Consider the following 72,089-nt stretch of genomic DNA (forward strand, 5'->3'; position numbering starts at 1 on the left):
TTATATAATTGTAATATTACAGGTTGTGCGTTAAATCGATCAATTGGGAAATCCAACCTTTGGTTGTTGATTGAAATTGATTGATACTTGAACATTGGTCTTTGGTACCGTTCAAGTGATTTCTCTTGTATTCAATTAGACTCGCAGATTTCTATTTGCTTGAGTAAGTATTGAATCGAGAAAGAGAGATATAACTCTTTGATATACTTTTATTAAGATTGAGTCTGACTGTCTAGTTGATTCTCTTAAAAGTATATTAGAGTTAGTCCATACAGATTGCTAATCGAAATATTGGGTGTGGTTGTTAGACCCACGCTTTTTTAGATCCGACTAAGATTAGATTTTATCTTTGATAGATTTGATCATATAGTCGTATTGATCAACAACTATCATTTGGTGGTTATCTACGATTTGATAGTTGTGAATCTAAATTTGAACTTTCGGATTTGGATTGATTATACCTGACAAAGGAGTTTATTAGATTAAATGAATGATACTTTGTCGACTACTCAACTTATATTTTATAGTAAACATAATTGAAGTGATTACCAAACAGTTTATTCATTTACTGTTTGGACGATCTAAAGGAGTTTACTGGGTACATAAAGACTTTACTGGTAAAACAACTTGATATAGTGATTTATGTCCTGAGATTCACGTGTGTGACCAAGAGGTCGAAGACGCAGGGATACTGAGGAAACTAAGTAGCTAGGGGTAGTCTACTTGGTCTCAACTATATGAAGTTGGCATTAGATTTTATATAACGGGTTAATTCTGAGAGTATTCAAAACTGGACTAGGTCCCGGGGTTTTTCTGCATTTGCAGTTTCCTCGTTAACAAAATCTTGTATGTGTTATTTACTTTATTATAATTTTTATTATAATTAAATAAATAATACTATTATGCGTTAATTCGAATTACTTGACATTGATCCTAATAGTCAATCGGTTTTATTATCATAACTATGTTCAAGTAAATATCTTGTTGTCGTATAGTCTCGACCTCGTCCATAGACAATCATACAAGGTATATGACTTATAGGTTGATATTTAAAAGATTGTAGCATATTTGGGTACCCTCATCTTTTCAACTAAATATATGGTTATTGGTCTGACAATGTTTTCTGGTTCAGGGCAATGTGGGGGAGAAAAATCAAATCATGGGATAGCTCAAGCCTCAAGATGAGGAGCAAGCGCGGGCTCTGGAAGCATTTGAGGGCATAAAGTTGGCTAAAGCTTCAGCGGTGGAAAGTCTACATTTGGAGGGTGATTGTTCTAATGCAGCCAATGCAACATATGGAAGTTCTGGTAGTGTTAGAAGGATAGATAATAAAGTGACCCAAGAATGTAAGGACTTGTTACTTTGTTTTCAGTATTGGAAATAGTTTAACAAAGAGAGCGCGCTAGATCTTGTAGGTTGGATCAACTTTGGCCGTCAACTTACCCAATTTGGCTCAAATCTCTTATTAGAGAGGAACTTGATGTATGTACTCAAAGTTTTCTTTCTTATTAGAAAAAAGTTCAACACCCGCTAATTCGGTTTCGAAAGCTATTGCCTATGATTTTACCTATTTCCTATCCCCATTTTCCCTAAATGCCATCCCAACTATAAACTCAAAATTTTGTAAAACCTTTTTAAGATTGGGTAGACAAAACTGTCTCCATTATTTCCCATAGATAACCTAAACACCACCCCCTACCACCAAATTGATGAGGGTTAAATACAATGAAAACCTAATTGAAATAGTGAAGTATCTATATTGACCAGTGTTAAGCATACAGCAGAGAGTCTTCCTCAAGACTCTCAACTCGGTTAGTCAGTCAGTCAGCACTAGTCTATAGGCTATTCAGTCGTTCTTTTTGTTAGCTATAAACTCGTTCTCGGGGTATTTTGTTTTATCAACAACTCTGTAATAATATCTCTTAATATAAATAAGAGTCAAATCTCCACAAGTTATATGTGGAAAATATTCTACTAAATATCATGTTCTAAGTTGGTATCAGGAGGGTTCGATCCCCTCACTCTTCCGCTGTGAAAGGAATAATATACCCCTAACCTGCTCGTCAAAATACTTCAGAGAGATTTGAACTCTACATCATCTTTAGGTGTTTGTTTTTCACCCATATCACCAGTTCCATCACCTACTTTACTCACATCATCCATCCATTTTACCTACAACAAAAATCTCTATCACCAGATCTTAACAATTCACCACCGCCATCAACATCGTTTGCTGCTAAGAAAGCTTGTTCAAATGTCTCTGCTAGTGACAAGGCAACTGGACAGACTCTTTTGTTTGATGTATCAACACTTTAGATCTGGTACTAAAAACATTCTTAAAAACCATTTCTAAACAAATTTAGATACCTTTCAACCAATTTTAAACACCTTTCAATAATAATACCAAAACAAATTAATACCATTACCAATTATATCTGTTAACCAACACAGATCAATACTACCAATTGAAGAGGTATTTCGACTATCTCACACAACCATTTGAAGAGGTGTTTTGACTATCTCACACTATGAATTTGAAGAGAAACACCAATTTTTTCATACAACAGTTTGAGGGGCAGTTACAAGTTCGTTTCATAAGTTCAAAAGACCAGCTAGCTGATATATTTACGAAAGGGCTATCTTCACCACGGTTCCAGTACATTAGAAGCAAGTTGCACATTCGTCAACTCAAGTACAACTTAAGGTGAGGCGTTAAGCATACATCAGAGAGTCTTCCTCAGGAATCTCAGCTCAGTTAGTCAGTCAGTCAGCACTAGTCTATAGGCTATTCAGTCGTTCTTTTTGTTAGCTATAAACTCAGTCTCAGAATATTTTGTTTTATCAACAACTCTGTAACAATATCTCTTAATATAAATAAGAGTCCAATCTCCACAAGTTTTGTGTGGAAGATATTCTACCAAATATCATGTTCTAAGTATCAGATTTGGAGATTAAATACAATGGAAACTTAACTAAAATTGTGATGTATCTATATGTTTCCTTGGTGATTGATATATCAATTTTGGTTCGATTGCTCTTTGTTTGAACTGCATCAATACAAAAAAAGGGATTTTGCGTTTCTCCCTCAAAATAAATAGCTAATTTGCATTTCCCCTTTTTAAATCTGGTAAAACCCCCTTTCAGTTATAACTGACGTTACCGTCCGGTTAAGTAAGCACGTGCCATTCCCGCGTACATCATAATAATACATAATTTTAGAAACTCTATGTATATGTTGCAATACTGACCGTTGATTCGTGCTGCGTTAGAAGTAGACACGTGCAGAAAGATCCCTTTGTTTTTCATTTCTCTTCGTTCTTTTCGAAGAACAGGCTAAAATTCTCAACTACAGACCATGTTTCATTGCATAAAAACAAAATCAAAATGTTGTTTTGCCGAAACCAGAGAGAACTATCACATAATACGAAAAGAAACAAAACATAGCAAGAAGATGTAAAGATCCGCCCACTGTATTGAAACTCTAAACCACACCATCAACAATAATGAAATTCCTTGTTTGGGGTTTTCTTTGATCCTTTATTGTTCTATTTACTGGCTTCTTATTGAAGTTTGCTTGAAATCAGTAAACTAATTAATTCATGCGTACTGAGAATCCATCATCACCACAACATATGTGCCCACTTTGGAGAAAAATAGTTGTTTAATATTTTTGGTTTCTGTAAGATTTCAACAATATATGGATCCTGATAGGAAAGCATCACCACCAGCGGTAATGGCTTAAAATCTAGAATAAAGATTCAATGATTAACGTATATTCATTTCGTGATATGTGGATATCTAATGAATTTATTTCTCTTCTTTTGTGCAGTGCTGGAGTTTAAATAGAAGTGATGGGAAATAAGGAAGAAGATCGGGGGAAGATGGCAGATGATACTTTTGAAGGTCTCTAATGGCAATGCGCAGAGAAGAAGAGAGGAAGAAGATGACTGTATAATGGTCATTTTTTTTTTCAAAGGTCTAGAATGCGCCACGTGTTTAAAGTTCATCGGTATTAACTTCGAAAATTAATTTTAATTTATACACACGTGAGTTGCACGAGCATAGTTAAGTGAGTTGTAACGGCAGTGATAACAGAAAGAGGGTTTTACCAATTTTGAATTTAAAAGGGTAATGCAAATTACCTATTTCTTTTGAGGGGGAAACACAGAATCCCCCATACAAAAACTTAAAGAAAAACCAATAAGAAGAGAACTTTAATTAGCAATTACGTGGTTAACTATAGTTGTGGTTAGGGTACAAAACCATGATTAGGTCATGTCTATGTACAGTACACAGTACAGAGATTAGGGTGATGGTAGTATATAAGTGGCGCGATGGTGAAGAATGAATTCGATACTAAAATATCATCACAATTTATGATTGTTGTTGTGGTACTGTTGATGTTAACTTAACATATAGTTGAAACATGGGTATAAGAAGTCCAACCACAACTTCAATGCCGTATAAAATGCACTCGTCGGGTACATCATAAAATAGTTACTACTACTAAAATGCCGTATCCACCTAATAACGCGTCTTTGAATTCTTCATAAGAATCATAATCACATTCATCATCCATCAAACTTGTTAATTTTCTCTACAGGCTTCGCTACCATAACTAGCTACGTGAAATGAATAAATGATGTAAAATTTACAGCAAAAAAGTTGACTCGTTTAGGCAAAGGTTTGACAATGACAATGGATGACTAATCCACTCTTTTACAATTTAGAAGATGGACATTTCTATTAAGATGATCAAAACTCAAAGCCAAAATTACAACAGAATCAGGTATGATAACCTCCATTCCACGGCGTGTGCAACTTGGTCATTAAATAAGACTTCACTGCGAACTACAAGGATTCGCTCACACCATGAAAGTGATACGAGTAGCGAGTCAAAGACTTCAAAGTTTACGTAACTCTACCGATCTCTTCAAATTCACATATAAATAAGCATCTTATCTCTTGCATCATTTCATCGATCAAATATGGATTTTCACCTACATCATCAAGGTATCTTTAAGTTTTCGGTTTCGATTTTCATTCTTATTCTGAGCTCTACAAATTCTCGAAACAATTCATCATTCATTCACTATGTTGAATCATCTTCTCTTACAGTAGACAGAGAAGCTCTACTCTCATTCAAGTCTCCAATAATAGACCCATCAAATGCTTTATCTTCATGGAACACAAGCTTAAATAATGTCTGCGACTGGACCGGTGTCATTTGCGACCAAGTGATCGTCGATGATGGCGCTAATAATAGTACCAGCAACAAGAACCAGACAAGAGTCACCGGGCTTGATCTCGAGCGATTTGGTTTGTCAGGAACCTTAAGTCTCGGCAACCTCTCTTTTCTTCGCGTACTTCACTTGCCGAACAACAAATTCTCCGGTACTCTGATTCTTCCAAATTATGCTGGCGAACTTTGTCAGCTTCGTACTTTAAACATCAGCAGTAACGACATCCATGGCCAAATCCCGCTGAGCATAGTCAAGTGTTCAGAGCTCAGAATTCTCGACTTGATGGGGAATCAACTCTCTGGTAACATCCCACCGGAAATCGGTCAATATCTCCTTAGACTACAAGTTCTCAAGTTAAACCAGAATCAACTTTCCGGTACAATCCCACCGTCAATTGGAAACATTTCTTCCCTCACAGTTCTAGACTTAGGAACAAATACTATCGGCGGGCCGATACCGAGCGAGTTGGGTCGTCTTCAAAAGTTGAAAACACTGAGTCTTTCCATTAACAATCTTACCGGCACTGTGCCACCATCTTTATACAACATTACTTCTCTGGTTCATTTTGCTTTGCCTTCAAACAACTTATGGGGTGAAATTCCAAGTGATGTGGGAGATAAACTGCCAAATCTTATTGATTTCAATTTTTGCATTAATAAGTTCACCGGAAAAATTCCCGGGTCACTGCATTACTTGCCAAATATCCAGAATATTCGTATGGCACATAATTTACTAGAGGGAACTGTTCCACCGGGGCTTGAGAATTTGCGTAGCCTTCGAATGTATAATATCGGGTATAATCGTATAGTTGGCTCATTGGATTTCATCAGCTCTTTTAGTACTAGTCCGAATCTTGATTTTCTTGCTTTGGATGGCAATCTTTTCCAAGGTGCGATTCCAGAATCCATTGGGTTCGACCTGTCAGAAACTAAGCTCACAAAATTATACATGGGTGAAAATCGCATCAGTGGTAAGATTCCTGCCTCGGTGAATCTTCTTACCAATTTGGCTCTTTTAAATTTAAGCTATAATTCAATTTCTGGTGAAATTCCACCAGAAATTGGAAATCTTAAGAATTTGCAAGAGTTGGTTCTGGCTGAAAACAAAATTTCGGGCGGAATCCCGCCCTCGCTTGGCGACTTAAACAAACTCAATGTGCTTGACTTGCATGGGAATGAACTGGTTGGAGCAATACCAAATAGTCTGGGCAGCTTGCAGCGGCTTAATTCCTTGGATTTGTCCAGAAATGAACTCAATGGAAGCATACCTGGACAAGTACTTTCAGGGCTATCTGGTCTATCAAGTCTCTTAAACATGTCCCGAAATTCTTTAAGTGGTTCTCTGCCTCAAGAAATCCGAAACTTGAAAAATCTTGTGACGATCGATGTTTCCCATAACAAGCTATCTGGAAGTATCCCGAATTCAATCGAAGAATGCAGGAGTTTACAGAAACTATTCATGTCGAGTAATTCCTTCTCTGGTCATATTCCTTCAACATTGGCAAATGTTCTAGGAATGGAAATACTAGACCTCTCCTCGAACCAACTCTCTGGTCCTATTCCCAACAATCTCGAAAAACTCCAAGCCCTCCATTTGCTAAACCTCTCTTACAATGACCTTGAGGGACAACTTCCAAGTACTGGTGTTTTCAAGAACTTCACCAGCGTTTATGTACAAGGAAACTTTAAACTTTGTTCTAATTCATCTCATTTTTCACCTTCTCTACCGGTTTGTCGCCAACGAAGGAAAAAATCAGTGGCGACTCGAGTTGTAGTCCTGCTTATAATAGCATCAGCGTCCGTCTTTTCTCTGTTGTTGGTGGCTTCGTTTGTGTATTATATGTTGATCTACAGAAAAAATGTAGCCAGTGGAGGTGTTTCAAATAAGAAAAAGATACACGACGACGAGCTGTTTAGAGGAACACATCAAATGGTTTCTTACGAAGAACTTCGTGCTGCAACGGATAATTTTGACGAGGCAAATTTTACTGGAAGTGGGAGTTTTGGGTCTGTATACAAAGGAAAGCTTTGGGGAGAGATTACGGTTGCAGTTAAAGTTCTAAATCTCGACCAAGTAGGAGCTTCAAAGAGTTTCTTTGCTGAATGTGATGCTCTAAGAAGCGTTCGCCACAGAAATCTTGTTAAACTTATTACGTCTTGCTCTAGTATTGTTCTGAGAAAAACAAATTCCACCGAGTTTAGAGCTTTAGTTTACGAGTTTTTGAGTAACGGGAGCTTGGATGATTGGATCAGAGGGAGGAGGAGAAGAAGAACAGTTAGTAGTGATGATGACAGCGACTACAACGACGAGGAAAATGCATTCGTAAACAGTATGGACTATAGGGATGACGATCAGGAAAATGCGTTTGTTGTATTGAATGGTGTGGAGAGACTGAATGTGGCAATAGATGTTGCGAGTGCATTGGATTACCTGCACCATGATTGTGAAGTTCCTGTGGTGCATTGTGACCTTAAGCCGAGTAACATAATCTTAGACCATGACATGACTGCAAAAGTTGGAGACTTTGGGTTAGCAAGAACATTGTTGAGTACTGATGGCAATGAAACTACTGCAACCTATGGGCTCAAGGGCTCCATTGGGTATATACCTCCAGGTAAGGGATTTTCTTATGTATATGCTCAAGAAAAATCATGTTCGTCTATATAATTAATACTGAGCACACATTTTCTTAATGGGATTGCAGAATATGGACAAGGACGGAAGCCATCGACAAGAGGGGACGTCTACAGTTTCGGCATAATGTTGTTAGAGATGTTTACAGGACGAAGTCCAACACATGAAGGATTTAATGGAGGAATAAGCTTGGTGAAGTGGGTCGAATCGGGTTACCCTAATGACATTTTACAAGTACTGGACCCTCAGCTGCAAATGTTGCACCAAACATCAGAACCATCATTACCAATTATAATGAACGGCATTACTGGTAGTAGCTGTAGTTTTGAAGATAAGCAAATTGAACATGGATTTTTCATTTCAACTGTAGGAGTTGGGTTATCTTGTGCTGTCGATGCTCCTGAAATGCGTATTACGATAAGGGAGGCTCTCCAAAGGCTTAAGGAGATAAGAGACACCCTTGTAAAATCAAATGTATTTAGTTTATATTAAGGGGCAATCTGGTCCATTGAAAATTATCATTTCATTTCTTGGAAATAAATAATAAAAAGAAAAATATGTACATTTCTTTCCACTGCTTCTTCTTCAGAGGAGGTGAAGGGATAAAAATGGTGTTATTATCTAGCTTTTCTTGCACTTCATTTCTTCCGGTAAAATCCTCTCTTCCTCTCTCAATTCAATCTTCATTAGTTTCTCATTGTCAATTGGGTCATGGAATTGTAAGAAAAAACCTCAACGGCAGCAACATCAGTAGATTGCATCATCAGATTCATCAAGAACAACTTCATCTGGTAGCAGTGAGGAAGAAAACCAAATTAGGTATGAAGATTAAGTGTAGAGCATCTGAAAAGTTCAAAAACATTAATTCTGAAGAAACCCAAGATGATGATGATAATAATAATAATAATAATAATAATAATAATAATAATAATAATAATAATAATAATAATAATAATAATAATAATAATAATAATAATAATATAGTACTACAGCTATTGTTGTGGGCTGCTGAAGGTGTATACATTGTCTGGCTTTTTCTCCTCCCCTTTGCCCCGGTATGCATTACTTGTTGATTATCATTACTGTTTGGAAAGCAATTAAACGAATTCTATACGAAATAATCATTATACTTGTTACAGGGGGATCCAGTGTGGGCGATAAGTCAAGGCACCATTAATTCTCTAGTGGGGCTTTCTCTGAATTTCTTCTTTATCTTTCCACTGATAAACTCCAGTATGTCAATTTTTTTACTCTGCTAATTGCAAGTGAATTATTGCTTTGCAAGTGTTGCTTGATTGTAATGTTTTCCTGGGTTTATTGGCAGAGTAGTTGGAATTCATGTGCTCGAGTCCCCGGTGATTCACCCGGTAAGGCCATTCGACATGTTTCAAGTAATAGCATTAGCAGTCAGCAAATGTTTTCTTTATAACTCACATTTGTTTTCCTTTGGTTGATCAAAAGATTCACATGCTGAAATATTAACTTAACATCTTTAACCAATTTTCGCTATTTTCTTTCTCCGTGATACCAGATGGAGGAAGGATTGTTCAATTTTGTGATTGGGTGGACACTCATGTTTGCACCCTTGTTATTCACGGATCGCAAGAGAAACAGATTCAAGGGATCACTTGATGTCTTATGGGGTTTCCAGATGTTCCTCACAAACAGTATTCTCCATCTAACTGTCTAAATATGGTTTATTATGGCTGAAATATTAACTTAACATCTGGTAGTAGACTAGTAGTATTAAAACTTTTAAATGGTTTGTTTTCTTTGTAACCAATTTTCGCGTTTATGCATATTTGCTGGCAGCATTCTTAATACCCTACATGGCAATCCGACTTAACAAAGCTGACACTGAATCCTCTCCCAAAGAGCCTTCTAAACTGGAAGCTGTGATGGTAGATGGTGCATCTGTCGTAGGACTGATAAGCGGCGCTGTTTGTACATTATGTTTAGCATGGGCATGCTTTGGTCGAATGGATGGAAATTTTGGGACCCTGACAGACCGGTGGGAATATTTCTTAAGCTATCTTGGATCAGATCGATTAGGTTATGCCTTCATATGGGACATTTGCCTCTACACAGTTTTCCAGCCTTGGTTGATTGGTGATAACATAGATAATGTGAAAGACAGCAGTGTTAACACAGTAGAAAAATTAAGGTTTGTTCCTGTTGTTGGCTTGGTTGCCTACTTGTTGAGTTTGGATCCTGCTGAAGAGTTGTAATACATGTAGTACACTGAAATTCGGGAACCAAATCTTTTATTTCGTAACTGTGTTCTTTATAGCAATTTCTTCTGCAACCTATTGCTGGCAGAATTTCATTAATCTAACAGGTTCGTATATGCATTTTCTGTGAAATCAAACGTTTGAGATGTGCCAGAAATGAAAGGTGATTCGCAAAAGGCTGAAGTTGCATTGGTAGTGTTAAATGGGACGCAGTTACAGTCTACAAAGATGGCCTTGCATATAGCTGCAGCTGCAGGAAACTCCGAGTTTGTAGGGGAACTTGTGATTCTCATGGCACCTGAGCTGCTTGATATCAGGAACCTTACAGTCATGACCTCGGTAACCTCTCTTTTCTGCGGTCACTTGACTTACGGGTACTCTTATTATTCCAAATGATATCGACGAACGTCTCAACTACCTACTTTAAACATTAGTACCAACAGAACATACTTGCATTCAGAGTCGAATTCTGAATTCTCGACAGCGAGGGAAATCCATTACAGTACTTGGTATCATCCAACAGGGAATCGGTCAACATCCCTGTAAGTCAGAATCAACTACGAGTCTCGACTTCTCAAGTTAAATCAGAATCAACTTTTTGGTACCATCCCATTTTGCATTGGAAACACTTTTACACCAGCTATTCTAGACTTAGGAACTAACAGTCTAACACTGTCGGTGGCTGATACCTAGCTAGTTGGATTGTCTTTAAAAGTTTTAAGAAAATTGAAACTTTCCGTGAACAATCTCTCTGAATTTGTTCCTCTTATACAAAGTTACTTCTCATTTTGGTTTGCCTGCTAACAACTTAATGGGATGAAATTCCAAGTGATGGTGGAGACAAGTTTCCGAATCTTATCGAAATCAATTTTTGCATTTGCTAGGTTCACTGGAGGAAACCTTCCTGGATCCTGGATCATTGCACTACTTTGTTGGAGAGAACAGTTCTAGAGGGATTTGAGAGAATTTAGGCAGCCTTCACAAGTTTGTGTAATATATGGTATGGTTGCCTCTTTGGATTTCATTAGCTCTTTTACTTCTAGTCCTCGTCTTGGTTTTCTTGCTTTGGATAGCAACCTTTCGAAGGTGCAATTCCATTATTCAACAAGCAACCAAGCTCACAAAATTGTAGTTGGGACTTGGGAGGAAATCGGATCAGTGGTAACTGGTAAGATTCATGCCTCAGTTATCATACAACTTGGCTCCTTCAAATTTAAGCTATAGTTAACTTCATTCGACCAGAAACTAGCACTCAGAATTTTAAAATGTTAAATTTAGCTGGAAAAATAAGTCGTGCAGGAGCAGATACCAAATAGTTCGCTGACATGTAACACCTTTCGATGATTTTCAAGAAATAGACTCGACGGATGAAATAAGTAGTTCCTGACTAGTAGTCAGGAAAAACATATAGTAATGCAAAAAGAGCTTGAAGGTTTGATATATGATCCTTAGCTTTGGGTCTAGGATAAAACACAAGTAATGGATCATTCTCAAAGTATACTCACATTCACAACTAGTACTTAGTTTGAAGGAAAATAGGATGCTCTATAAGAAATATCATTATAAGTTGTTCTGTGACTTGTGTAGAATTTGAAGTACAAGGGGTGTACTTAATCTTACACGACTTAAAGAAAATTATCTATGGTGAACAGAATAATCCCTGAATCAAATTGCACAAAAAAAGTATAGCCTATTATTTACTTTTTATCTCTTTTTAAAACATATAAGAAGACAAATACCGTCTGTCTTCAGATTAGTAAATAACACCCCAAGGCATTATCTGCAAAAACAGGCTAGTAAACTGTCCATTCCAATAGCAACTGTTAGAGCTGCTGTTCCTTATAAACAGACCGGTGTCGCTCCGGTTTCATCAACCATCTGTCCATGCCTATATCTCCATATACCTTTTTTCTTACACCGCAAAAACAAATCAAAAAAATAACATAACAGCACGCGAACTGACCTAATCCAGTACATGATTCGGTTTCTTTCACTGGCAAAGATGCATATGTTGAAAAGATAATGCCAAAGCCCACAATATGCAACCATGTATGTGTAGTAGGTACTACAAGAATCTCCATCTAATTAACTGCTCTCTGGCTCCTCAGAAACCTTCTCGTCAATCTCGCCTGCAAGAGTCTCCACAACAGCTGATAAATTCTTGTTTATGAGGTTGCTGCTAGTTGGGGCAATGGTGACCTCACCACTGTTTGGAGTGTCTGGAATACTTGCATGTGAGGAATTGGCGACAGAAGCACCACTCTCTTCCAATTGTTTAGACTTATTCAGAGCATGACAATGTGGGCAGTAGTAAGTGATGTAAGAAAAATCTTCTTTCCTTGCAAGCCCTGCAAAAAACAAATCAGTAATTAGTTATGCACTAGCATCAATACAAATAACATCCCAACACAAGCTGTCCGAAACTGAAGGCTAACAACACAGATACTAATTATTATTACTCACGGACCAGGGACAGAAACATATTCATTATTTTTAAACCCAATAAACCTGTAATGCAGAATCATCAAACAAGCGAGGTTGTGGGGGATAGTGTCTCTTATTCTCTGAAGAAATTGGATCTATTTGATATGGTTTTCAGATGTCATGGGAAGGTGTTTCAGGTTATACTGGTTTGCAGATGGTATTAAAACTTATTTGCTGATCGCAATTCGTGAGCCACAAATTGTCATGTACCATCAAAGAAAACAAAGTATAAGAATTAAAAAACCTAGAATCCGAGAGTATGATTAGATCATGGAGTAGAGTTGAAACTGACTGACCATTGTGCATATGGCAATTGCCACAAATCAGGGCATATGACTGTGTTGGATCTTCGCCTACAAGCAATGCCGCAATACGTGCAATCCATCCCCCATCTTGTATGCTAGAATTTGGATGGTGATCAACAACCACCTGATTGTGTGTTGCAGGCTCAGAGCCAGTGGGACCCACATTGTCTGGCACTTCCTCAAGTGATTGATTCAAAGCAAGGGTTCCAGTACTGTTAGATCTGTTGTGCCGGTTCCTTAGCCCTTTAGATTGCGCAAGCTCGACATCTCTGCTTTTTCCTGATGCAGGATCAACCTTTGATTCATCCCCCAAAAACACACTCAACCCCGAATCCGCTCCCAACTTTGATGCCAAGACTGATGCAGCAGCTGCCTTTGCTGCTGGATCAGGGTCGTATCTCTGCAATGCCAGCGATAATAGTAAATTTTGTTTAGCCTAGTTATCTTATTCTATGTGGTTCCACATGACCGATATAAAAAGCTCTGATGACACTAGCATTCACTTAAACAAGAGGGAGCTACATAAATTAAATATGTACGGGAGAAGCACACAACCTAACCATTAACCCCCACTATCCTATAACTCAGTGGAATATCGATCTCATGTAAAAAATCCATGCGGACTTCCTTTATTCACATCATCATATGTTTGCTATGAAGTGGAGAGACATATACCATCATCACTTAGTATCTGAGAACTTGCCTATATCAGCATACTTATCCAAGTAAACATTCCAATCATTTATATTCACGATGCATCAACATATGCACTTATTGAACGGAGACAACTATTAAAAGTATATGCGACACAGTAAGCTTTATTTGGCCTCATGCATGATAACTGACAATGGAAGATTGGACAAGAAAAAGATTATTTCGGTTACCTGAATGAGCTGTTGGGTGATGTAATAGTTTGTCCTTTCTTTGAGTTCATCGATTTTTGCTTGCCTTTCCTCACGCAGTCTCTCGAGGGTTTTCTTGTCCTTGCGTTCGCCTAAAAATGCACAATTGAAACATAATTAAGATTCTGAAAATGGAATTCTGAACCAAAATATCCAGAAACACTAGAAACAAAAAACTAAGCAAGGAACAATTTAGTATAACCAGCAAAACAGCAACAATGCTCAAGTTATCATTCAAATATGACAGGTTGTATGCAGACAGAGAACAGGTTGCAAGAAGAAAAAGTTGATGATCCACAAAAGGTCCTAATTTGATGTCATGTCATCTCAAAGTCTCAGACTATTAATCTAGCGCACTTGATTTGTGAAAGGCAACACATTTTTGTTTATTGAAAATAACTTGTAAAAGATTCTTACGGTGGTATAACTTTTATTGCTGGTGCTGGGGCCTAACGATGGGACATCTTGCATGAATCGTCAAAGAGTACTCTACTTTATATGGGTCATACCGATGATTCAAGCATTAAAAAAAATACGAAGCAACAAGTTTACAACATATTAATTGCCAAAGTACAAATATGAAGCTAAATTATGAATTAATTGACGAACAGTCTAGAGTAAGTAGCACAACCTGACCACGTGAAGTAAATGGGAACATAAAAAATTATAGTTGCTCAACCATTTCAACATACAAAAAGAATAAAAGTAAATAGCAGAACAAGAATTATCAGCAATAAAACCGGAAGAATAAAACTGTCTGGTAGAGTTTAAGACACTTACACATCCTTGAGAAGCTTCCCAGAGTTGTGTAAATAACAGCGGTTAGGCCAGGCAAAAGAAACATTGGCAAAACTCGAATAGCTCTCGTCTTCCATTCTAAATCCAGTGTTCGTGTCGTCATGATTGCATAGGCTACTGCAACAGCCTGAAATTGGATTTTCAAGCTAGGTAAGATCAAGGTTTATAATAGCATCTTGCCTCACACATCAACATTTCTTGACGTGATTCAATGCACGTCTCGAGGCGTATGCCTCGAATGCCTTGCTGTAAGAAAAAAAAATTAAGCAGTCCTTTTGCTGCAGACAAGATTTTCTTCAAAGGGCTAGAGATTTTATGATTTATCAAAACCCAACACAGGACTCTTTACCAAAACTCAACACAGACTCTTTATAGAGGACAAAATTTGACATAATCCCAGAGAAAGCCACACTAGGCGGGGGGGTTTGTCTCTTGAAAAGAATCGCCTCACAATGCAATTTTTTTTGGAATATATTTAGGTAAAAACCGTAGCCTGTGCCTGAGGCTGTAAAATAAACATGTGACATGACGTTGATGGCCTGGCTCGCATGGAGGCACGCTATCAATTATTGAAACCATGGGCAAGATCAATACCAGCATACCACCCAAGATTGAATTCAACCGGACCTCACAACCATAGCTCTTTACATGTTAAAGATGATTTTGCAAGAAAATAAATACATAGAGATGTAAAATACAAATCCACACTTTAGCATCATAACAGTTGAGTATTTAAAATTGAGTGGTGGCGAAATAACATCTATTTATCATTTGCTAAAGCATAAACAGTTTCCATTACGTTGTTTTTGTATGTGAAGATTTTGCAGGTGCAAGGATGCAATAGAGAGATAACTTCTAGCCACAGAAAAGCGTTGTGCCATTATATTATCATGGATGAACATTCAAACACTTCTTGTAGGGTAAAGGTGGTCAACTAACAGGGTCACGACAAGAATACAGTAGCATGTATAAGTTACAACTGTTGGTTGATGAACATACCAAAAATTAGGTAAGAAAACTCACCTCAAGCAGAACAGAGAAAACAATAAGATTCCTAGCCATCCTTCGCCAACTTTGAGTTCTCCTCTTCATCCTCGCCATAACGGTAGCTTCTTCCTTGGATATATTTTGTAATCTCTTCTCAAAATCATCTTTGCGGGATCCAAAGAGTCTGTTCCATATCCGAGAAAAGATTCCTTTGCGCTGCTTCTTCGTAGCCTTAGTTTCTTTTGCTTTATCCACTGATGATAGGTTTTCAGCCACATCTTTGGATTGGTGCGAAACTTCAGCCATTTGTAACAGTAGTTTATCAACAAAGAATTTCAGTTGCTGGGAAAGACCTGTCCATATATACATACAGCAGATAGTAAATTAACAGCAACAAAGAGAAGGAACCACTCTTAAGAAAACAAAAAGGACATAGCAGCAGAAAAGTTAAGAGCAAATGTAAAAAGGTGTAAAAATGAAAAGATAATAAGAGACGTTTAGTCTCATGGAGATTTGAGAATTTATATGAAAGATCACCTTTACTAAAATGTTATCATCAAAATTTTACAGAACCAGAATGATCCTGAAGAGACAATAGATTTAGAGTGGGCAAAACGAAATAATATGCAAAGTAAAGCAACAAGAAGGAAGACTCAATTCACCAGCAAGAGGTTAAGACATGTAATGTTTAAAGCACCACCAAGCCACTAAAACTTCTGATTTCTTTTGAATTACCTATTACTGAAGTTCATTCTTGACGTAATATCAGTTCTGTTAGCATACATATTATTCCCAAATTTCTGTTCAACAACCAAGTTTTTCTGGATGAATTGATAGGGTTGTTCACACATTGACAAATAAAAAACTACCAAATTAGATGATTTTAGCGTTTCAATTCAAGAGTTGACTCAACAATCAATTCTGGTCTTAGCAGCAATGTTAAACCCTAAATATCTCCACACAAAAATTCAGATCCACCAATCAAAACGAAAAAACTTCACATAGTATCAACATGCCAATTTTTCAACAAATCAAATCAATCAGACCTCAGAAATTTTACCTTCAATCTACAACTTCTGCAGATGTTTATGATATGAAGTTGAAATCAAGAGTTCAACCAACTTTATACACACTTTAATTACTTGATCTTCGGGATTCCTCCACTGCTTCAATACAAAACTCACAATCCAATTCAGAGATTTTAATTTCAAAAACCTCTAGAGAGAGGAACTTGATCTTAAAAGTTCCCCGGAATCTGTGAAACCTAACCCTAAATTCAACCCCAAAAATGGAAGAAATCAAAAACAAAAAAGAAGAAAACCCCTAGAAAAGGTAACGGATCACACCACCAGCAAAAGCCTAACCCTTTACAGTGAATCAAAAATCGAAGTACCCGACAAATGAACGTATAACTCGTTACGCACGATGCCCTTTTGCTCCTAGAGAAGAAACTTGTATAGTCTTTTTCGTATATTTTGTTGAAATTAAGACCCTACTTTTACCTCGATATTAGATATTCATCCTTGTTTTCATAATATTTCTCGGCAGAAACCCCCGGAAAAACGCTGCGAACTTCTGGTTCCAGAATTTCAGATCTTTTGTCCCCCGGATCTCCACGCCGTTGGTGGAGGCTCTTAGCAAAAGAAAAAAAAACAAATGACTACTACGAGGCCAAATACAATGTGCCTTGTACACTGAACAAAGGATAGAGGCGCATAGCTAGGAGAGTTCTACAAAACGAGCATGAAAGTGTCGAATCTGCTAGAGTGCTTGCTCTTGCCACTCGCAAGGTAGCAAAATTACGTGGCACCCTTACAAAATCCCAAGTCATTGGATGGTAAAGATCCGAAGTCGGATTATGCCACACTATACAAAAACCAGTCTCCAAGGTTGTATTTAATTGGCCTCAATAGAAACAATGACGGTTAGGATAAGGAGTGACATTATGGGACAGACGTGTATTCATGTGTGACTCACGAGTCATGACGGTGCATGTTTTCTTTGTAATCAAAGTGATATGGTCGTGGAGACCGGGTATAGGTAGAAAGAAGGTTCTGTCACTTGGAAGCCATAATCAGTAGAACCTCGCTCAACTGCGGACAAGAAAAACAACAATGCCATCCAGACCTATTCAGTTTACTTAGCAACCGAATGAGGTGGCTTTAAAACAAATTTGTTCTCCATCTCCTTCGAAAAGAAAAGGTTATGTTAAAAGAAAAACCGAAGTATAATATTTACAGGCAAAGGATCCGATCTTCAAATCTAATAATTATGTTAAGTGTCTCCTAATTAAACAAAATTGTATTTACAACGTTCCTTCTAAATGTATTTTTTTCAAAGAACCAAAGAATTAAAGTTTGTTTGGTGATTAAAATCACCTCGTCAACGAACTTATGTCTTCCCCTATAAAGCGGGATTATTTCTTTCCTTCCAAACATGCCACAGAATCCCATAATTCACATTATCCCACAAAGCCTTGTATCTATCTTTTATAACATTAAATTTCCACGCTTTGAAATAATGTATCTGACCTTCACACGGCTCACCAATAACTTGATATTTTTGCAGTCAAAGAAAAGGTCTCGCTCTTTCCTTTATCATTCAAGTGTACGACATCTGCTGTTTTTAGACCCCTTCTTCCCTAAAAGAGTCCACCGCCTGCCGTCAGGCCTGTCCCTTGAGTCGGTGATTTCGAGGCTGGATCAAAGGCAGTACTACGAGCCCTTTGCCCCATCCAACCAGCTCGCGTGGTTCACCGTTTCCTCCGACTAGAATATATTCTCAATCGATATAGAGGTGCGCTTGAAAGTGGGGGTGTGTTGTCCTTATTGGGGACTTCCCCATAAGTCTCCATCTTCATGGTATAAGCATCCCCTTGTTACCCATATGTGAGGCATCGTCTTGTCCAAGAGACCTTAAAAGCCTTAATAAAATGCTCCCAAATTTCACATGAAAACTTACAATGTAAAAACATATGGTTCGTTATCGTCTCCTCCTCCTCCTGACATATAGCACAACAATCATTCTGGATATTAATATCTTTGTACTTAAACATCGAACGAGTATGCAAAGAATTATTAAAATTAGCTTATAACATGAAATGAACCTTGCCTGTAATCTTCTTCTGAAAAAGCGGGGGTCTAACAACCACGCCCAATATTTCGTTCGGCAATCTGAATAGGACAAACTCAAATATACTTTCAAGAGAATCAACTAGACAGTCAGACTCAATCTAGAGAAAAGTATATGAACGAGTTTTATATCTATATTTCTTAATTCAATCTGCAATCAGTAAATAGGAATTTGCAAGCCCGATTGAATAAGAAAAAAAATAACTTGAACGGTACCAAAGACCAATGTTCAAGTGTCAATCAATTTATATCAACAACCAAAGGTTGGATTATCTAATTGATTGATCTTAACGCACAACCTGTGATATTTCTATTATATAACAAAATATAATGCGGAAAGGAAATAATACAGACACCAGAATTTTGTTAACGAGGAAAACCGCAAATGCAGAAAAACCACGGGACCTAGACCAGCTTTGAACACCGCACTGTATTAAGTCGCTACATACACTAGCCTACTACCAATGTACTTCGGACTGGAATTTAGTTGAACCCTAATAAATATCACACTGATCAAGGTACAGTTGCGCTTTTTATGTCTCTGAACCCCAGCAGGATTCTACGCACTTGATTCCCTTAGCTGATCTCACCTACAACCAAGAGTTGGTACGACCCAAAGTCGAAGACTTGATAAACAAATCTGTCTCACACAGAAAAGTCTATTGGAATATATAAATCTGTCTCACACAGAAATACCTACGAAGAACAGTCTAGTATTATCAATCATCTCACAATAATCTTAATCGTATGGTAGCGAAACAAGATATTGTGGAATCACAAACGATGAGACAAAGATGTTTGTGACTACTTTTAATCTTACCTATCGGGGATAAATTTCAAGCAAATCTTAGCAAAGATAATACTCAATCACGATAGAATAAGTAAGATCAAAACACGCAAATGCAGAGAAAATAGTTGGGTCTGGCTTTACAATACCAATGAAGTCTTTAAGTCGTTAACTTACAGGGTTTCATGAAAAACCTAAGGTTAAAGGAGAATCAGCTCTAGCTTATGTAACTAGTATCACACGGGAGTTGTGGGGATTAGGTTTCCCAGTTGCTAGAATTCTCCCTTATATAGTTTTCAAATCAGGGTTTGCAATCTAAGTTACCTTGGTAACAAAGCATTCAATATTAACCGTTAGATGAAAACCTGATTAGACTCAAGTTAATATCTTTCAACTGTTAGATCGAACTTAGCTTGTTATACACTAATGAAATGTACTTTTAGGTTTAAGTAACCGTGCCTAAACGTGTATACCATGTTGCCTCAACAGTAGTTAACCGAGGTTAGCTATATCAACACTCTCATATCAACCTTATTCATCTTAACCATAACTAACTAGTACTAGTTTCAATGACTCAAATGAAACTAGTTAAAGAGTTGTTCAATTGTTATATTCTCATAGAAGTACACAAGAACACAATTGAAGCAAAATCGTTTTGATTCACTCGAATCAATTCATGAACATTATGGCCACGGTTTGCAACGAATGCATTCCTTAATATATAAATGTATTAGTTCATGAACAAATTGATTTTAGAACTTTAACCACTCAAGTATGAAAACGGGTACGCATACTTAAGTAGCCGGTCTGAGTTTGGGTTCGCCAGTATGCAAACGGGTACGCATACCTTAGTACAGTTCCAAAACCCATCAGAAATTCCCGGACCTATACCTTACGCAAGTATGCGTACTGGTATGTGTACTTGGTACCCGGAATTCCACAACTACAAGAACGCATACGGGTATGCATACTATATTTCCGGTCATGGATCACACACATGCAAGAATGCATATTATGTTCATAATCCAATAGTTCTAAACTCTATTTCAATCATTGAAACTTTCTTAGAGCATACTATGTTCATAATCCAATAGTTCTAAACTGTATTTCAATCATTGAAACTTTCTTAGAGCATTATATGTTCATAATCCAATAGTTCTAAACTCTATTTCAATCATTGAAACTTTCTTAGAGGATGACAATAGCCGTTTTCGCACACTATTAGCTTGTTTTAACAATTCTAACAATTTTATCTTAGTTACCAAACACACGAGGAATGTGCATGATTCACCATATTTACAATCCCATGAAATTATATATTCTTTGGAAATATGATTTTTACAACCAAACACACCATTATGCTCTTTGTAACCTAACTAAACTTGGTAGAGTTTAAGAAGATAAATTAACTATGTTTAAACCCTTTTTTAGCATTCCTAAAAAACTCCTTTGACCTCCCTAAAATATTGACTCCCTTTAATTTATTTTTGGCTCATTATTTATCACGATCATTTGTGAGAGCCTTAGGAAAATTCAAATTTTCACAGGTGGGAGATTTATGAAAATCCAAATTTTCATTAAAAAATCAGGTATAATCAATCCAAACAAGCAATTGTCACCCAAATCATAGGTAAAAACCAAAAAGTCACCCCACTTATTAAAAAGATTCATCACTCGAAACAGTAGTGAAAAAAGATTTATCACTCGGGTGAAAAAAGGGTTTATCACTTGAAACACAGGTGAAATATTATTTTATCACGGGTGAAAAAACGGTTTACCACTTTAAACATGTGTGAGAAAATAATTTATCACTCGAAACACAACTATAATTAGTTCATGCAAGCGGGTATTTCAGCATCATAAGGGAGTCCTATGGTCATTAGGATGACACAAAAGTTTCCAAAAAATTTAGTGGGTGTACAATGCGTTCAAGTGGGTATTTCAGAAGAAGATAATTGGTGATGGGAAAGATAATTGGTAATAACAATAATTGAATGAAACAAAACGATGTTGAAAATTGCTAAACTTGTATGGTATATACATTGTTTCCGTCAAATGGCACATTAAATTCTAAATTCTACCATAAACACACAAGAGCTAATCACATAACTTCATCATACACAAAAATGAATATGAAACAAACTGATGTTCAAACATTATTCAAAATCAAACATGACCACATGTTACAAACCTTCCCCTTACAAATATAAATTCATGATCCCCCAATTCATCTGTTACTTGGAACCCCATCTCCAAGGCTAATCTATTTTCGTACTTATTACAATACAAAGTTAATCTCATACTTTCACCTTATTGCCGCTATATATAACTATTAGAGTAATCATGATCTCACTCATAGAAGGCACTTTTTTATATGAGAAAAAAAGGAACTTCTCGGATACAGCCATGATATATAAATAATAAAAAAAAATAACTGAGAGATATTTAGGTGGGGTCTTGGGTTTTATGGAGAATAACTTTATTTTAGGGAAAAAAAATATTATACAGGAAATGATATACTTCCGGATTAATGGAATTGTTAGGATTTACTGCCACATCATGTAGATTTGTTAATTATGTAAACTGAATTTAATTGACGTTAAACGGTAATTTTTCAAAAGAATATATATTTAGTAAAACAGAAAGAAAATAAAGGTTAGTCTAGTCCTACTAAAAAAGTGAAAATACAAGTTTAAATCAAAACTAGTGTCTTTAACCGTTGATCTCACGTGTTGAGCTACACATATATATTATCTTAATGATAGGTTCATAGAAGAGAGAGGAATCCAACTTGAGTTCCTCACAAATTTCCACGAATTCTTTTTACTCGTGTACAAAGATTCGATCAGTATTTTCACCCAAATATAACTCGGGTAATTTTACGAGCTCATGTATATATGCCACACGTGGAATTTAATCATAACCATGTGTATCCTTATTAACCATTCACCAACTTCAGTAATTTTACTATCCCCTTTCCCTTTTATAATTCTCGCTATATGCTTTTCTTTCCATCGGTTCTTTCTCAAATCTCAACACACATAAGATACATGGATAACTCTTTCTCTGTCTCCTAATTAAAATTTAACCCAAAATAAAGGATTTTCCAGTAAGTTTTTATAACAAAATCAAACCGAACCCACAAAATAAAACGTTTGAAAGATTTATAAAAAGCAACCATCTTTCTGCCTCAAAGTTGATTATCTTTAATCATGGTGTTCTTTAAGGAATGGGTTTTTGGGATTGAGCTTCGGGTAAGAAATTAATGCGCAAGTTAATATATTAATTTATCATATATTATGTCTTTTTATTTTATTCATCATGTGGAATGGTAATGAGAAATGCGGTTGTAATCTAATAACGTAATATACGAGAGAATCGAAAGCATCAGTAGAAGAGATTGAAGTAGTCAGTGACTCAATTTAATGTCTTCCATAAAATTCAACTCTTCTTCGAAAAAGGAAAAAAAAGAAAATAATCATACTCAATGTGTTGAGTGTTGTAAGTGATCCGGTAGGCTCGACCGGTTGGGTGTAAACAATTGGATTGGACTAGTGAATCCCATACCAAACACTTAATCGTTTTCAGAGTGATGAGTTTACAATACTATGTTTTTCTCATCGAAAACATATATTGTTTGTGAACGTTTTTAGAATTAACTCAAATAAAAGGTTCAATCGATGAAATATGTACTTTATTTTGTCTTTGCCTTAGGTTGGAACAGTTATTTTTTGTCTGATTAACTCATTTAAATGGACTTTTCTTAATCTAGAGTTCTTTTTTTTTAATACTAGAAGTCGTGCATAAAGATTGGTCACATTGTAAACCAAAGGCACGTGAGTTGGGGTCCTTTCTAATTTCTAAACAGAAAATGTTGCTTGTAAACAACCTAAATTATTAATATACCCTCATTTTAATTATAAGACGTGTATTGATTAGGTAAGATACGGGGGTAAAATGGTAACACATAATTTGCAGCTTCAAAAAAATTGTAGTAAAGGGAGTTCCCTTTATACATATAGTAATATATTTTGAATGATAAAGATAGTGAAATTGATCGATTTTAATCCATCTACTGGAGATTTTGATGAACTTTGAACTGTGAATTGGTTGTTTTGAATGTACCTGAAGCAAATTGTTGATCAATTTCTTTCATAAACACAATTTATCTCTTAATTTGATGAAATTGTGAAGAAAAATAATTGATTTCATTTTTCTTTTACATTTGTTGTGACGGACAAGAACTACATTCATCGTCACATAGAAAGCCTCCTTTAACAGTCGGCCAATTACCTAGGGAACGTCGTAATTAATGGAATAAGATATCATGCTAATGATCAGTATTCTTTGAATTTTAAAGAGCTTAAACATCTAACCAGTGGGGCTAACTCGGATAATTATCTAAATCCGGAAGATAACCATGAGTTTCAACAAAAAGACTGCTCTTTACAAGTAAATGGCCTACCCAGCAAGTATGGTTTCCAAACTATTTGTAATTAGTTTTTTTCTTCACCTAAGATATTTATTGTTAATGTTGAGTTGCTTTAGATATTCAGATGTTCAATCATATTGACAACAACTGTGTTTTTATTGGGTGCATTCGTCACAGGGATGTTCTTTCTGGGATGGGGGACTTAGGTGGCTGTCATCTTTACATGGAAACATAATGCCTCGGAATTTCGTTGTCATCTTGAAAAAGCACGATAACCAAGCAAAGCTAATGTTAACGATACACAGGTCAGGAATTTTTTTTGCAGGTGATCTTTTTTTTTCATTAAGTCCAAAGATTGTATTAAAAAGAGAATCAAAAATACAAGATTAATTAAAATATGTCGCGACATCCAAACCAAAACTATTTGTTCCCAAACATTCACAGTTAAAGCTCCTAATTTCCTACCAAAATTATGCAGGTGAGCGTAAAGGTTTTGGTAATGTCGTAAAGATGTGTCTAGCAAAAGATGATAGTACTCATACTAAATAAGTGGATGATCTATTGCGCATCTTATATGGCAAAAACAAGTAAGACTTTAGTTTAACTTTATTTTCCTCTTCAATTTTAATCATCTTCATTGTGACAGAAATAGAAAAAAGCTCAAAAAAGGTAAGAGACGTAACTCTCAAGAGAATTGAACAATATGATTCACAAATTACGAAAATCAACCAACAATTTCAATAAAAACTTGCGGAATTCAAAGGTAATAGACTCACTTCTTGTTTCTTAAGCTCTTTATTTTGTACATAGAAGACCTAGGTTCAATAAATATGTTTCTAAAGAGCCGCCGGATCCTCTACAAAGGGGATGAAACCATCATATGCAGTAACCCTTCAGTTGGTTCTCATCTCACCCTTGGATGAGAATAACAACTCAATAAGGGGAATAATGGTCAAATTTATTATATCATATGTATGCCTTGTATTTAATTGTGAAAGGGTTGATCCATGCTCCCTAAAAACAATTCATGATATAACTTGTCTGATACTTCTTGTACCCTGAATTTATTTATTGAGCTAAGTAAAGGGCAGGTCATGTAAAATACTTGCACACCCCGTGATCATGTGTTTTTGACACATCATATGTGAAACATATCACTTCTAGGGTAAAGGATAAAATATGAATTACCGGTTCTTTTAATATATCCGATCTTTAGGGTTCGTAACCGGTTTCTCAAAAGTTTCCTTTTTCAGAACTTCAAACTAGGGTACGGTAACCATGTCTTCTCTAAGTTTTTCAAACAAGGAAGATGAAGTCTGGACTGTGCAATTTCCCACGAGTAAAATTCGGTTTGAATCATCAAAGAGTGACTAATGTCAAAACAAGTGTGAAACTATACCTTGTGACAATCAACTTGGTTCTCAATTTGATGAGTTGTCTCTCAAATTGAACTTTGTTCTAGAACAAGTTCGAGCACTAAGCTCTGAACTACAAGCCTCTACAAAAAGTCTTGAGGAGAAAATAAAACTTGTTGAATCCAAATTTGATCTTATTGAAGAGGAACTTGATGACTACGTAAACTATGAAAATAATTTGGGAATCCCATAGTAAAACTCTTTTAGATCATTTATTATCTAGGAAACTTCTTGTAAGAATTTATTCTTATTTTTGAAGGATAACCAGGGTTTGGTATAGCAAAAATTGTGATTACACAAGCTATTTCCAACAATTTTCATCTTGAATGTTTCTAGACTTATTTATGTAAATTTTAGAGTTGTTGGAAGATGAACTTGCAGTATGTAATCACTATTAGTTTATTTAGTACAAAAGTCTTATAAAATATATGTGCCTTTACGTTTTCCTGAATCGAGATGATATTTCATATATGCTCAGAAGTTGAATCTATTATGTTTTTAGAAAACAGAAAATTGAACAAACTCTTTGAGAATTTTCTCACAGTATTGATCTACTCGTGATCACACTTCTTTGTTTTTACTGCTTGACACACTCCGTAAGATTCTCTTACGTTGAGTCATATCGTTCAAAATTATTTGTTGTCCATAACTGGTACAAAGATTATTTTAAGTTGATTTTCGGATACAAATCCATGTGATTTGTTAATGTCCAACAAAATCCTTGTCTTTATAAAGTAAGGTCACACATGTTATTCTCTTGTGAATGACATCCAAGGGGGACTTGTGCTCAATTGTTATATCTTTGTGGGGTGTGTGGTTGTGGAATTTGAAAGAGGATGCTTTTATCTTTTTAATCTCTTAGATGAGCGCTAAATATTTATTACTATGTGATATCATCTAAAAAAATTGATATGATGAGTTGCTTTTTAACTATGTTATAATGTGGAATCTCAATACTTCCTTAAAACTTGACATATCTTTTGGTTGTATTCATTACAATCCCGCGGTTTTCTTACCTTTGTCAATTTTATTGACAAAAAGAGGGAGGGGATTATTTAGTAGTTTTATACTACATACATATGGTTTATCATTATGTAGGGAGGGGGGGATATATCACCGTAGTATTACTTCAGAGTTGAGATACAATTGAACATTAGAGAAGGAGTAATGTTATGTTTCTGTATAATGACGATTGAAAATATTTGATTTCAAAAGTTGTTATTATTATGGAATCGGTTCTTCAACAACAATGATGCTGAGTTGGACACATTCAGAATCATTGCAGCTTGAAATTACAAAGAGTTCAAGGAGTTGAAGAAGCCAAGGAAATCAAGACATGTTGGATTCAATAAGTTGTCGAAGCTTTATTTTTTATCCATATGTATTAATAGTTTTGTCACTGAAATTAACAAAGGGGAAGATTGTTAGAGCATTGCTTGGTCGAACTCACAAGTGTTGCTGTCTCAAGCTTGTTATCAAATTTAACTGCATAAACTATATCTTGATTTATAGTCTACAATTAATTAAGCCCCGGACTAGGATAAAAATGTAGTTAAGAAATAGTGGATCACAACAATCATCGTTGCGTTCTACCTTTTGAAGGCGAAGATCAACCGGAGCTTTTGAAAAACTTCATCAACAAAAGGTATGTGAAGACTGAACCACCTATATCTCAAGTTATGTTCACTTTTCTATCATTTGAGACGATGTCGCATAATTAATTAGACTATTATGCATAAACAATAATTTTGAGTCAAGTGTATCTTAGTTCTCGAAATATAATGACCAAGCTTCATGAAATTTTGTCCATACTTGATAAATTTCGGTTAAGGACAATTTATTTTTCGGAATCAAAATCATGATTCAAGTTTATCATTCAGAAATAGCCTGGAACAGTGATATGTGTCATTGGTGTTATTCAGGAATGTTTCAAATCGATTTAGAGAGAAATTTAGAACTACTATATATTCAGATACAAGACAGTGGTATCAGTCTTACAAACTGGGGAAACTGTTATATGTCTGAACCCGTATTCGTACACGTAACGGAGTAGCTATATATATCAACTTACAGATTTGTGATACACATATTCTTATATATATCATATGAAAATTTGTTTGACTCGTGAACCGAATAGGTATGCATACTTGTACGCAAACCATTATTGAATTGTGGTTACTGAACCGGGTTTGTTTCTAAACCAGTACATAAATTGAAACATTATGTGTTTCCAAACCGGTACAAAAACCGATTTAGTTATTTGAACTACGGAACCGGCGACGGTCTTAAGGTTTTTAACCGGTACACAAACTTAAAAATTTATGTTAACTCCGGAACTCGGTTTGGTTAACTGTTTACAAATAGGTACCTCATACTGTGACTGAACGAATTCACAAACGACAATGGTATTTGTACCTTGTACACCTAATAACCATGTCGATTATATCTTCAAGTGTGTTTAAATTATTTCTACGAGATAATTAGGATTTGAGTAATTCTATAAACACATTAGGCTTATTTGATCACATGTTTGTGACTCAAAGTTAATGTCTTATGTGTTCATGAAAAGGAATGTTAAACTTTTAAGTTGAAACCGGCTAGTTTCAGCTAACCATGTTTAACATAGTCTTTGTACACGGTTCGGTTAAGGTTTTACCTAACCAAAGTGTATATCTTGTTTATGTGAATCAGATTCAAAGATTCAACTAACGGTGAATATTTTTTGCTTGGTTCCAAAGCTATCTTAGCTTAAACCTAAAGCAACCTATGCTATGAATGTTTATAAAAGGATAACTTCAAGCAACTGGGATCTTTGAGTCCCAACACTACTTTTTAGTGTGTCCTAGTCAATATAGTTAATATCGGATATCGGTTCATCTCGGCCGGGACCGATACACTGGTACGATTTTATATCGGGGATATTATCGTTGAAATATCGGTTCTAGATTTAGAGACTATAATTTTATATTAAACATTTCTCCACACATTTTCGGATAAGATATAATAGATAACATCAATTTTATCAAAAAACAAAAGAGTAACTTTAGTAGACTTGCTTCGAGAGCTACATGCACCTCTACTACCACCTGGAAGACTTTCTTTGCCAAAATTACCCTTAAACTTTATAGAAAACGACCAATACCGTCTCATATCAGGAAATGTAGGAAAATTTCGTATCGACCGATACGGCCGATATTTGACCGAAACGGCCGATATTCGACCGATACGGCCGATATTATCGGGCGAATATCGTATCCCCGATATCCTTCTTATCATATCGTTCTGGTCCGATATATCCGAAATATCCCCGATATATCGGCCGATATGGCCGATATTGACTACATTGGTCCTAGTTGTATATATAGTCGTCTTCTTAACCCTTTTAGGCTTTGGAGACTACAAAGTATCCATAGGGATTCGTGAAGCCAGGTCAAGTTATATTTCCTTGATAACTCGTGTATCCTGATCTTAATCGATTCTTGATTTATCACTTGATCAAGATTGATAGAAATAATCAAAGTTTTATTCGTCTCACACTTTGTTGATTCCACATGTTTTATACTTGTGAGGTGAATAATAATCTAGGATGCACTTCAAATTGCATAAGTCCAGATTTTGAGGTTAGCTAGACTTTGTCTATTGCTATCGATTTTCACATATTTGATTGTAAAAGAAAATCATATATAGGTTTAATCTGTGGAAGGCAGATTTGGAACTATTCAATTGAGTTGAAGAAACTCTTAATTGGTGTGACGTCAGCTAAGGGAATCAATTGCACGGAGTCCTGTTGGGATTCAAGAGGCGTAAGGAGAGCGAATTTACCTTAATCGTTGGGATACCTTTTAGGTCTCAACTACATTCCAGTCCGAAGTTAACTGGTAGTAGGCTAGTGTCTGTAGCGTCTTAATATAGTTTGGTGTTCAATCTGGACTGGGTCCCGGGGGTTTTCTGCATTTGCGGTTTCGCCGTTAACAAAATTTCTGGTGTCTGTGTTATTTCTTTTTCCCCATTATATTGTTTATCCTTATAATTGAAATATCACAGGTTGTGCGCTGATAAATCACAGTAGAGACATCCGACCTAGTTTGTTGGATACAACTTGATTGATTTTTGACATTGATCTTTGGTACCGTCCAAGTTATCTCTTTGTGGTTAGGTTCACGGATTTGATTCTGTAAACGTTTTAATCGCAAGTGAGAGAGATTTAACTCTAAGATACTATTCCTTGATTGAGTTTCACTCTCGGAGTTGTATTGAGTTTGTCCATACAGATTGCCTAAGAAAAAAGTGGTGGTGTATTTTGGTACCTCCGCGTTTTCACTAGGAATAAAAAACCCTCATCAAGTCAATATTTCCCTCCTAACAAAACTAGCTAGCAGGTTAGTCACCGGAAAAGACCAACTACTAGCCAAACTTCTAGAAGCCGAATATTTCCCTAATATAAGCCTCTTCGATTCAACTAGAGCCTCACAATTATTTTGGATTTGAATCAATATTCAAAAGGGATTGATATAATAAAGGATATTTTTTTCTGGCAAGGAAAAAATGGAGCCTTTACAAAAATCAGGGAAGACAAATGGTTACCCAATTCAAACATAATTCCTAAACCCGATGATATGGAGGAACTATCACCACTGCTAGTCCAAGATTTAATGTCCCCAGAAGGCTCTTGGAATAACTGTAAAATAGATTCTCTGTTCATCACATAAAATAAAGAAATGATTCTAGCAATTACTTCTCAAATCCAGAATTCAAATGAAAACATCACCCATCAGGTCGGTTTACGGTAAAGAATGTATACAATTATTTGGTAAAACTAGTAGGAGAAGAGGACTCAGATTTCCCATGGAAAAAATTATGGAAATTACCCGTTATTTCCAGAATTAGACTTTTCATATGGAAATTAGTCCAGAAAGCTCTCCCTACTTCAGACAGATTAGTAACTCACACACCGGATATATCTTAGAAGCTCCAAATGTGTAATTATGAAGCTCAAAAAACCGAACATCACCTTTTCCATCAATGCGCCTTTGCAAGAGCAATTTGATTCGGCTCCTGCTTGGATTCAATTACTTCCCGGTTCAAGTTAGAATCTATAATCACTCGGGTTAAAGATTGGATTTCAACCAATCTGTGGTTTATTTGGAATTACATATGTTCAATAGTTTCTGAGAAAATTAACCCAGACCCGTTAAGCCTAATAACCCAAATTAAGAATTTCTTTCAATACATATCTTTTACTAATCAGATCCAAGATGCCAAAAAAAAAAATCCAAATCCTCAAAGTAATTTTTTGTGGTATGAAATAAAGTCGGATTGAATAATATTTATTGATGTTTCCTTTAGAGAAGAAGACTTTACAATGAGTTATGTCTTTATCCTATTCTCTATGGATCAGGAATCTTTCATGCATATTGCGGCTGGTTGGGATAAAACAACTTCGATGATTCGTGTAGAGGCAGAATTCTTTACTCAAGGTGGGTAAATGGCTATAAAATAATATTTTATCTGTTATGTTTATAATTACAAATTACAAGCTCTTAACGGATAAAATAAATAATGAAATTTTGGAAATTCAGTGGAAGACGGAAAACATAATTAAAGAGGCGAAAAATATTTTTCAAAATCTCCCACAAGCTCGAGTACAATATATCAACACAAACAAAATGTAGGGACTCAATGATTAAAGAATCGAGAATTGCGACTCATTTGGACCAAAAAAATCCAAAAATCTAGCAAGAAATTTAACTTTAACCTTCCCATAAAAAAATAAAATAAAAAAATAATAATAAAAAGAAAATGTTCCGTAAACGGTGCACCATGTCCCGTACAATATTGAGAGAGAGAAACGTTACAGTTTCACAAACAGTCCAAACTCCAAACTAAAGTACCCAACGCTGCAACTTGGGTATAATATTATCCAGATGTATAACAATTTATCGCTATCCTCTCCTTTCACATGTTCTATTCAACTGGGAGAGTCATAAGACTACTAAATAATACACACTGCATACTTCTTTGAGCAGGCAAATATTAAGAATAAGAAACTCATGGAAATTAGGTCATGAAAATTACTTCTTTTCCAACATCTCGTTCTTCTTATTATTTTTTCAATGTCTTCGCCAAGACCAAGAATCCCGATTCTTCTTCTTCTAAGGTCAGTTTGAAATGGTTTTCGTTGATTTATTTTATAAATGAATTTGTAATAATTGGTAGTGTATTGAAGATTGAATTTATATCTTTGACAAAACCAGGGTTGTTGAATTTGATGTGAGTGTCAGTATGAATTTGATTTTGAGTTTAAGAGTCTAACAAGTATTCTATTCTTTTTTGTAGGAACCTCCAAGGATTACATCAAATATCAAGCAGAATTTGCAGTTTTTGAAGTTGTGGAAGGTAAGAATAAATCACTAACCGACTTATATTGCGCATAAAATTGAACTAAAAATGACACACCTTAACTGATGAGGCAGCTGAAAACAAATGTGCAAGGCAGATCACTTTTTATGACCTCAAAGATATCATACTTCACGTGGTCAGAAATTGCAATATCTTGCAACATTCACTGTACATCGCATGGTCAGCTACTGTGGTTACAAAAACTGGCCTGCTAGCATTGATCATTGTTGTGGATATGTTTTGATATTTCATTTGCTCTGTGGTTTGACCAGCATTTTAAGTTCAGGTTTTGCTCAAATCATAACTGCGCTAACACCTTGTTATTCTAATTTTTATATGCTAAAATCTTTCAGGAGTACCAGTCAAACAAATCCCGAGCACCTAAGCCTGCTACTAAATATCGTAAGAAGAAAGTGGACAAGGACGACCTTTTTGATGATGAAGAACTATATCGAGATCCTACCATGAACCTTTACTAGTAATTCCTTCATTTTTCTTATCTTCTGTTCGATTGCTGAAAGACTCATTACTGTATTTTCATTTTCTTGTTGCTTCAAGAGGTTATATAATAACGGTTGGGTTGTTTCACCCTGTGTTGTAGCACTCACCAGGGTTGGGACTTGGAGACTGTTGTTCCTGTCTTACTTGTTGATGGTTACAATGTATGTGGTTATTGGCCAAAGCTGAAGAAGTATTTTATGAGTGGAAGGCTGAATATCGCTCGCCAAAAGCTTGTTGATGAGTTGGTTTCGTTCAGTATGTTGAGAGGTTCGTTCTCCATCTCATACACCTTATTCGATTACTTTTACCCAGAAGTCTTGTTGTTACTTGTCACCCAGACTACTATGGGGCTAAGCAACTCCATAGGCATATGAAGGCCTTTATCCCAGTTGAACAAAGATTTTCACCCTTTCCTTTTCTTCTCTTTTTCGTTTACTTTGATGTACAAAGTTAAATGAAAAAAGCAAGTTATTACTACAAGATTTGATTCAACTCCTTCCACACCTATGTTTACAGTGAAATATTTTTATTTCGTGGTGCTTGATTAATAGTTTATAGATTGTAGTGCAAAGGTTGAGTGACATATCACATGTTCTAATTCCTTGGAGGATTATTACTTACTCATCAGTGAGGTTCTTACTTGAGCAGCCAACAAGTGTATAATAGTGATCTAACAAGGAAATCCAAAATGACTGTACGATGCATTCCCGGTCCTCGACTAAAAATTAGTTGGCTGGTGCATTTCAGAAAAGCTTTATTTGTATGTTAAGGTTGAAACCAAAGAATACTTGTGCCATTTCAACGTGGTTTATGTAGTCTTCGTCTGAATCATATAGATGTTTAAATGATCCTCGAAAGATGCTAAAAAGGACATGTGTAACATGGATGCTTAAATCAAAACTTATGTGTACTTATCCTGTTAATTAATACCTTGAAAGCATGCCACCAACACAGTAAATTTCAGCTATGAATGGCGAACTGTTCGACAGTTTTTCGTTTGACTGTTAGGCTTGATTTACTTAATGCAGAGTTTTGTAGCCTATGTAACCACCACTCACCATATGTGAAAATGTACAGAAGTAAAGGTGGTGGTGGTTTTTGATGCCATGATGTCTGGACTCCCTTCTCACAAGGAAAATTTTGCAGGGTAAATATTTTAAACTTGATTCATCTTTAACTCCTAATTTCATAAATCTTTTATTGCTATATTGGGTCATTGGCTAGCTGAAGGGACATCATGCAGTAAGAATTTTTGAATAGTATATTCAATTGTAGTAGATGAATCTTATTGCATCTATTTTAATTTTAAAAATAGCTGTTTCAATATCAGCTACATCAATGTGCAATGCACTTAGAAAAATGTCGAGGCAGCTTAACTTGAGACCTAGATCTTTTAATTCCCATAAGCTTGCATCAATCGTGACACCAGGTTAAAAACTGATCAAAAAAGTCATTTCATGTAGCCACCTAGGCCAATGGTCGTACCTATTTGTGCTCATAGCTGAATCACAGGTCAAAACGTGCTTGCTTGTGAGGAAAATTTGTGTTCTGAAAATATTTTTTTCTCAGGTGACTAAGATTCCCTGAATATAATTTTTATGACCGTGAGAAACAGGGTCTTTCTACAGGCATATGCACTATTTTTGTGTACATATATACTTCCTAGCCAATCGAATATTAAGATGAACTTCGATTAGGGATCACAAAGATAAACTCAAACTAAGTTGCTTTATCAAGGCTTGGAAATATTTAAAACTTAGCTCTTGTTATTTTCTTATTTATCCAATCTAGATCATGTTGTTACGGTCATTACTGGTTTGACACTGTGCATTTCCAATTCTGTTGTTGCAGGGTTGATTTAGTATTCTCAAGTGAGTCATGTGCTGATGCCTGGATTGAGAAAGAGGTAAGGATTAAAGAATGAACTCTCGAGTAAATTCAAACATGCTAGGACCTCCTGTATTGTAAGAAGTATACTGGGTTGTAACTTATAAATCTGGCAATCAGTTATCACGGGTGTCATGGCTGTCCTACGGGGAATTGTCATCCTTTTTTTTTCCAGATCCAGATGAAATATAAAATATCCTACCTGGTCTATTTTTCCTTTAAGCATCTTAAATTCCTTTTATTTTCTAACTTCGGCTAGTGATTAAGTTTTGTTACATTAGCTGCTTCGATATTGTGTGATGTGTACAGGTTGCAGCCTTGAGGGAGGACGGATGCCCTAAGGTTTGGGTCGTGACATCTGATCATTGCCAGCAGCATGCAGCACATGGAGCAGTATGTGTTTTTCTTGTAGTCTCAATCACCAATGATAACCTTTGAATAAATAATTGTGGATATGAAATCGGTTATGCCCTTTTCTTAAAGAAGGAAATGTCTCATAATCATTCTTTTATCCATCATGGTTATGGAAATACTACCATAACTTGATAAGTGCATATATTAGAGGCTCAATATCATATTATGCTTTAAGGTATGGAGTTACGTAAATCTGGTCGTTATTTTATCATACTAGTGTTCTGAAATTAGTGCCACTATGAGTTTAATTCCATCATAAATTGCTTTGTCATTACAATGTTTGTTCAGACTACCAGTTGATGGATTTCTCCAGCATTGGTTTTTGTATTTATTTGCCATTTCCAAGTTATGCATCTAGACAGTCATATGAATGCATATAAACTCTGATACCATAATTCCCAGGGTGCCTTCATCTGGAGTTGCAAAGCGTTGATTTCAGAGGTGAGACAATTTTTTCATCCTACTTGATGAATTGAGTAAACAAAAATGCATGTTTGTTCTCATCTCATCTTTTCTAGTTAGCAAAGCTGCCTGTTTTTAATTTTACAAGTTTCTATTGGCTGTAGGGCACCAGATTGCTTACTGTAAGTATACTCATATAAATGCATATTCAGTCTCCTGAGTGGTTGTTTATAGTATATTGGCTGCTTCTCACAATTAAGAGTTTTTTTCTGTTCTCGAGCTTTAAACATAGTTCTAATCTAGGCTGTTTCTTGATTATACCCCTGCATTAGAAATTAACAACCGGTGGCATGGATGTAAAACCAAACTATAGTTTCCGTAACTTGTGACAACGGTGCCTGCTTCACAGCTGCCATGTGTATGAGTAGACAATCTTCCAGTTAATGATTGATATATCTCACAGCTTAAGAGAGCATTACTAGTTATGTATGAATTCTTCTATATGATTTCTCTAATTAGATAGTCGTCTAGCTATCATCTCATAGTGTGAAATTTCATTTTTGAGTAGATAAAGAGCTCGCAAAAGGAGTACGACAAGATGCTTGATGAGCAAAGGTATGCCTCTTTCCTGATAGAATATTTGATTTTTTTCATTCTGCAAGTAAAAAATGGTGCATAGTTGGGGCAGAATTAATTGCGCTGTTTTGCACATTTTCTGACGATGGATTGGTGGAGCATTAAGAGTTTTTATACTTATACTACTAAAAGAGAGATTGATGGAGTCAGTTTATTCATCTCTCTTGTATAACTGTAAACTGTTTATATTGCAATGGAGTTCAAACTCTGTCCTTTATTTCGATCTAGGTTTTGATTGTGTCATGTCTGGAAATATTTCTTAGCATGTATAGCATTGATCACTGCTGTTTTGGTATTAAGCAAACCATCTTGTTATCGATTAGTCCCTGGATAATATGCCCGCGACTTGCGTTCCAGAATGTGTGCCTAAGTTAACCCGACTCTGTCAGTATAAACTATAAACTAATAAACATCAGATTGTTCATACAGCCTTAAGAAAGACATGCACTGTTCTTGTACCTTTGGTTCTGATTTGGACAAAGTGGAAACTCGGTATGACTCTACTACTAGGTGTCAGACAACATATAAAGCTTTTTTCAATCAGTTTTGGTTCAGTAGTTAGTGGGCAGTTTTGAAAATATAGGTGAACAAAACCGTTAGGTTAAACTGCTTTTCATTTCCTAAATTATTACTTGACTGTACAGCGGCGTCTGGAATTATATGATGTTTCACAGTTAGGTTAGCCTATGAATCCCGATGAAAGTGGCACATTGTACAAGCAGATGAAGAGAACCGATCTTTTGCTGAAACATCACCTAATTATTAAATGTGATTGCTGTATCATCATAAAATATGTGTTCTAACATGTCAACTTGGTTGTAACTAAAATATTAACCAGCTGGTTGTACGAAGTCGGCCTATAAAATTGTCAATGGGTTTGAGAAACCAACAGTATTTAGAATAGCAGTTGAACCAATTGTTACATCTGATAGTGATTTTATACCACTTGTTGCAGGTCAAGTTCTATGCAAGGGAAATTGCTAAAGCATAATCTTGAGCCAGAAGTAGTTGATGCTCTTAGAGATCTTAAAAAGAAGCTGTCCGAAAAGGAATCAAAATAAGTTCATCAACTCTGTATTCTTCTGTAATATAGGTGTAATTTTTCAACAGCCAGGTTAATTTTTAATAGTTACACAAAGAAAATATGTCATCGCAAGTGATCTTCTGTCAATATAAATGTAATATTCCGAGAATTGTATCCACAGTTTTTTTTTTTTTTTTTTAAATAGAATTTTCCTGGCTCCTGTATATTGATTTCTTCTTCCCATTCCGTAATGAAAACTAGCTTTGTGGAATCCCAAGAAAGTGTTCTGGTGCCTGTATTATACTGAAGCTCCAATGCGCTATGCATTAGCATTAAGACGGTAGAAACCGAATTATTAATCAATTGAATCTAATGATTGTTGGTGACGGTGGGCTCTGGGAATTCAATATTCTTATCCAACTACCATTTAAAGGGTCAATTTCTCATTTGCATCATCATTTGATTGCCATCATTTCATCACTCAATTGACAGTAGTCTCTCATGGCTGCGACGAAGACGAAAGAATCCTTCTTTTGAGCTTCAAATCGTTTTTGGAAGACCTTTCAAATCGTTTAACTACATGCCAAACAGGCACCCACCATCGAAACTGATGTAGTCAGAATAGAATTCAATGTTCCAATGACTCCAGTGCATGTAGTCTCCATCGACCTGCCAAATACAGACCATGAACACTACTTCAATGGCTGGTTAGATTCCTCCAATCTGCCACTCTACTTCCTTTTTGAACATTACTCATCTTGAGTATCCTGACCTCCAAAACACAGACCATGAAATCTACTTCCACGCCGCCTATTTGCCATGTGGGCAAGCGATTTGAAGGGTCATCCAAGAAGGATTTGAAGCTCGAGAGAGTGGATCTTTCGTCTTCATGGCAGCCATGAGAGACTAGTGTGATTTGAGAGAATAACAACAGGAAGAGAAGATAGTAACTGAATAATGTTCTGTCAAATAAATTTAGCAAAACAAATCCAAGTAAAATATGAATTGTACAGTATTTATTTGATCAATATTCAATAAATGTTCTGTATGCATATGTAACTTGTATCAAAATCTTGGATGTATTCATTTCTTCTATTATCACACTACGTGCTAAAACTCCATCTCTCTACCGTGTTCATCAAGTGGCATCCCTTATAGTCGAGGCCTTCTGACAAGCAAGCAAGAAAATAAAGACTCCGAACTTGGTCCATGGCTCTTTGATTCTCGTTTTGTCAGATGACACTGTCCTCATTCTGCCAAGCCATACTGCAACCAAGAGCACAACTAAGCGGGAACTGTAGAATCCAACTAACACCAGAGTTGAGGCTCAGGAATGTGAGAGCAAGGTTCTAGAATCGGGAGCTTCACATCTTCATAGCGGTTTGGTAACACAAAAGCAAGATTATTTCCTTTTCACCAATAATCCTTGCAAGAGCATTCTCCATCCTTGAAACAATGGAACCTGTTATTATCTCTCACAACTATTTCCCTCTCCACCAACTTTGATAGTATCTTAATGTACCTGTGACAATCTCCACAAACCCTCAGATTCTTTACAACCCGTATCGCTCCATTCGTATTATCACCATTCACAACAAGTGCAAATCCAATTGCTAACTTCTCACTATGAGTTCCCACCATTTCTTCCTTCTCTTCCTCTTCGACATCCCTCAGCACACAGCTCTTATCAGCAACATATCCTATCTCTCATTTTCATCCCTAATTCTTTCAAAAGCTTATAAATCTCTTCTGAATACTTGTGACCTCTATCTCCTGCTATAAATATATGAACGTTTCCCTCATATTCGACCCAACTCACCCAGTTGTTTTTGTTACTCCTTTCTTTTCATCAAGTCTCTAATCTTTTCCACATCTTCCCACCTCCCCATTGATGCATATATGTTAGAGAGTAACACATAGTTGCCAGAATTTTCTGGTTCTAGCTCAAAAAGTTCATATGCAGCGAGTTCTCCAATCTCAACTCATTTGTGAAGTCTACACGCATTTAGAAGAGCTCCATAAACTCCTGCGTGAGGCTTCATTGGCATTTCATCTACTAGCTTCTTTGCTTCATCTAGTTCACCTATTCGACCTAATAAATCAACCATACAAGCATAATGATCAACTGCTGGATTTCTAATCGACTTGAAAAGCTCTCGACCTTCTCTTGATAACCCTGCATGACTACATGCAGTTAAGACTGCCATGAACGTGATTCCATCTGGTTCAACACCTTCCTCTTTCATCTCCAAAATTAACTCAAAGGCTTTGATTCCATTCCCCTGAAAAGCAAACCCCGCAATCAGTGAATTGTATGAAACCACGTCTCTTTTTGGCATTTCTTGGAATGTCTTCTTTGCATCTTCTATGCTTCCACATCTTGAGTACATTGATATCACAGAATTATACCCCGAAATACTCAGCCTAATCTGGTGTTCCCTACAAAAACTGATGACCCTTTTACCTAATTCTAAAGCACCTAAATGTCCACATGCTGAAATTACACTAACCATTGTAACCTCGTCAGGTTTCAACTTGCTTGTTTTCAACATTTCTTTGAACAGCTCAATCGCCATGGAAGATTGTCCATTTTGAGCATAACCCGAAATCAAAGAGTTCCATGAAACAACATTCTTTTCAGGCATCTTATTGAAAACTTCCCTTGCTGACGCTAAATCAGCATTCTTTGTATAAGCTGATATCATTGCATTCCAAGACACCAAATTACGTTGAGATCCCATATCATCAAATATTCTTCTTGCAGTTTCAAGACTCCCACATTTTGCATACATGTCAATTAGTGCCGTTTTAATGAAGCAATTAAGATTAATCTTCCTACTATTAATTAAACTCACTAGCGACTTAGCAAGTTCTGGATCACCCTTTGCTGCACAAGAAGATATAATTGTAACCCACGTTGTTTCATCTGGTTTAATATCAGTGACATCCATCATCTCTTCAAACAAATTCAAACCCTCTTCGACAAATCCATTTTGTACATAACCCGAAAGCATAGCATTCCAAGAAACAACACTTTTCTCTGGCATCTCCCTGAAAACCTTTGTTGCATTCTCCAAATCACCGGATTTACAATATCCAGAAACCATAGCAGTCCAGGAAATCACATTCTTATCACGCATTAATTCAAACAAACAAGAAGTTTCATTTTGGTAGCCCCATTTCCAATACCCAGAAATCATTGAATTCCAATCAGCAATATTTCTGTCAGACATCTCATCAAACACCTGCCGTGCAGAACAAATAAATCCATATTTGGCATACATATCCATTACAGCATTCCGAACAAAGGAATCAGAAGAAAAACCCAGTTTGAAAACATGACAGTGTAGAAGACTAATGGAGTCCTTACCACAGTATTTGATCAAAATTGGGTATACAGAAGCATCTGGCTTTAAATAGTTTCTCCGAATTTGATAGAAAAGAGAAAAAATATGATGGTGGTACTGAGGACCCAACTGAGAGTAGAATTTGAGAATGGAAGTGAACACAAATATGTTCGGGTTTCGAATTGAAAGAAAGATGAGATGAGTATAAGAAACTGGAGCACGAATTTGAGTACATTGTTGGATCAGAAATGAAATCCAGTAGTTCTGATTATGAAGGGAATTTTGAATGATTTTTGAGTGGTTTTAGTTGTTTCAATTCTTTGATGATTAATTTAGTAGTGTTATAATTAGTGAGAGCTAGTAATTTTGATAGCGGAACAGACATGTACAGAAACTGAACTACTAAAACCAACTGTGTTTTTTTATCTACTGTGTGTGTGGACTAACCCTCAAATACACAGTAAAAAACTATTTACTCACAAGTAAAAAATGACACGTTTCTAAGAGAAAAAAAGAAAACCCAACTATTTCTCTTCCCTCTCTTTTCCTTTTCTCTCGAACCTGAAACTGAAACCCTCACTACCAGCAGAGAAGAACCCTAGGATTTCAGCTTCAAAAATCTTAAATCAAGCCTGTAATTTTTAACCACCGCATCTTAATCGAATCCCTTAAATCAAAAATATCGATTTACCGGTGTAAACCTTATTTTTCTTAAACCCTGGGAATTCAACCTGAAATCCCATAAAAATAATCGGCTGGTAGTAGTTTACTGTGGTACAGACAACTTATATCGATTCTTATCAGGTACAAACAAACCTTAAGTTTTAGTTTTGAAGACTTGAGCTTTCTGTAAACTCAGAAATCTTTTTGCCATGCTGAGATGCGGCAGTCGCGCGTTCTGTAAACTCTAAACTGTAGAATTCAACAACCGAGCTCTCTTCGATTCCTTTTTTTTTTCTTTTTTTTGGCTGAGAGAATTTATCGTACACTTACAGAACCAGAAAATGGTGTTCTTTGATTTCAATGTTCCATATCTAGAACCAGAAAAAAAAACCCTTACCAGACAATAATGGAAAGAAAAACACAAGATTGAAAATAGCAGTAAAAGCAATGGAATTAGGTTACAGTGGAGTAGCTTATATAGATGTATGAAAGGAGTTATGTCAGATAATGATCGTTGTACAATTTATCTATTCCCACTTTCTTCATTGCTAAAAGCTTCTCCAACTCTATCTGATTCTGTTAAATTTCATAGAGAACTGTTGAAGGTTCCATTGAATACTCCTTTTCGTCAGTATACTAGGTTAACAGTTACTGTTGAGAATATTGTTCAAGCTGGTGTTTTAAATTCAGGAAATCCTGTTCTGAAAACTTATGATTTGGTAGCTGTTAAGCCTTTGAACCAGACTGTATTTGACCACGTCTGCAAAGTTTCTGAGGTGGATTTAATTGCTATTGATTTCTAGGAGAGGTTACCTTTTCGGTTGAAGCTTCCCATGGTTAAAGCTGCAATTGAGGTGCACTCTTTGACTCTTTTTTTTCCCTCTATAAGAGTTAGGGTCTAATTCATCTTATTTTGAAGCATGCACTAAGATTTGTATGGTGTTGTTTATTATTATGCAGCGAGGGATATACTTCGAAATAATGTATTCACATCTTATCTCTGATATTCAAGCAAGGAGGCAAATTGTTACAAATGCTAAGGTGAGAATTTCATATTACAAAATTGAAAATTTGATTGCATTGCCCAAATAGAAATTGTTACACATGTTACCACTTACCACATAAATAAATCTGTAACATCTCGATATATTGTAGTTGGACAAATTCTTTATAACTTGAGTTTCATGGGGACTTGTCATAAATCTCTCATTGGCATTGATGGATGAAGTTTGGGTTTAACAGTTGTTGGTTTGTTAATATAGAAATTTACATGATTATGTCCCGACTCCTGATATTGTGTTGGTATCATCATTATCAATTGCAGCTGAATTTTGAATTTCATGTTAATTTTGCTGCTTAAGTCAGTAATACGTAGTAGAACCTGTAACTTTGGTTATCATATTTCTGTGATATTTTATTTTAACGAATCATCAAGTCTTTTTCCCAAGTATACATATGTATGACCGCGATTTCCAGCTATTAGTGGATTGGACACGAGGAAAAAACATCATTTTCACAAGTGGTGCATCCTCTGTTAATGAACTTAGAGGACCTTATGATGTAGCAAATCTGTCCTCTTTGCTTGGCCTCTCTATGGAGCGTGCAAAAGCTGCGACTTCAAAGAATTGCAGGTCTGTTAACTTAAAAACAATTCATCATTAATTTTAATTTGTCAATTTTATAAACTTATTACAAAAGGTACGTTGAGGTGGTTCAACATGTTTAACAGTTCACTCTTACGTGTTTAGGGCTTTAATTGCTCGAGCACTTAGGAAAAAAAAGTTCTACAAAGAAGCCGTTAGAGTCGAAAAAATTCCATCTTGTCAACGAGTAGATACGAAGGAGCCTTGGTTTGCTGACTGTAATAACTGGGATGAAATCTCCAGCGGTGAAGGAGATATTCAATTGGATGATATTGCAAAGTTTTTTGCTGCCTCTAATAAAGTTCCAAAAACTTCAAAGGCAATTGATTTTGCATCAGTTACCAAAGAATTGCCATCTTATGGTATGAGATTAAATGACTGGTGGCCTGCTGGTGAAAACAAGTCACAACCGCAGGAAGATACACCTATTTCAGATGCCAAGTCTGATGAATCACACGACATGGACAAAATCTCCAAACAACCAGATGGACCTGAGGTAGTTCCCTTTTCACATCCAAAGTCGCTATTTAGTACTTGTGTAGAGCACCAAACCTCCAGTACTCCTATTTTTTCTACTGATCGAAAGCAAGGTGAAACTACAATATTTTATGAAGAACCTATGACTTCACACAAGGTTTATGAAGTTCCGGATGCTGCTGAAATAGTACAACATGATACGCCATCACAGGATTGTATCTCTATTATTGACGTGGACCCTATGTTACCTGATAATGTTGTGTCCGGCCTCTCTTTTGTGAGGGAAAGTGGAACTTCTTTCTCATGCCAAGCGAACCCCATGGGACCAGGTAGTATTGGGTCAGTTTTAACACTAAAGGATCATGAGCATACTACCACGATAGATGATTTGGTGTTCCCAATGGAAACATCCCCCGGGCTGTCCACTCACATGGAGTCTGATGGTTTTCCTCAGATTGGAAATTCTGAGGTACAGCTCTGATGATGCTATGGGTGCAGATGCTGTGAACATGGAGAAAATTGTATCAGAACCGGAAGAAAGGAAGCAAATAGATTTAGTTTCAGCTGGATGTGATATGCCTATTGTCATAGGTGAACTGGAAGAAATACAGAACAGTTGTGATGCTAAAGTTCTACTTGCAGATGACAAGCCCGTGGAGTGTCACACTAATATGCATGTGGACGCAGCTTTGTTTGCAGATGAAGTTTCACAAAAGGATTCTTTTGTAGAAATGGAAAAGCATGCACAAAAAGTGATGATTGAAATGAGTAGTACGGCACGTGATGAATCCCCGTCAGGATGTAAACAGTATACATCAAAATATTCTTTCTTTTCTCGCGGAACTCTTTTGTTAATATCATTTAAAGGTATCAAGTAAATTTAGGGGTATATGCTGCACCTAATAACACATTCATGGGTGCGGCCAGCTTTGATATACCCCTCTCATACCTTCCCTACTCCAATTACGAGTATCTACAGTTAGTTTTGTTGTTCCTTTAGTTTCACTGTTTCTAATGTTTTCTTGATTTTGTTTATTCTTTTATTCAGGAAAAGGCCGAGTTCGGCGTGCAGCTTTCCCATTTCCTCTACATCGCGTCTTCAAGCCTATAATTTTCAAAAAAAATCTAAGAAATCGAGAAACAAGAGTAAAAGGTTGTAAGGTTTCTCCTTAGTCGCGTTTACAATTTTGATAGTCATGTAAATTAAAATAGTTGAGAATAGAACTGCAGTTACCTTTTGTTTCCTATTATGTTCGATGCTTAACTGTTTCCAGAAGAGTATTGACTTAACTATTCTAAACCACTAAAATGAAATGGCAGTGTCATTGCTGCAGACTGCAGAGGCCACAGTATTGGATTGTTTTCCCAGCTTTGCCATGCCAATTTCTAATAGTAGATACCATAAGGTTTTTCATGATATTTAAGTTGGTCACATTCTTGGCGGAGCATCTTAATTGTATCATATCCCTCTTACAAATTTCTACGTTCATACCGAGAATGAGCGTTTTTCGAGACGTATAACCATGAGCTACTTTGAAAATCAACGGATCTTTCAATGGATTTAGAACCATCGAAATTAAGAATGGGGAACTATTTTCAACGGATTTTTCAATGGATTTTGAACCATTGAAATTAAGATTGGTAGACAAGGTTTAGCATTTTAGAACTGGCTCACTTTTTGATAGATATGCAGAACTTTACAAGTGGGATATATCGAAAAAATATTATCTTCAAATCCGATATCATTTGATTTTTATTCGCAAAAAAACCGCCCAAAGTGTGAGGTAAGTATATGGATAAAAGTGTGAATGTATCCTCCCTCGTCAACTATTAAGCATGAAGAAAACCCGATCCACTTGGCCGATGGTTGACCAGGAGATAATAAGAATATCATTAGGTTCAATCATTTTTATGGATAGGAAACATCTAAGTAAATGGATCATCTTAATCATGAAGAAACTTGGCCGATGATTGTCACCTTATATTTTTATTATCTATGTGGAATGTTTTCCTAAACTCCTAGTGAATGTATAGTGTAGTGGGGAAATTCAGGGCAAAAAAGTCACTAAAAACAGTTCTCCAATTGGCCATCTTTTCTTTGCCGACAAGTGCCTCTAGTTTACAAGAGCCAATGTTGCTGGTGCATAAAATTTAGACAATATCATTAAGTTATTTAAGAAAATACTCTGGGCAATCTATCAATTTTGAGAAATCTGAGCTTGCTTTTAGTTCAAAAACTGATGATCTTGTTAAGAATCAAATTGCAGGTACTCTTGATATTAGGAGACTGAGATTACAGGATAAATATCTTGGAGTGCCATTACCAATTCAGAAAAACAAAATGGACACCTTTAGTTATTTGTTGGATAGATTCATGGATCAACTGACTTTGTGGAAAGGTAAGTATGTAAACAAATCAGGTTGGACAATTTTGACTCAACATGTCTTAGGTTCATTAGCTTCTCATCATCTTTTTGTCTTTCCAATGCCAAAAGTCTTAACATATAAAATTGATGGTTTTCAAAGAAGCTTATTAAGTGGGATAAAGTTGCTAAATCAAAGGCTGTTGGAGGGTTAGGTATTAGGAAACCTGAAACCATTAATAATGCTCTTCTGGCTAAGATGACCTGAAAAATGTTAACTGAGCCTGATAGTGTTTGGTCTCCTATCATGAGAGACAAGTATTTTCCGGATCATAACCCATTACACTAAGTTGATGACAGCAAAAGATCTTGGGTTTGGAAAGGAATCTGGAGGGGCTTAGAGTTTGTGAGAAAGCATTATTGTAGGAGATTGGCGATGAGAGTAAAATATCGATATGGAAAGATATTTGGATCCCAGGTTGGAGTTATCCCCCAACATCTAGCCTTGTCTATACTCATATGAAGACAATGGATCAACTTATCATCCAAGATAGGAAATGTTGGAATATAGATTGCTTTATTTGATGATCAAACTGTGGCAGAAATATGTAAGATTAGAATTCAGAAAAATAGTGAGGATAGGATTGTACGACAACCTGCAAGAAATGGTTTCTTTAATGTAAAGACTGCTTATAGAAATATAGATAATGCTAATCATATAAATGAAACACTGGTTAATGGATCAACCTTTCCCTAGAAAACTTTCTGATGAACAAATTTGCCACTTAAAATCTTACATTTTCTATGGAAGTGCTTGAATAATTGTTTATCTGTTAGAGTAAGGCTAGCAAGGTTTGTATCTGATATTCCTGATACTTGTCCTTTATGTAATAAATCATGTTGAGACAATGTATCATATTCTTATTGAGTGTATTATTTCTAAAATTATTTGGAATGCAGTGAATACTATTTATGCAGGTATGATGAATGGTAAGACTGTGATAGAATGGATATCAAGTTGGTACCACAATTATAGTAATAACTTGAATTCTATAACTGATATAGTATTGTTGTCGTGCTTTATAATGTTGCATATCTGGAACTAAGATGCACTGTAATTTTTGATAATGCTCAGGTTAACATAGACACAACTGTCTGACTTATTCAACAGTCTAGAATAGATTGATGTAGTTAATACAGTCTCTGTTGCTGGGAGTACTAACTCATTTGTTCAGAACAGAGTATCTACTCCTTGGGTTTTGCCTGCAGCACCATTTGTTAAAATAAATTTTGACGCATCTTTTTCTAAAGAGACCAATAAGATAGGTGTTGGTTTTGTGGTGCTTGATAATACGGGGATCTGTAGGGATACATGATATAATACAAGAGTAGCTTTGGATGCAGAAAAAGCGGAGGCCCTGGATGCCCTTGAGGCCATCAGATGGTCTTAGGACCATCATTTTAATTATTTTTATCTAGAGGAAGATTACTTAAATGTCATAAATTCCATTAATGGCGAAGTAGGCTGTGTAGAGTGGACTACGAAAAACATCATTATTGATTGTGTTGAGTTGCTTAAGTCATTTAATCAGTGGATATGCTCTTATGTACCTAGGGAGACTAATGAGGTGGTTGATATATTATTTAAAGAAGTTAGGAACAATCAAAACTCAATGTTTTTGTCTCAATATCTTCCTAATTGGGTTGAAGTTCTCATCCAAGAGAAACTGATGTAACGTTTTAATTCTATTAAAAAGAATCATAAAATTTCTTCCTTAGAAGAAGAAAAAAACAATATAGGGAGTGTTCAATATAAACCTATTAATCAAGATTGCATTTTTTTTGAAGGAAAGAGGTGATCCTCTCAATTTCATTGATATAGAAAGAAGCATCATGTTAAGATACATCATTGAAAAATATAATAAAATACATATATTTTGTATCACAATAGTAAGTAAATTGTAATACAAACGTATTAAATACATGAATTTCAAGGAAATTGATGATACTTGAGGGATGGCACTTGAATTAAAATTCTTCCATTTGGATTTGAAGAATTTATCTTCTTCATCATTATCTTCTTCATTAAGATGGAATTGTCCCATATGGGAGTAATAAGCACAAAACACCATTATCACAATCAAATCCGGTAGCCGTTGATCTTCACGAGAATGTTGAATCACGTCATGCCGGAAGAAATCGTCCTTGATGTACTTGAAACAGTTGTAACAATCGTCTGAAACGCCTATAAGGCTATGAGAAATCTCTGATGGGTTTGAGAACACCATGAGAGCAATAATAAAACTGAAATAGGAAAAACCTAAAAATCGCATTGAATAGCCTAACTCATTTACATGGACCAAAACATGCCATTCACCCTCTTGGTGAATGCGTAACTCTCTCTACAAAATAAGTGGTTCTTCTCCCAAACGAACAACACTCATTTACAAGGGTTCTCTAGCTATTTATAATGCCAAGAACCAGGGCCAATCCGTATGCAACACAGTTGCACGTCCCATGAACAACCATTTGTCCATGGGCAGTTCCCTAACCGCCACAGTTCACTTTTTAACTGTCAACTTTAGTGCTGGCGTGTAGAATGGCGCCACACTTGTTCTAGGAGGTTAGGACATGCTAAACTCGGTTACAAAGCTCCTTTATAAACGTCTCCAACTTGCTCTTTCACTTTGGCATGCATATGATGCACACACACTCGAAACTGACAGCTTTAACTCAAATCCGCCAATCATTGCACCTCGCAACTTGGCCCTGCCAATGTTCAGCAATGGTTGTGCTTTACTCAACTTGCACTTTTCTTATTTGGATGACAACACCCAAATATCATGCCAATTGATTCTTGACTTGCTTAGTTCAACTTCATACTTCATATGCATCACTTGCATTCCTTTTGCCTGAGCAATTGATACCAATGGCGCGTTTGGCCCCGTAATTATTGCGTATGCATTGTCCAAGCCTTGGCCAAAGCTTAGGACTATTCCATATACCAACTCCTGGCCTATTCTTCACTCTTGCATCATCCTTGAGTTTGGGTCAACTCAATTCCACGGATATGTATCAATGCCAACATCGCATGTTGCATCTGTCAACTTTGGCCATGTCTTTCCAAACCTTTAATGAAGCCTCATTGTGTCGGCCAATAAGCTTCATTACTCAGCCAAATATCTTTAAAGTGTAGCACAACTTTTGCACTTCACTGGCCCTGCAGGGTTCCACTATCTTAGTGCTTGACAGTCTATACAATATACCGCAATTATGGCTGAGCGTTGCGCTATTATGGCTCCGCATTGCGTCATTACGGCGGGTCACAGACTTGTCCTGCAACTATGTAACGCGTAATCATTGTGCGTCACTTGCAGCCATGTCATAGACCTCCCCTACCTAATCCGTTCAATGCCCTCGTTGAGCGCAACCAAGCATAAACTCTATACTGGTCTCAATCTTTGCTGCATGCACTTTCAGAACCCTTTCTGAAATTCAGTATTCATTGTTGGCTTTCGCACTGTGCCAAATTTTCATGCCTTAGCATCAACATCACTTAGCTTTACTGCCTTGCCATTGATCCTGCTGATCTTGATCTTTGTTGTTGATGAGTGCTAAAAAGTGCATATTTCTATATATTTTTCTTGGCATTTAACTCATCTTTTGTGCATTAATTCTATATTTTATCCCATATTCTGTGTTTTCGTTGTTTTCAAGAATAAATACTTTTCTTAATTAATTTTGCATTTTTAGGTACTAAATAAAGCCTGGTTAACTCACGGAGCGAAAAGAGCAAAGGAACGGCAAAGACTCTCGCTAGGAGGAAGGGAAGAATGATGTTTGCAAGAGCCGGATCAACGAGAAGTGGGCTTGAAGAGGAAGAATTGTTCTTAAAGAAGATATGGGCTTGGCATACCCAAGGCCCAAAACCCTCACCCAAATCCATTTCCTATATCCATACCCGTTTCCCTTTCTAGCCGTCAGATTGGATCATCTCAGCATCCTACGGTCGCAGCATCGCCGTACATCAAAGTCTGAAACTCCTGTCTAACACTACAGCACCTAACTCCATCTGAAGCCGTCAGCTTCGTTGTATCACTTAATCCAACGGTCGCTCAGAGCCTTCTTCTATCTTGCCGTACGATTCATTTCATCATCTCATCATCCTACCGCTGAGCTTCGCAAATCATCAAAATGGATGCGCCCGCTCAACACCTAAGCATCAAACCCATCGACCCAAAACAAACACCCACTCTCTTCTTCCCCAAATACACTTCCCCCAAATTTCTCCTCTTCCCCCGACCATGGCAGACACTGCCATGTCTGCTCCGCTGTCTCCATCTCCACCACGACCACAAGGACACCACCACCATCACCTACCTCTTCCCTAGTCGTGTCTGTCTTGTTCTTAGCATTGATTTTTGATGCTACCAAGAAGACAAACATAACCAGGGTTTCACCACAGTAAAGAGAAGACAAAATTTGGGAGAAATTCGAGTAGAGGATTAGCAGAGGAGGAGAAGTACAAGCATGGGTCGAGTCTATTTGCATCAGAGGGTGAGTTAATTTTATTTATCGAAACCCTAATCCTGTTGATTTGGGGATTTTCAAATTAGGGTTTGTAGAAATTTAGGGTTTTGTAAAAACTATAAAAGGGAAGCTGTAGAGAATGCAAAACTTGTTCTTGGGTCATCCGAGAAACCCCCTAATTGGGTTAATTTCATGTTGTTTCAATTTCAATTTCATAATTCAGTTTATTTGCAATTTCATGTTTAGTTCCATTTTAATGTTAATTATGTTCTGAGTTCACTGCTAGGATTAGATGAAACCATTAATTCATTGTTAAGTTCAGTTCAAGTTTTGTTATAGTCTTGTTGTGCTAAGAATGCTAGGATTGAAATTATCCTTCAGGATTGCTTACTCATCTAAGTGATTGATCTGCGGTTAGTTTGTTTTGTGAGAGGACAGCTAATACTAGGATTAGATAATTATCTTAGTGATACTAAACCATCCTCCTGAAACAACCCTTTGATGAGCAACAAGCTTGAACCTTCACTGCCATCTAGATAGTCAGCAAGCCTAGAAGCTCACTGATATCTACACCAGGGACAAAAACATAATGGAACTAGGATGACTTAACTTAAGTTAGTGGTGGATTTAATCCCTAATTCTTTATTTCTTTGTTCTAGTGCTTCACTGCCATTACTTCCTTGGTTCTTTATTTCTCACTGCCTTAGGCTCATTGCCTTTGATTCTTTGCCACTGTCAATCTTTGCATCTTTGGCTCACTGCCACTGTCACTTACTGTCACTGCTTAGCTTAGGAAACTTCAACTACACACACAGGTCTCTGTGGATCGACCCGTATTTGCACATTAGCTTCAATCGACACCGTGCACTTGCGGTTATCATTTGTAGGATTTTTAGAAGCCTACCAAGTTTTTGGCGCCGCTGCCAGGGACTTGGTGTCGTGTAGTGAAGTCTTTGCATCTTAGTATAAGCATTTAGTGCATCATAACTTGCATTTTCATCTTTGCATCATTTTCCCTTGCTGTTCTTGCTGTTCTTGACAGCTTCTGTTGAGCTTTCCAGGTGCTCCTGTTGCTGTGCTGTTGTGACTCTGTTTTGCTTGGCTGAGCCCTTGCTGTTGCTGCTGATTGAGTTGCAGCTGGGCCTGCCACTTGCTGCTACTTTCTTCCTCTTTCCTGTTGCTGCTGCCAGCCTCTGCTGCTGCCAAGACTACTGCTGTAGATGTTGTGGTGCTCCTGCTTGTGCTGCCTCTGCTGTTGCTGGTGAACTGGTGGAACTGAGGCTATTAGTTTCCCTGTTGCTGCCTGCTGCTGCCTTCTGCACCTGTTGCTGTGTGACCTGACCCAAAGCCTGCTGTTGTGCTGCTGCTGCTGATCTGCTCCTGCTGCTAGGCCTGAAGTGGTGCTGCTGCCATTCATAAGCCAAGCCCAACTGGGCCTCAACAAAGACAAAAGCTTAGGATGATCCAAAGCCCAACTGGGCTTTTGCAACCAAACTGAACAGCTGGGCTGTGCTTAAGCAAGTAAGCCTAAACCCATTAAGAGAACCCAACCTGTGGGCTTCCATTTTTCATTTGTGGGCTTGTAATAATTTTTTCCATTTTTCTGTTGGGCTTGTAATCTTAATTACTTGTGGGCTTGTTTGTTTAATTGCTTGTGGGCTTGTGGTGTTAGATTGATTTGGGCCTGTAGTTTTAAATTAGAAAAACTGAACTTTTGAAAGCCCAACTGGGCCTCAGACCAAACAAGCAACAGTTAGGCTATTTCAAAAGCTACATTGGGCTTCAGTTTGCATACACATTGTGGGCTTAGTTCACCTTCCCTTGGCAAAGCAATTTCTCCCACCAATGTGGGCTTGCTCCCAACACTAAAACCAAAATTCTTGCTCCCAACACTAAAACCAAAATTCTTGCTCCCAATTAAAAACCAAATTTTTCTACCTCTTTAAAACCAAATTTGCTCCCATCAAAACCAAAAGCTCCCAAATGGGCTTTGTCTTCAAAGTCTAAAACCAAAGTTTTCAAAACCCAATAAACCAAAGTGTTTTCTTTTCCCATTAGGTCCAAATTTTCTAAAACCCATTAAAAACCAAATTTCTTTTCAAACCCGACAAAACCAAATGTTACCCATAAAAACCAAATTTTTCCCAAAAATCCAAACTCATTAAAAACCAAATTTTGGGCTTTGTAACATAGTTACTTAGCTTTTGAGCCAAATCATGTCTAGATCTTGGTCTACAGTTGGGGAATACAACAAATCCCTTAGAGAACTTGCGTGTGGACATACTTCACGTCATGAACCTCCCATAGACCATGATGTCAATAGTTATAGGAATTATTATGGACATTTTCAAAGTCCCGAGCCTCAATACATGAACCCTAATAACTATTCACACATGCATCATTCACCACAACGTGAAAATGAAAATTTTGCTAGTGCCTCACTCACACAATCATCACTGATCGATCAATTAGAAGCTCGAATCGCAGCTTTAGAAATGCAATCACATGAGGAATCTGTCACATCTAATTTTCTTAGGCAACCTGAAATCTATGCATGTCCCGCATGTGGTAGTTTAGACCACCCTGTTGAGAATTGTCATATTTTGCATAATTTTAGGCAATCTAGAGAAAATCCAAGGTATGAAATGCCCATAAATTGTGAGAATGGTAGTCATTGGGACCATAATCAATCCTTTGAGGGTTGCGATCAATATTTTGTAAACCCTAATGACCATGCACACATGTACCATTCACCACAATTTGAACATGAAGAATTTTGTACTCCCATGAATTTAGACTCCACCACAGAAGCTTTAAGACTCAGTAAGCAAAACTTTGATAGATCTACATCACGAATTCATGCATATTTAGATCAGATTTTGCTTCACCTACAAAAGGAGGAAATTCATGAGGAAATGTATGTTGTCCCTAATGAAGTGTCTTGTCCCATTCTTGTAAATGATGTTGAATATGAACCTAATTTAGAGGAACATGAATCGACTAATGACACCACCAATGTTAATGAGGACCAATATGCATGCTACCATGATGATGATTATGATGATTATGATGATATGTTAGAAGAACATGAAAATATTGTGGAACCTGTTGGTTCAGTAACATATGGCTTCTCGCCCTCGACCTTCATGAATGTTGTTTTTCCTAATACTCATTGTAATTCATATGATTTTGATATTGACATGGGATTCGTACAATTATTCTGTGAAGATGAGCATGACATATGAATAGTTGAATCTTCTGTAGACACTAATGTTATTATGCATGAAAATATATTTGATGTGTCTGATTCTCTACCTAGGTCACATTGTGATATTTCTCCTGATTTGCCGATGCATGAGAATAAATTTGTTGATGATGTTGATGACTCTGATTGTGATCTTGCCAATTTGTTTGATGATTGTGAGCATGTTGTGACACGTGTAGAAGACTTAGGAGATGTTGATGTGATTAGTAATGATGTGCCTATTGTCCTACATAAGTCACAATCTGTTGGCCTTCCACCCAACCTAGATTTGGTTTGTACCCATATTGTCAAACCGATTTTTCTGAGAGTCCCTAATCTAGGTTTGGAACTGTGTGCTTCCCAAGTCCTTTTGGACTATTTTGCTTCTAAGTATAATACATTTGAGGAACCACAGTTGGAATTAGCATGTGTACCCGTCCCTAGCAAAGTTCATTTCGAGTTAGACCTTGTACATGATGAACCCCCAAAACTGCGAGATTTTGTTTCCAAAATTTTATCCGTTGAAAAATCCAGGTTTGGGGGTAGCTCATTTTGTTTCACAACTTCACTTGCATGCCTATCATATTATTATTGTGTGAAGCTGTTGAAACCTCTACACTTTGTCTTTTGGGTTGATCCTCAACTCTTTAGATTGTTAGTGTATGGTGAATTTTTTGTATATAATCCAGTAGATAAAATTTCTTAAAAACCCTTTTGTTCCTTTTGTATATATTTTGCTAATCCAATATGATCTCGGCTGACATATGTTGGATTCTTGCCTTTAATAACGGAGTTCTAATATTGCTTTCGCCGAAATCGGGTATTCTCTTTCCTTTTTCTCTACTCAACATGATCCTCTTCATATGTTGTATTATAATTTTGTTCATATTTTGAAACATTGAGGACAATGTTTAGTTTAGGTTTGGGGGTGAAAAGTAGATACTTTGATAATATGCATATGCCATAATTGAAAACAAGAACTCCTTCTTTTTGAAAAAAATTAAAAAATTGAAAAAAAATAAAAAATTGAAAAAAAACATAAAAATGGAGCTCATTTACCTTGAAATGTTGACTCTTGTGCAAATATGTAATTGTTAGGAGTCTTAGTCTAGATATTTAGGCACCCTGATTCTAGCACAATTCACATAGTGATAGGAAATTTGCACGCGCACGATCTACCAATACATGTATAGCCTCGATCTTCAAGGTGTTTGATAGGAAGTCACGATTGCCAATCACTTTAGAATACTGAACGAAACTTGACTAGCTTGTTCTTTGGTTGGTTGGGATAGAAGGTGGAGGTTACATTAAGAAAGACAACCATCGAATTTAACTGGGTGCATCAAAAAGGGCTACCTCTTGCAAAGTGTCATGTAATCTTTTGTTTCCTTTTGTACATGTATCAAAAGTGTTTCCAAAAAAATCAAGTATTTATCAATTCCATCATCTCTTGTTCCAAAAATAAAAAGAGAATAGTCAATGTAAATAAGAGTCATGTAAAGAGTCATTTTGTTGTTTCATTGTAATAAGCAAGGAGGGTGTATGCCATTGATGTACAACGCGAGTAATTGTGAAATACCTCCAACTCATTCACAATTCTCGTAAAGTCCGGACAGCTAGCTAGATTTCGACCTCAGTTCTTAGCCTGAGAAACTATCTCTTGGTGATTAGTAGTCATAACTTACACATGTGTAGATACACTTTACACTCTTATCACATGTCTTTTTTTTGTTATCAGTGCTAGGATTGTGCCTTCGATAGCTAGATTGACATCTCCATTTTGTTGTGAGCTTAAACTGTTTTGCACATGTCACATTTGATGGAATCTGAGCTTATATTTTGACCTAGAACTTTGTAGGTACGTTCTAAGCAAACCTTCACGAGACTTCAACTCGTCCACTAGGGACACTTAGTGGTTTAAAAGGCTTAGTGCATACGCTAAATGCATTCGAGAGAACAGCGACAGTGGTATAGGTAGGATTTCCTTAGTTTTGTTTTACTTGAGGACAAGTAAAATTCAGGTTTGGGGGTATTTGATGAGTGCTAAAAAGTGCATATTTCTATATATTTTTCTTGGCATTTAACTCATCTTTTGTGCATTAATTCTATATTTTATCCCATATTCTGTGTTTTCGTTGTTTTCAAGAATAAATACTTTTCTTAATTAATTTTGCATTTTTAGGTACTAAATAAAGCCTGGTTAACTCACGGAGCGAAAAGAGCAAAGGAACGGCAAAGACTCTCGCTAGGAGGAAGGGAAGAATGATGTTTGCAAGAGCCGGATCAACGAGAAGTGGGCTTGAAGAGGAAGAATTGTTCTTAAAGAAGATATGGGCTTGGCATACCCAAGGCCCAAAACCCTCACCCAAATCCATTTCCTATATCCATACCCGTTTCCCTTTCTAGCCGTCAGATTGGATCATCTCAGCATCCTACGATCGCAGCATCGCCGTACATCAAAGTCTGAAACTCCTGTCTAACACTACAGCAACTAACTCCATCTGGAGCCGTCAGCTTCGTTGTATCACTTAATCCAACGGTCGCTCAGAGCCTTCTTCTATCTTGCCGTCCGATTCATTTCATCATCTCATCATCCTACCGCTGAGCTTCGCAAATCATCAAAATGGATGCGCCCGCTCAACACCTAAGCATCAAACCCATCGACCCAAAACAAACACCCACTCTCTTCTTCCCCAAATACACTTCCCCCAAATTTCTCCTCTTCCCCCGACCATGGCAGACACTGCCATGTCTGCTCCGCCGTCTCCATCTCCACCACGACCACAAGGACACCACCACCATCACCTACCTATTCCCTAGTCGTGTCTGTCTTGTTCTTAACATTGATTTTTGATGCTACCAAGAAGACAAACATAACCAGGGTTTCACCACAGTGAAGAGATGACAAAATTTGGGAGAAATTCGAGTAGAGGATTAGCAGAGGAGGAGAAGTACAAGCATGGGTCGAGTCTATTTGCATCAGAGGGTGAGTTAATTTTATTTATCGAAACCCTAATCCTGCTGATTTGGGGATTTTCAAATTAGGGTTTGTAGAAATTTAGGGTTTTGTAAAAACTATAAAAGGGAAGCTGTAGAGAATGCAAAACTTGTTCTTGGGTCATCCGAGAAACCCCCTAAATGGGTTAATTTCATGTTGTTTCAATTTCAATTTCATAATTCAGTTTATTTGCAATTTCATGTTTAGTTCCATTTTAATGTTAATTATGTTCTGAGTTCACTGCTAGGGTTAGATGAAACCATTAATTCATTATTAAGTTCAGTTCAAGTTTTGTTATAGTCTTGTTGTGCTAAGAATGCTAGGATTGAAATTATCCTTCGGGATTGCTTACTCATCTAAGTGATTGATCTGCGGTTAGTTTGTTTTGTGAGAGGACAGCTAATACTAGGATTAGATAATTATCTTAGTGATACTAAACCATCCTCCTGAAACAACCCTTTGATGAGCAACAGGCTTGAACCTTCACTGCCATCTAGATAGTCAGCAAGCCTAGAATCTCACTGATATCTACACCAGGGACAAGAACATAATGGAACTAGGATGACTTAACTTAAGTTAGTGGTGGATTCAATCCCTAATTCTTTATTTCTTTGTTCTAGTGCTTCACTGCCATTACTTCCTTGGTTCTTTATTTCTCACTGCCTTAGGCTCATTGCCTTTGATTCTTTGCCACTGTCAATCTTTGCATATTTGGCTCACTGCCACTGTCACTTACTGTCACTGCTTAGCTTAGGAAACTTCAACTACACACACAAGTCTCTGTGGATCGACCCGTATTTGCACATTAGCTTCAATCGACACCGTGCACTTGCGGTTATCGTTTGTAGGATTTTTAGAATCCTACCAGTTGTTACGTTGCGTATACGTTCCAACTCTGCCTCAAGTCGCATATCAATACTCAAATACAAACCGAAATTCTTCTCAGCCAATTCCCTGTATTAGGCTTGAATTTCACTTAAATCATTTGTGCCTAAGTATACACAAGTAATGATTCTTCCCAATTGATCACACTGATCATTTTCATAGTCTTATGCCTTCACTTTCCGACTTTAGTTGCACCATGCACCATAACATGACTTATACAAGACTTGGGCTCATTCTTCAATCATATGCGCCTATGCCAAATCATGCCATGCCTTAAGGTCTGCACGCTATGATTCCATACCACTCTGATATGCACCACAATCCATAGCCTTTGCTGTCTTCAGCAATGCAACAAAACTTACACTATACTTGTCCTCCAAATCATATTGTAAATTACTCCTCTTAAATTTTGTACCATTTGTATGCCAAAGAACCCGTACCTTGTTGTTCTTTGCTTGTCCCGTCGCTACACCTTGATTGAAATGCATGACTTTGGTATAGTCATGACTTAGGATTACCCGTGACATCACACCGCCTCACTGGACATGGCTCCTCTTCACGCGCCTTTGAAACCAGCACTTTAAGCATCACTTTCTCTTTCAAACTGCTACGCTTTTATGTAGTGGAAAAACAACATCATATTCTTCCTATCTATGAGTTACTCTTAACTCATATTCCTGATGGACTCACATCTTCATTCTTGCTGCGTTATTCCATGCATTCGCTGCCAAATGCCTTCGCACTTCCACATAACTCTTAACAGTAAACTCGAATATGCCACAAACTCTTCTATTTGCTTCTTTCACTTTCAACGTCTTCTATTGCATATTTTGGCTTAATATGCTATGTAACATCTTCCACACAAACTAGCTTTACTTTGAATGAAAGAGGCAAGATCTTTCACTTCAAATACCCTCATTCACTACTACCTTACATAGAGAGACTTCATTCCAACACCATGGTCCACTCGACCCAAACTGAAAGGTATACTCAAACTTGAGCAAATACTCGCGCCAACCGATTGCAACTTATAAGACCTAACAAGCCTTGCAATACTAACTTCAACTTCGCTTCTAAGCAACAAAGGAAGCGAGACATCACCTACTGTCCCCAATGTAGCAATTCACTTTGCCACATGCACTCTTCCAACTATCAACGTTCGTATGCCATTCCCATAACGAAGCACACTATAATTGACAATTAGTTGAATACTTCTTTTAGACTGATGCTATCATTTTGCTTTAGCTTTCATGGAGATTTCTTCAAAAATGACCTCATGCCATTCTTATGCATCACCACTACTTTGTCCTTCTTCTCCATGCATCTATGATTCGCCTAACTTGTATCTCTAACCGCATCATGCATCTTGGACATGCCCAAATCTTATTTGGCGCATGCTACTACTGCATACATGCTATGCCAATTAGCACTCAAATCTTGACACAAATTGTGCACCTTTGTGATAGACGCATTTATGTGTCTATTTTGTTCTCAATATTCTGTATTGTTAGACTCGATTAAGTACTTATTGTGTTATTTTGTGTTTTTGTAGATGTTTTTAGAGAAATAAGTCTTTGCGGCGAAATGAGCTCGAAAAGTAGTGTTTTACACCCCAGGATAATGTACCGGAGGCACCTCAGAAATGCACCGGAATCGTCCCAGAAATGTACCGGAGGAACTCATAAAAATTACTATTTCCACCCCAAAATTACTATTTCCACCCCAATTGCTAAAGGGACACCCGTATAGGATTAGGGGGAGGACACTTTTCTTCTCATAATTCAAATTTTGGAAAAAGGCGGGAAAATATTTCTTCTCACTGGCAGTTGGGTCGATCGATTTTTGGAGGGGTTAGAGTTCGATTAAACCTCTTATTTTCAATGGGTATTTGTGATATGGATATAGGAAGACATTTTAGGTGTTAGGATCGATCATAATTGGCTAGAATCAACGCAATCAAGAAATCAGGAAGCACGTTCAAGAAATGAATTTCACACGATCAGATCAAATTTAGACGTGTACTCATGTGTTTGGAGAGTGTTGAATCAATTCTACAGCGTGTAAGATCATGTTTGGAGTGTTTATACATCATTTCAGCGCGTGGAGAGCTAATTATAGGAAGAAAATATCCAAAAAATATTTTCTCTTTAAGCCGAGTAAAGAGAGAATTATCTTGAGTTATGGCGTGATTAAATGATGCGGAGGAGTATAAATAGATTTCTGGTATCACAGAGAATGGGTGTCGAGAGTTTGGGGTCGAGAGAAGGTCCAGAGAAGCAGAAATCAAGAGTTGATGAAACTTTGTTTCTGCTGCTGCTGCTGATGAAGAACACCAAGAACACGAAGAACAGACTTGCAAGGATAGTGGTTTATCAACAGTGTCTAAGACACACAGTCGGGGTCGCAGTGCAGTCTAAACAGCAACAACAGTTTTTTTTTATCGTTCATTCTGTGACGCTTTTTGTGCGTCGCAGATTACAGTTTTACACCATTTTCTCTTCTTCTCTTCATTGTAAACACCATTTGAGCAATAAATAAATATTTTGAGCGTGTTTTTATCATGATGAGCTAAAACCCAACACTGGGACGACGAAGGAGGGTGAATTTCATACACGGGTAAATTTATTTTATTCTTTTTTATGACTTTTGCATTAATCTAAAATTGAAATATGATTTGAATTAATTGGTTTTTATTTAATTTGATGATGTATGCTTAGCTTAGGTGTTTTGATACATCATGCTTAGGACTTACAATCGATGTTTTGAGAATCTATCTTGGCAAAATCAGAGTCCATGCTAATTTTATTGAGTTTTAAATTGTCAAAGAATATATGAATGAACCCTGTGTAGTGAATTCGGACAAATCCTTAGTCCCATTACCTCTCGCCCATTGTTAATATTTTTGTATATATATTTTTATTAAATCTAAAAATTTCATTTCCTTCACAAGTCTGAAACGAATCCTATTTACTACAATCACAATCAAAAAAATCATTAATCATTTTGGCGTCGCCGACGCGGATTTGTGCTTAGGTAGAATTTTTAGTTTTTTTTTTTTATTTCATTTGTTCTTTTTACGTTTCTTTGGGTGTGTCTTTGTATTACAGGTTTGAAGTTGGATACTAAAGACTTGGAATCAAAGCTTAAAGCCAAAAGAGAAGGAAAAAGACAAAGCAAAAAAAAAAGAAAGAAAAAAATTAAAAAAAAAGAAGAGAATTTTTTTTTTTTTTTTAGAGACCTTCCATTTTTTGTAATTATTATTTTTTTTTCTTTTCTTTTGCACTTTATTTGGACTTTGGACTTGGACAATTTTTTTTTTAAACCCTAAGGAAGGGTACATTAAATATAAAACTGTTTGCAGGGAAGGACGACGATTACAATATCGTCTCGGCCCCTCGGGTTCGCACATGACATAGGAGTCGTGGCCCTAGTCGACTTCAGCGGTTCTTCGCCCGTCTAGTACGGGAGGTAAGCTTTCGAAACACCCGCGAATACCCTGTCAGCGGGTTTATTGTATGCCTTAAGGTGAATATATGCTGAGGATTTGAATACGGTTGTTTTCATTTCCTAGTAAAGGGCAAGGCCTGGCCAAATTAAGATAAGGACTCGGATTTCATCACCGTTTCCTTCTTGCCCGCCTTAGGAAAACGAAACCAAACGCGAACCTAAGCTTAAAATTTTGACTAGAACGAGAACTATAGGGTAACGAGCTTAATAGGAAAGTCGTTCGAAAAATATTGGTTACTCTTTTAGCATACTTCGAAGTTCATGATGGTTTCTGTGAGTTGAATGCGTGACTGCGTCGCCTTGTGATATCGGTGAGGCCTTGGGTATCAAAGCTCCACTGAGCTTCCCTCGCCTCAATTCAACTTACTTTGACTCGGATTGATTCCAGAGGGGTTTGCTTAAATTGTAACGAATTCCCTTTCGAAGGATTATAAGCTGGTCTAGAAACAATCTAAGTGGAGCCATCATGCTTGTTGTTTGCTAGATTTTATAGGTTTGATTTGGTCGAGTCAGCCTTGTTTGTGATTGTGTAGAATTCCCTTGCAATTAAGAATGTCGAACTGGTATGATAGAAGCCAATACAATGATTATCGACCTGAATTTGAATATGGACATCATCCTTTCTATGACCATGTTGGGAATAGTGGTTGGGAACGCCATCATTTGGAAGGATATGGGTCATACCCTGGTGAGCCCAATTACTATCCACACATGCATCAGTCTTACGAGAAGAAGATTATAGTACTAGTTCTTCGTCTCTAGAGGATACAATCAAACTATTGAAAAGTAGTCCTTTTTATGATCCCTCTGTTCCTATTCCTCCTTTAGAAGAGTCCCTCAGAGTTAGCTGAGTCGACGCGTAAGTTAGCTGAGATGAATAGTGTAATTCTAGACGAAAGAACTACAATAATGAGTGAACTTTCTATAGAGGAATCCTCAAGCTGATGCTGAGACGAACGAAAGACTTGCTCGAAATAATCTTACTTTCCAATATAGTGTTTCCAATAATACCCTTAAAAATGAGGATAGTTATTTTCATAATCAAGATGACAGAGGTTAGAATTGGTAACTACTTGTTTTGATGAGGTTCGATCTTTTCATGTTATTATATGATATTTGATGAGGATAGTGATGAGAATCAAATATGTAGGAATAGTGATCAGGAATGTTACTCCAATTAGCTTTACAATGATAATATTATTTCTAGTTCAAATCCAAATAATTTTAATAATTATTCACCTATTCAAAAGGACGAGGATTTGACTAGAGATACCCCGTTTTAGATGATGTAGTATTTCCTGTTACAAGCCGATGATAGTTTTGAGGAACGAGTTTATTCTGAGAATATGTTTTAGAGTCTAGATTTAGAAACATTAGACTTAGAAAAGAAAATGAACTCGTAGAATGAGTGAGGATGAACCCGACTTAGAAGAATCAATTGACCATTTTAGGAATCTGACCTAGAAATTAGGGAAGTTGTGACTAGTCTTTCTAGAGACACAAAAACTCTAAGTTTGGGGGTGATTATCATTCTCCGTGTGCTTTAACTCTTAAAAGTTCCCTCGTGTAGGACTTGACATTTGTGCCTCAACCATCTTACAAGATTATCTTCATACTTTTTCCGAACCTAATGATGTCCAAGAGAAGCTCAGTTGTTAGAAACCCATCCTCTGGTTGATGTGGTTGACCCAGTCTATGATACCAAGATTGACTTTGTTTTCCCACCAACAAATTTTATTCCAATTGTGGGAACATTTGATTTTAAGATGTGTCGGTTATTAAGTTTTGAGACTAAACCTAATTACTTTAGGAGAATAGGGTCGACACATTTTCTTAAGGAAGACCAACTCTTTCATTGTGGTCAGTTTTGTGAGTCAAGTCTAATTGAGTTTAAGTATCTGCAGTTGTTCAAGTTATTGTTATGTGCTTCTAAGTTCCTACTTGAGTATTTCCAGACTCTACAACCTGATCTTAAGAATCCTTCTTTTGAGGAAGTCCAGCCTATGAAAGCATTTTATTTAGACCCTTTTATAGAGCCTGAACCTGAGCCACAACTAGAGATAGTTGTCTTAAACAAAAAGTTAAGCAAGGGTATGTTCGGTATCTTCTTGGTCTGTTGCAGTTTCCTCTTCTTGTGGGTAACACTTTTTGATCCAGATGACCCACAGTTATTCCGGCTACTACTATATGATTCTACGTGGTGAATAATCCTTGCTTAGTCTGGCTGAAGACTTTAAACTTAGCACTTCTTGGGAGGTAACCCAATATTCATGCGACATGGTAATATCTTTCCTTATCTCTTTTGCTTCATTGGTAACAGTTTCTCCTTGTTCATGCTTTTAATTTTATCTTTAGAACATCGAGGACAATGTTAGATTTAAGTTTGGGGGTGGGGAAGAACTTTTTAGTTGCACTTTTGAAACTTCTAGCGTCACATGGTATCCGGTTAACTAAGTTTACATACTGTTTCTCACCGAAAAGATAGAAATTGGAATGCTAGGGATAACAACCTTTTGAGACATTAGAGAAAAAGACATTGAGATCCTTGAAATTCAGGAGAGAACTTGTTCCTTTTAAAGGGTAACCGTGATGGACCTAACCATACATGATGCAAAGACAAGTAGGTCAGGAAATGCCAGAAAGACAAAGCAACCTAACAATGTAGTCTTAGTTACTGGATTGCGACTCTCTCTCAGTAGAAACTTATCATCATCAACAAGCGGAGCGACATCAAAATCTATGAAGAAAGTTGAAGACGTTTTAGGTTTAGAAGCAACAATAGAAGAGAATAATTCAAAAATCAAAGTTGAAGTTATAAGAGCAAATGATATAAGTTGTTAGAGTCCATGATACCAAGACATCACAAGTTGCGAAGATCCAAGTTTTGAAAGTCCTTCTCTCATGGCCATGTAAATTTTTGTCTTGTAATTTTTTGTTTTCAAAAAAAAAAAAAAAAAAAAAAAAAAAAAAATGAAACATCATTACGTTCTTTTTGTTCAATAAGGCCATAGGGAAGAAGAAATTTATAAGTCAAACAAGAAATCGAAGAGAAGAGTTAATTGTCAAGGTTCTATGAGGTTCGAGAGTTTATCATCAACAGTTGAAGACCGAAGAAGGCGTTGTTTTTACTGAGCACTGTGAGAGAGTCGAAGAAAGATGCATTTTGGTTGCTTTGTTAGTCTACTTTCAATATGGCACAAGATCATTCTAGCACTGGTTTAACTCATCACACGTAATTAGTCCAGCTATGTAGCAGATGTCCCTCTCATTTTTATCTCTCTCTTAATCTTATCCAGCTGTAAAGCAGCGGACGCATCTTACAATTTTTATCTAGTTGTGTAGCGGATATCTCTTTATCTAGCAGTCGTGTGGATGTGTCTCCCCTTTTCTTCAGTCAGCTTTGGAGCTGACACCTTTAATTTCTCTGGCATTTTACTTACTTGGAGATAGGTTGAGAATATGTATGTCCTCATAGCTCTTTGGATACTTGTGACCAATTAGGAGTAATGGTTTTGTGGGCACACCTCTGGTAAACCCTCCCGAGATTAACTCGGTTTTATTTATTTTTTTTATTAGTTTTGCTCGAGGACTAGCAAATAATAAGTTTGGGGGTATTTGATAGACGCATTTATGTGTCTAGTTTGTTCTCAATATTCTGTATTGTTAGACTCGATTAAGTACTTATTGTGTTATTTTGTGTTTTTGTAGATGTTTTTAGAGAAATAAGCCTTTGCGGCGAAATGAGCTCGAAAATTAGTGTTTTACACCCCAGGATAATGTACCGGAGGCACCTCAGAAATGCACCGAAAGCGTCCCAGAAATGTACCGGAGGAACCCAGAAAAATTACTATTTCCACCCCAAAATTACTATTTCCACCCCAATTGCTAAGGAGACACCCGTACAGGATTAGGGGGAGGACACTTTTCTTCTCATAATTCAAATTTTGGAAAAAGGCGGGAAAATATTTCTTCTCACTGGCAGTTGGGTCGATCGATTTTTGGAGGGGTTAGAGTTCGATTAAACCTCTTATTTTCAATGGGTATTTGTGATATGGATATAGGAAGACATTTTGGGTGTTAGGATCGATCATAATTGGCTGGAATCACCGCAATCAAGAAATCAGGAAGCACGTTCAAGAAATGAATATCACACGATCACATCAAATTTAGACGTGTACTCATGTGTTTGGAGAGTGTTGAATCAATTTTACAGCGTGTAAGATCATGTTTGGAGTGTTTATACATCATTTCAGCGCGTGGAGAGCTAATTAAAGGAAGAAAATATCCAAAAAATATTTTCTCTTTAAGACGAGTAAAGAGAGAATTATCTTGAGTTATGGCGTGATTAAATGAGGCTGAGGAGTATAAATAGATTTCTGGTATCACAGAGAATAGGTGTCGAGAGTTTGGGGTCGAGAGAAGGTCCAGAGAAGCAGAAATCAAGAGTTGATGAAACTTTGTTTCTGCTGCTGCTGATGATGAAGAACACCAAGAACACGAAGAACAAACTTGCAAGGACAGTGGTTTATCAACAGTGTCTAAGGCACACAGTCGTGGGTCGCAGTGCAGTCTAAACAGCAACAGCAGTTGTTTTTTATCGTTCATTCTGTGACGCTTTTTGTGCGTCGCAGATTACATTTTTACACCATTTTCTGTTCTTCTCTTCATTATAAACACCATTTGAGCAATAAATAAATATTTTGAGCGTGTTTTTATCATGATGAGCTAAAACCCAACACTGGGACGACGAAGGAGGGTGAATTTCATACACGGGTAAATTTATTTTATTCTTTTTTATGACTTTTGCATTAATATAAAATTGAAATATGATTTGAATTAATTGGTTGTTATTTAATTTGATGATGTATGCTTAGCTTAGGTGTTTTTATACATCATGCTTAGGACTTACAATCGATGTTTTGAGAATCTATCTTGGAAAAATCAGAGTCCATGTTAATTTTATTGAGTTTTAAATTGTCAAAGAATATATGAATGAACCCTGTGTAGTGAATTCGGCCAAATCCTTAGTCCCAGTACCTCTTGCCCATTGTTAATATTTTTGTATATATATTTTTATTAAATCTAAAAATTTCATTTCCTTCACAAGTCTGAAACGAATCCTATTTACTACAATCACAATCAAAAAAATCATTAATCACTTTGCACAACTGAAACAGACTTAATTTGGTGATTCTGAGCATCACCATAGAGCTCAGCAAATTCATATTACTCAATGACTTCCGCGGATAAACACCTTTGGAGAATCTTAAGAAGGCCATAATCCTTGCAAATGAGGTGCCACTGCCTACGTTCCATGAAGCAAGAATGTCGTATTCTTCTTCAAACTTGGAACTCATTTTTACTGTCCACGCACGTCTAGTTAGTCTTGTCTTTTCCCTTCTCCAAAATCAACTTTAGTAGCAACAATTGTTGATTTGCAGTCGACAAGAACATCCGCTTGTGGTTATTATCAAATGCATGTCTTTGGACACCCTTTTCCAAGATTAATGATCCCACTTATAAACCAGGTGCAAACACACTACTTTTGTGCATCTAGCATCAACGAAGAACTCTTTGCAAACGCCAGACCGTGGTGTATCGGTTTTCCCCTAACTTGCACTTATTTCTTCAGCCTTTCAATAAGCTTTATGCTAGACAAGAATTGGCCATCCAATTCTTCTTCTATGGCATCACATTGCCACAAAAATACTGGTTCGCAACCAAAATTTGCATTACCACCAAGGTACATGCATTTGAGTGAGATAACTTTAATCTTCCATCAACTGGCTACAATGAGACACCTTCAATTCTATCACATAGACAGGTTCTCAATCTTCTTTGCCACTGCAAAGGCCATCAACATCTTTGCATTCTGGAATTTTCACAAAATTCCCATTACCACTTGTAATGTACTCGCTACTGATAACACTACAAAGAAATGCATTCCAAATGCGTAATCTTTGCATACTTGTGAGAAACATGGACTTCAACACCTGACTTGCACCCTAGAAGTCATTATACTCCATAGTTTTGTTATGTAATCACTTGAAAACCCGATTTTCAATGACTCTTGCACGTTCGCCTAACATGTTGGGCTGGAATTCAGACACCTTTGCCATGAACTTTCTTGGCATGTTGCTACTTCAAGCTTCAAAGTTCATTCCAATTGATATTTCCACACAAGACCAACTTCTTCTAGTCTCTATACTAGTGAAACCCAAACAATTCTTCACTGAATTTGACAAACAAATGACATTAACTTGAGTAAAAGAGAGAAAAAACAGCAAATGTGTCCTCTAACACAGCTCTGATACCTGTTGTCACACGCCCATTTAATCGCCTAAAATTTTCATGGGACATGACCGACAATGATGTGGTTAGTGAATCATCTTCACCCACAATCACTCAGCCTTGCATACTTGCATCAAAGTACGCATCTGCCTTCACTCATTAGGCATTACACAACGGAAGTTTTTTCTTCTTTCTCTCTAACTCTCCATGCCCCCATAAGCATAAGAGGTTTGCCATGCACTTCAACAATTCTCGCACAAGATCAGCAACATAATGAACACAATGGATACTGCAACAAACCCATTTTATTACACTAAAGGAAGATTACAAAACTCGTCCATCACATGGACCAAAACAGGCCATTCACCCTCTTGGTGAATGCCTAACTCTCTCTACAAAATCAGTGGTTCTTCTCCCAAACGAACAACACTCATTTACAAGGGTTATCTAGCTATTTATAATGCCAAGAACCAGGTCCAATCCATATGCAACATAGTTGCACGTCCCATGAATAACCATTTGTCCATTTGAAGTTCCCTAACCGCCACAATTCACTTTCTAACTGCCAACTTTAGTGTTGTCATGTAAAATGGCGCCACACTTGTTCCAGAAGGTTAGGACATGCCAAACTCGGTTAGAAAGCTCCTTTATAACCGTACCCAACTTGCTCTTTCACTTTGGCATGCGTGCGATGCACACATACTCAAAACTGACAGCTTGAACTCAAATCTTCCAATCATTGCACCTCGCAACTTGGCCCTGCCAATGTTCAGCAGTGGCTGTGCTTTACTCAACTTGCACTTTTCTTATTTGGATGCTAACATCCAAATATCATGCCAATTGAGTCTTTACTTGCTTAGTTCAACTTCATATGCATCACTTACGTTCCTTTTGCCTGAGCAATTTATACCAATGGCTTGTTTGGCCCCACCATATGCATTGTCCAAGCCTTGGTCAAAGCTTAGGACTATGCCATAGACCAACTTCTGGTCTATTATTCACTCTTGCATCATCCTTGAGTTTGGTCCAACTCAATTCCACGGATATGCATCAATACCAACATCGCATGTTGCATCTGTCAACTTTGGACATGTCTTGCCAAACCTTCAATGAAGCCTCATTGTGTCGGCCAATAAGCTTCATTACTTAGCCAAATGTCTTTACAGTGTAGCGCAACCTTTGAATTTCACTGGCCCTGCAGGGTTCCACTATCTTAGTGCTTGACAGTCTATACAGTATACCACAATTATGGCTGAGCGTTGCGCTATTATGGCTCTGCATTGCGACATTACGGCGGGTCACAGACTTGGCCTGCAACTCTGTAACGCGTAATCATTCTGCGTCACTTGCAGCCATGTCATACTTAGTTAGTATGTGGAGGTAGTGTTCCACATGTAACTTTTATATTAGGTCTTCTATGGACCTAGTATCTTTGTGGCCGACCTCTCACCTCCCATGACCGTCCAATCAGATCTCTTATACTTGGCCGACCATTCCTCTTTCATTCCATCCAATCAGAATGCTTGGAGGTGGAAGGATGAGATCCCAATGGCTGGATATCTAATTCGTATTCCCTCTGTCTTTTTTATCTATCCACTATTCTATTTTGGTGTATCTTTTTTTATCTGTCTATTCTGTTAATAGAGATATTTTCTCGTTAAACTATCATATATACCCTTAATTTTTTACAAATATGAATTCCTTTTTAATATGAACCCAATCTGAAATCTCAAATAGTATCTGCATGTATAAAGCAAAAAAATTATTTAATATATTTCCTATTAATATTCATTTCCTTTTTTAATAAATATTTATGACCATGACATTCATCGTAAATCATCTACCTATTGATATAAAATCATATACTCCAAGTATAAGATTAGATACTCCAAATATAAGATCAATAGTTAGTGGGATATGTTTGTTATTTTTAATTTTAGTAATAACATAACATTTAATATGGGTAGTTATGATATTTTCTCCGGTCTCTTTAATATTTTTGACTTAATCAAATAGGACAAATAAAAAAATACGGAGGGAGTGTGTTTTACCACATGTGACTGTCTGTGTTAGTCGCATGTGCGAATTATATAAACTTTTGTAATGTTTATAAATTTTACAAACAGTGTTGCAAAAATCAAGGTTCATACCTAGCTGTTGCAGTTTTCTTTTAGCGACTGCCAAACTTATAAACTTTGCAAAACCACGACAACATTCAAGTTTAAAGCTAAACAACGTTTTTTCAAGCGTCGCGATCATTATAAAAGGGATCCGCGATTAATCTTGAACGTCAGTTCTGCATGAAAGCATTCGTGACTTTCTATAAGTATCGAGTTCACGCAGTGACTGACTTCAACAGCTTATCTCACACGTCTTGTGAAATTCTACTTATTTAATAGTGCCACACACTGATTTTGTCCGCCCATCACCTGAGATTCACTCGGTAAGCCATATTTCCATGAAACTTGACCCATCACTCATGACCCACCTAGAGAACTCACACGTAATTGGTCAACATATATATTTTCATATACGCTTCACATACATGTCTTGCTGCATGCACTTAGTTTCCTGGACACCCACATATCCTCTTCTCCAATCTTCATGACCACTCGTCACATCTTATTGATGTTAGGAAGGGTAGTGCCGGACTCATTCAACATCCATTTTCAACATTACTGTACCATTCAAGCATGTCAACACGGGTTGGCATAACTATAATATCACAACTTGTCAGACTCATTAGTCAGGTGTGATGAGTCACCCGTCAACCTAGTCATGCAGGTCACCTTCGACCTCACATAAAATCAGTATTTTCTACCAAAAATCACTCGAGACATCAACAATGACACAAATAGGCCGGGGGGGGGGGGGTGTTCATCAGGGTATTGGTCTGGCGGTCTATGACATACGGTGTAGTAATACACCCATTACGAGAAACTTTCAGGAAGAACGGACGGTCAAAAATAATAGAAGAGTAGTGGATGTGCAACCGTCCGTCTTCTCTAAACAATAGAGGCAGTTTTTTCATCATTTTCGCACGATCTCCACCTCCTAACTACTTCACGACTTCCACTTCCTACGAGATCAATAGTGTGGTTATGACTTTATAAGAATAGGTTCTTCAATATATTCAAGGAGGATGATTACAAGTATCCAGAACACATGGAGAACACACGGCTTACCACTTACAAGCAAGTTCTATCTTCTGACTCATAGTCATACGTAACCACATATCACAGAGTCTATCACTATAATATCAACACTTCCTCTGCTTCCCCTCCCTAATACCACCTCTTCTCCTTCCTTTGTGACCGAAGCAAGACTGGAACGACCATTTTTTGGTTTAGGCCATAATTGTATAAATTGATTTATCGAATCTAAAGTACTCATGTGCAGTACATTTGTTTAGGGTTTAGACTCGTTTCTCATTATCCTACCCCATTTTACTATTTCCAGCAGAATTATTTTTTACCCATGAACAGTGTGTTAGAACATTGCCGGTTGAGTTCACAAATTTTCTCATCTCAAGCTTGTTTTCGATATTAGATGTATATAAAAATATATCTTGATTTCTAGTCTACTGCAATCAAGTATCAGACTGGGATTAAAGTATCGCAGTTGAGTATCATACATCACTAAATAACTCTCGAAGATTCAAGACTGAAGATCAAATGTGGAGAACTTCATCGACGAAGAGGTATGTGAAGACTGAACCATCCTATTTACTCATCGAATTAACATTCTATCTTTATGATACTATGTCGTATAATTTTAATAGATTTCATGTTGCAGAGAAGAAGTTTCGAGTCAAGCTTGTTTTGCTGAATATATTGAAATATGAATCAAGCAATGGATGAATTCGTATATCCTTAGCAATCTTAGTTAAGAACTATTTTTGTTTCAAGTAGACTATTTGAAAATTTCCAAGCAGTGATATTTGATATCTATGGTGATTGGGAATGTTTCAAAATAGGAAAGAAAGTTTTTCTAAATAACTGAAATCTGAGTACATGATAGGTACACATACCCAATACGCATACCCTAAGGTTCTGAATATTTGTAGAGGGTACGCATACCCCAATGACCTGAATTCGTTAACTTCTAAGGTTACACATACCCAGTACGCGTACCCTAGCACCCTATATTCATGAACTTGTAATACCCCGATATTCTGCAATGATTGGCCGAATGGAATATAAGTAATGATTTGTCCTTTCCTAACACAGAGGCCTTTTCAACACAATTGGCTCCAGAGTTGGTAGAAAACTCTACAGTTAAGCATGCTCGGGCGGGAGCAATCTTGGGATGGGTGACCTCCCGGGAAGTTGCTGCTGGATTACTGCAGCGATGCCTGTTGAAAACCCCACACTTCCGGATGACCGCAATGGCTAAGTGGGGACAGTATCGGTGGAGGGAAGTGCCATTACAAATGGTATCAGAGCCGACGACGGGTTACCTGCCGAGGGTGGAAAGGTACGCTGGACGGGGTTGTTCCAGGTGCTTCTCATGAGGGGCAAGGAACGTCGGAGATCTGGGCTTGTACATATTCCGGATCCGAGGACGGCTCCAATTTATGGTGGTGGTATTGTAATACCCCGATATTCTGCAGTGGTTGGCCGAATGAAATATAAGTAATGATTTGTCCTTTCCTAACACCGAGGCCTTTTCAGCACAATTGGATCCAGAGTTGGTGGAAAACTTTGCAGTTAAGCGTGCTCGGGTGGGAGTAATCCTAGATTACCGCAGCGATGCCCGTTGAAAACCCCACACTGCCGGATGACCGCAGCGATGCCCGTTGAAAACCCCACACTGCCGGATGACCGCAGCGATGCCCGTTGAAAACCCCACACTGCCGGATGACCGCAGTGGATAAGTGGGGACAGTATCGGTGGAGGGACGAGTCATTACAGAACTGGTTTGTAGGTATGAGTACCCCTAACCACACCTACCCAGTACGAATTAAGCAGGTGCTCACAAACTATTTCGCAAACATGTTTGGCAATGCTACAACTCTCATAAACACTTCTAAGACATATTTGATCACTAAATTACTCTGTATTTGTGAATCATGATTTACGTCTTGAGTTTTAAATGAACACGATTATGCTTATGCATTTATATGGAAAACTTTCCATGAACTATCATTGTAAATGGTTCCAGTACTCTGAACCATATGTATACTCTTCGATGTAATTTCAAGACGAAATTCTCACATGCTTACATGAACTCTTTACAAGAATTTCATCTAAACTGAGAAAGTGTTTGCTTGAATCTCAAGTTATCTTAGCTAGTATTCAAAGCTACCAATAGTCTTGAAAGTCTATAAATGGAGAGACTCAAACATCTGGGAATTCCAACGCCTGACACTTTTGTGTCATAGTTGTATGCTAGAGTCGTCCTCTATTAACCTAGGTTTCCTCTGAGAAATATAATTAAATTTACGACTTAAATACTTCACTTTAGGATTCATGAAGCCAGGTCCGACTATTTTTACCTTGATAGTTCGTGTATCCTGATATTGTTCTT

At 36.9% G+C, this 72,089-nt stretch overlaps 4 protein-coding genes and 2 pseudogenes across 6 annotated transcripts; 4 read left to right on the forward strand and 2 right to left on the reverse strand.

The window, feature by feature from the left end:
* Positions 1–4,890: 4,890 nt before the first annotated feature.
* LOC113347262 (LRR receptor-like serine/threonine-protein kinase EFR) lies at positions 4,891–8,513 on the forward strand. The gene is made up of 2 exons (XM_026590883.1): positions 4,891–7,857; positions 7,948–8,513. The coding sequence occupies exons 1-2, from the start codon at positions 4,989–4,991 to the stop codon at positions 8,367–8,369; spliced, it is 3,291 nt and encodes a 1,096-aa protein (XP_026446668.1). The 5' UTR covers positions 4,891–4,988; the 3' UTR covers positions 8,370–8,513.
* Positions 8,392–10,224, forward strand: LOC113347264. Its single transcript, XM_026590885.1, has 5 exons — positions 8,392–8,932; positions 9,017–9,110; positions 9,207–9,244; positions 9,409–9,544; positions 9,690–10,224. The coding sequence occupies exons 1-5, from the start codon at positions 8,435–8,437 to the stop codon at positions 10,103–10,105; spliced, it is 1,182 nt and encodes a 393-aa protein (XP_026446670.1). The 5' UTR covers positions 8,392–8,434; the 3' UTR covers positions 10,106–10,224.
* A 1,425-nt stretch (positions 10,225–11,649) lies between these two features.
* On the reverse strand, positions 11,650–17,053 carry LOC113347263 (uncharacterized protein At2g24330-like). Its single transcript, XM_026590884.1, has 6 exons — positions 16,645–17,053; positions 15,621–15,937; positions 14,580–14,724; positions 13,782–13,891; positions 12,889–13,297; positions 11,650–12,456 (listed from the first exon to the last, which is right to left on the reverse strand). The coding sequence occupies exons 2-6, from the start codon at positions 15,888–15,890 to the stop codon at positions 12,194–12,196; spliced, it is 1,197 nt and encodes a 398-aa protein (XP_026446669.1). The 5' UTR covers positions 15,891–15,937; positions 16,645–17,053; the 3' UTR covers positions 11,650–12,193.
* Positions 17,054–31,201: 14,148 nt separating this feature from the next.
* On the forward strand, positions 31,202–36,883 carry LOC113347265 (uncharacterized protein YacP-like). 3 transcript variants are annotated; one of them, XR_003358836.1, is made up of 10 exons: positions 31,202–31,506; positions 31,686–31,745; positions 32,102–32,226; positions 32,350–32,516; positions 33,327–33,396; positions 34,101–34,155; positions 34,446–34,725; positions 34,839–34,991; positions 35,521–35,567; positions 36,544–36,606. XR_003358836.1 is itself a non-coding variant. In XM_026590886.1 (10 exons), the coding sequence occupies exons 1-10, from the start codon at positions 31,414–31,416 to the stop codon at positions 36,647–36,649; spliced, it is 846 nt and encodes a 281-aa protein (XP_026446671.1). In that variant the 5' UTR covers positions 31,205–31,413; the 3' UTR covers positions 36,650–36,883. The 3 variants fall into 3 exon arrangements, 1 of the variants encoding a protein (XP_026446671.1); XR_003358837.1 differs by having other exon boundaries at positions 34,953–34,991; positions 36,544–36,583; XM_026590886.1 differs by having other exon boundaries at positions 31,205–31,506; positions 34,446–34,529; positions 34,953–34,991; positions 36,544–36,883.
* Positions 36,884–37,511: 628 nt separating this feature from the next.
* Positions 37,512–40,259, reverse strand: LOC113350804 (annotated as a pseudogene).
* Positions 40,260–40,839: 580 nt separating this feature from the next.
* LOC113350805 lies at positions 40,840–44,080 on the forward strand (annotated as a pseudogene).
* The last annotated feature ends 28,009 nt before the right edge of the window (positions 44,081–72,089 follow it).

The sequence above is a fragment of the Papaver somniferum genome, chromosome 2 (genome assembly GCF_003573695.1).
Source record: "Papaver somniferum cultivar HN1 chromosome 2, ASM357369v1, whole genome shotgun sequence".
In the NCBI taxonomy this organism is placed as follows: domain Eukaryota; kingdom Viridiplantae; phylum Streptophyta; class Magnoliopsida; order Ranunculales; family Papaveraceae; genus Papaver; species Papaver somniferum.

Bases quoted from the DNA above. Each gene is read 5' to 3' on its own strand.
- LOC113347262 (XM_026590883.1), top strand. From the start codon at position 4,989: ATGGATTTTCACCTACATCATCAAGGTATCTTTAAGTTTTCGGTTTCG. The intron at 7,858-7,947 runs GTAAGGGATTTT...ATGGGATTGCAG, and splicing joins CATTGGGTATATACCTCCAG to AATATGGACAAGGACGGAAG.
- LOC113347264 (XM_026590885.1), top strand. From the start codon at position 8,435: ATGTACATTTCTTTCCACTGCTTCTTCTTCAGAGGAGGTGAAGGGATA. The intron at 9,111-9,206 runs GTATGTCAATTT...TTGGCAGAGTAG, and splicing joins CTTTCCACTGATAAACTCCA to TTGGAATTCATGTGCTCGAG. The intron at 9,245-9,408 runs GTAAGGCCATTC...CCGTGATACCAG, and splicing joins AGTCCCCGGTGATTCACCCG to ATGGAGGAAGGATTGTTCAA.
- LOC113347263 (XM_026590884.1), bottom strand. From the start codon at position 15,890: ATGGCTGAAGTTTCGCACCAATCCAAAGATGTGGCTGAAAACCTATCA. The intron at 13,892-14,579 runs GTAAGTGTCTTA...GTGCATTTTTAG, and splicing joins GGGAAGCTTCTCAAGGATGT to GCGAACGCAAGGACAAGAAA. The intron at 12,457-12,888 runs GTCAGTCAGTTT...TGTTTTTTGCAG, and splicing joins CAATTGCCATATGCACAATG to GGCTTGCAAGGAAAGAAGAT.
- LOC113347265 (XM_026590886.1), top strand. From the start codon at position 31,414: ATGAAAATTACTTCTTTTCCAACATCTCGTTCTTCTTATTATTTTTTC. The intron at 31,507-31,685 runs GTCAGTTTGAAA...TCTTTTTTGTAG, and splicing joins CCGATTCTTCTTCTTCTAAG to GAACCTCCAAGGATTACATC. The intron at 34,992-35,520 runs GTGAGACAATTT...ATTTTTGAGTAG, and splicing joins GCAAAGCGTTGATTTCAGAG to ATAAAGAGCTCGCAAAAGGA.